At 37.4% G+C, this 72,089-nt stretch overlaps 2 protein-coding genes across 2 annotated transcripts; one reads left to right on the top strand and one right to left on the bottom strand.

Moving 5' to 3' along the window:
• Positions 1-21,884: 21,884 nt before the first annotated feature.
• Positions 21,885-42,167, bottom strand: LOC124243250 (guanine nucleotide-binding protein G(T) subunit gamma-T1). Its single transcript, XM_046668858.1, has 3 exons — positions 41,288-42,167; positions 26,558-26,660; positions 21,885-22,055 (listed from the first exon to the last, which is right to left on the bottom strand). Coding segments are annotated over exons 1-3 (234 nt in total). The 5' UTR covers positions 41,290-42,167; the 3' UTR covers positions 21,885-21,926.
• On the top strand, positions 40,553-45,135 carry TFPI2 (tissue factor pathway inhibitor 2). The gene is made up of 5 exons (XM_046668857.1): positions 40,553-40,781; positions 41,087-41,269; positions 42,174-42,353; positions 43,809-43,979; positions 44,567-45,135. The coding sequence occupies exons 1-5, from the start codon at positions 40,694-40,696 to the stop codon at positions 44,647-44,649; spliced, it is 705 nt and encodes a 234-aa protein (XP_046524813.1). The 5' UTR covers positions 40,553-40,693; the 3' UTR covers positions 44,650-45,135.
• Positions 45,136-72,089: the final 26,954 nt, after the last annotated feature.

The following is a 72,089-nucleotide window of genomic DNA, read 5'->3' as shown; positions in this document are numbered from 1 at the left end:
CAGCATGAAGAGGCGATCAAGTTACAGGAGTCCTTTCTAATCTACAACACTTCCGTTATAGATGAAAAGGAAATAATCAGAACCTGCAGTCTTCTGCTTTCCAGAAATTGATGTGTCTATAAACTGAGTCAGTACCATTAATTTTCAAGAGGCTGTTCACTTCCACTTACATGCAATTTGTCTTTGCCACATTACTGAGGTTTCGTCAAGGTACTGAAACTCTCTAAAATTCATTTTGATGCTTCTCCTCTCACAAATAATCCTTCCCTTTCAATCTTTTTAAACTACTGTCTGAGTGTGTGCCCTGATCATCCCTATATATTGCTTTTAGCATCAGAACCTTCTTGTTTATCCTAAAGAAATTTCTTTTCCCACATATCCCTGGGTTATTCCTATGGGCTTCCACTGCCCAAAGTTGAGACCAGGATCTTCACCCAATGAGGTGGATAGGTTGTAAAACGTACCCAAATTTCTACCCTTCTTTGTATCAATATTTCTTTGCCATGTGACTTTGCAGCTCCCACACCCAAGAGGGGGCATCTATTTTCCTTCTCTTTGAATCTGGGTTAACCTTGTGTCTTGCTTTGTGCAATAGAACACAGTGAAAGTGATGCTGTGCTAGTTCTTTCCCTAGGCCTTAAGACACATTTTATGCTTCCACTCTCTTCTTAGAATCCTGCCATGCTATGAGAACAAGCCCAGGCAAGTTTGTTAAAGGATGAGAGACATATATCCCAGTCACCAACTTTGCCTTAGCCAACCACTAGCCAACAGCTGATCCATCAGCTGACTGCAGATGAATAGTGAAATTAGCCAAGATCAACAGAGTCAGGCCCAGAAAAACCGCCTGCAAGACTCATAAGCAATAATAAATGGATTGTTTTAAGTCAGTGAATTTGAAGTAGTTTGTTACCCACAATGGCTGGAAAAGCATTTCAAAGACTTTTTACCAAAGACAGTATAACAAATTAACTCCTGTTCCTTCTACTCTTGTTATATAAATTTGATAAATGCCTTCTTGGTCTGCCAAGCTGCACGCAACAAGTGAAATTTCTCCCTCTGTTTAATACTTCACAATTATCTTCCCTTCACTTAAGCTACCGTATCTCCTTCTATGAAATGTTCCCGGAAAAATGTAGAAATGTCCTAGCCTTTCTTTAATCATTCACTTATTACTCCTCCTTTTCTCAAACACTTACTTCACTTATACTCTGTACATAAAATTGGTTTAATTAATTGGACTTGGTAAATGTCACTACCATTCCTTTTGACTGCCAATTCCTAGAATGCAGGGAAAATATTGGCTGAACTTGTCCAGAGAATGTCATGTTTGCAGGCCCATAATCCATTTGTCAAATCAAATTAAAATGAATGGTTTATAAATGTCTAAATTACTCCCTGCCCAAAATTGAAAAATCCAAATATTAATAAATACTGTTTTATTCTACTTTATATCTACTTGTACATTAAAATAATATATTTAAATAAGAATCAGCTGAAAACCTAATTGCATACTGTAGGGGAGGAAAAATTTTTCCTCTACCCTTCTAGGTTCTTTTGGCTGGCCTATTAACCAAATTGACATAAGGCAGATCAACAGGAGGAAAAGAAACTTAATTTTGTACATTCAGGAGCCTCATAAAGAAATGAGAGGCTTCCCAGTAGTCAGGAAATTAAGACTTACATGCCATTTGAGCTAAGGAGAAGTGGGTAGAGGTTTGAGACATTAAAAGAAAAGAAGGCAATTCATAGGCAGATGGGAAGAGCAAACGTTGTAACAACCAAACCAAGCAAAATATTGTAAAAAAATATTTGTCGTGTTATGCAGAGACAATGCAACACAGAGAGAAATTTGAGCAAACAGGCCCTGCTGAGCTCCCCCAGCTTAGCATACCTAGCCCATATTCTTTGTAGTTATCTCTGGTCATAGCTCTTTTCCTGGATCAGGCCTTCTATCTAAATCTTTTTGGCAGTTAAGGGGGAGGTAAAAAGCTTTTCTTCTGGGCCTTGATGGTCTTCAGCTCAAAGTAATCCACATGCCAAAGTGGCACATTTTGAGGAGGCTCATTCTGAACCTTTTCATATACAATCTTTCAAACATCGATTCAAATAAAGAGAAAGTACAAGTCTGGATATTGGCAATTAGAGAGCATGCACATCCATGTTGTGAGGTTCCTTATTAACATAGATCTTTAGTTATAAAGAGGAAACATTTAGCAACAATGGTCTTTGAATGATTCTTAAGTAATCAGTGAACTACATCAATATTTATCAGAGTCTTTAGATTATATTTTTAAAGTATTTAATATAGATTTAAGTATTTCTCTCCTCTCATCTTTATTTTTTTCTCTTAGGTTGAGACACACACAGGTTTTAACACTATTTCATAACACTCAATAAAGCAAGACTAACTCTCTTTCCTTCCTTCCCTGCACTATACCAGAGCTATGAAAGTTTGAGTGAATATTCCAATTCTGTAGAATAGATATATTTTTTTAATATTTATATTCAATCTGATTACTTCCAAAAAAGTGTTAAAAATGTTTATTGATACTGTCAATGCCAATACATGAGGCCTTCTTATGGATTTGAGGAGCTCTACTCATAGCCTAGAGAATCAGGCCTGTTAATTCCCAAACCACCTCTGTGAAGTAGGTTATTAACATTGTCTGTCTCAGGCTGGTTATATGAAAAGGCTGAGATGACAGAAGCTAAAGTCTGTGGCCACATTTATTAAAGAAAACATACAAGCTTTTACAGAGACAGAGTTAGATCACATTTCAGAGAAAATTCTTTGGTACCTGTAGGCAATTCTCTACTGCAGACTGACTATCATTTAATAATTTTGGTATTTTCAAGAAAGTCCTTACAGAGTCCAGTTTATTTCTTCTAGGCACTCTACAATAATTCATGTAGCTTCTATCAGATAAATTCTGGTACTAAATTGAGAGATTATATTATTCAGCAAATGAGCAAAAGCGATTTGATATATAATTAGAGTTTATCACTCATCATAATTTAGAATTGTGAGATAGTTTTTATTATGAAAGCAAAATTCTCCCACTTGATATAGGTTAAAATTGTTGTATTAGGCTGTGAATATAGGAAATCAACCAACCAACCAACCAAACAACCAACCAAGCAGTAAGAACAACTAAAATGAACTACTATAAAACTCTATGTCATACGTCAGTGCTAAAAATTTCTGAGGCTATAGTAGCTGTACCTATACCAAATAGCTATACTTATACCAAAAGCCACTTCAGAAAGTTGTTGAGCTAATAGCTCTTTTCACTGTGCATATGTGTTGGCTTGTAGTAGAGAAGTAGTATTGTATAGTGTTTAAGGCACAGTGTATGCTTTGACAGTTACACTAGCTGTATGACTTTGTGTAAATTATTTACCAGATACATAGGTACTTCTGAGAATCAAAAGATACGCTCTATGTCAAAAGCTTACTCCAGTGACAAATAAATATTAAGCACTTCAAAAGTATAAGTCATCATCATCATCATCATGCCATCATCAGTATCATCATTAAAAAATACAAAAAACACTTTCCTATTTACCCTAACTTATACATCATAATATACTGTGCAATTTCCACATATATCTGATTAATTATATTTTCTGTAAATTCCACGATGCTAAGGACTTTGTCTAATTCACCACTATATATTTTAGGCCTAAACCAGCACCTAGTACAGAGAGGGAGCTCCGGGCGCTTTTTTGTTGAATAAATAAATGCATACATATATTTATATGCATATCAAGATGAATTATTTTTCATGACTGTTGAATTTTACAAGGACTTTTCCCCTTTATTTTAAGTGTAACTTTTGTACAATAGCTTCTGGGCCAATTTCTGAAATTTATAATTCACCTATTTTGATCCCACCTTGACTGCTCATTTTCATGTTCAATGAAATTATGCACTCTTTAATATCAGGGATTTCTTTTAAAAAGAAGAGAAGGTAATCATTTAATGTGTGTGTGAACCAAAAGAGAAAGGAAGAATTGGCATCAATGCGTCTCTACTCCCCCAACGTAAGTGAATGTTTTTTAATGGTCTGTGGATTCACCCTCTCAAAGTGAATGCAGCTCAAGTGGAAAGGTGCTGATGACGACGCCCCGGTCTTGCTTGATTAGGACAGCTCAGCGCACAGAGTAGGGGATCAGGGTTCATCCTAACAGGAGAGCTCCCACAGCACTTTCCTTCTCTGATCATCCTGCTCCTCTCTATTAAATCAAAAATAGGTTCTTGTTAGTCCCTGCTCTCATAGGCTGTTATGTTAGAAACAGCAGCTTATTTCTCATTGATTATCATCCTTCGAAGACTCAGTTAAAGGGGATAAGAGTGGAATATAACTATTATTGACTCAATATCTTTGTTGTACTTGGTGGGATAAACTTAATAGATCAAAATATACTATTAGATCACGTTGACTATACAAAATTATTTCTCATTCGTAGAACATTAATACCAAAATACACTTACTCTCCAAGGCCTAAACACAGCAATATGAATTTTGCTTCTATTTTTTATTTTTAAATTAGACTTTTTAAACTAGATAATATATTCACAGGGTCCCCAAATCAAAACTTTACAGAAAAATATGCAATGAGAAGTCTCAATCTCATCTTTTCCCACCTGGTTATACTCACCACTGGTCCTCATAGGTAGCAATTTTTAGTAATTTCCTGTATAACCTTTCAATGTTTCTTTAAACAAGTAAAAGTAGATGCAAATAGGTACATGAAAAGGTGGTCAACATGACCAAACCTCAGGGAAATGCAAATCAAAACCACAGTGAGATATCACCTCACACCTGTTAGAATGGCTATTATCAAAAAGACAAGAATAACAAGTGTTTGCAAGGATTTGGAGAAAAGGGGACCCTTGTGCACTGTTGGTGAGATTGTAAATTGGTACAGCCCCTATGGAAAACAGTATGAAGGTTCCTCAAAAAATTAAAAATATAAGTACCATATGATCCAGCAATTCCATTTCTGGGTATTTACTCAAAGAAAACAAAAATACTAATTCGAAAAGGTATCTGTACCCCCATGTTCACTGCAGCATTATTTACAATAGCCAAACAACCTAAATGTCCACTGATGGATGAACGGATAAAGAAAATCTGAGAATATTATTCAGCCATAACAAAAGAAGGAAATCTTGCCATTGCAGCAACATGGATGGATCTTGAGGGCGTTGTGCTAAGTGAAATAAGTCAGACAAAGACAAATACCATATTATCTCACTTTTATGTGGAATCTAAAAAAAGAAAACCAAGTTCATAGATACAGAGGACAGAGTGGTGATTGCCATTGGTAGGGGGTGGGGGGTGTGGTTGAAATGGGTGAAGGTAATCAAAAGGTACACAAAAATCTGACAGTAGAAGTCATAGGAAATCAAGAAAATGCAAACTTAGACAGTAATGAGATACCAGTTTGCATCCAAGATACAGAATAACCTGTCTTAAAATACCAAGTAGGGGTGAGCTTGTAATGTAGATTCTGCCTAGAATTAGGAAAGCCTATTTTGCTAATTTAATGTGGGTTTATAGAACGTAAGTCTCAATACACAAAGCATAATAAGTATTTAATCAATCAGATATCAAATGATTACACAATTATATACTGAAAGAAGTTGAACACATGATTTGAATTCTACTTAACAAATTCCCACTTACTAAAGGTTACTTATATAATATATCTAAGTACATAGTTACCATATTTTCATTTTCTTCCTAACGCAAGCTAATAAGTTCAACACTTGAAAATCAAGAGTATTTTATTACACTTCTTATAGATTTGCTGAGTTACGATGATGAAACAGTAAGGAAAATAGAACAGATTAGATTTGGTAGAAACACCTACAAGATTGGATATTTATTAGTGAAAAAACAGAAGTAGGCTGACTAATTTGTCATATGGTTGAAGGTACAGGAAGAGCAGAAGCTAGGACTTGCAGATGCATGTGAATGGGTAGCTGAATGCAGCTGATAGAAATTCAGGATACAGCCTTGTAATCCCCAACTTCAAGAAGTTAGTGGATAAATGCATTGAGTTGGCCTTTCATGAAGGAAGCAGGTGATTTGATCTGCCTTACCAATAAGCAGAATAGATGTTTGCTTTTTTATGCAACAGAAGAAAACTTTATGACTTAAATGAAACAGTTCATTAAAGTAAAACTTTACAAGCACCAAGGTACTAAAATCCCATGCCACTTTAAATGTTAAATGAAATAATAGCAACATAACCCAAATACTAATTGTTCTATGGCTGTTGGCAAAAAATAATACCTTTGCTGTTCTTAAACCTCACCTTGGAGTAAATCCTCCTTTGGAGTAAAATTATCCCTGGGCTCTCAGTAATCCCAATTGACTTCAACACTTGGAAAAAAGGCAAGAAACTGAAGGAAATATTCCCAGCTCTTGGTTTGCCGTAACCTGCTCTTTCAAAAGCCTGGGGTATCCCGTTCCTTCTTGGAGAGGGAAGGGAAAGTAGTTCCTAGTGAAGGTGCTGATAGACTTGAGGAAGCTGCTGGAGTCACAGGCACCTCTCTGGCTTGATGAAGCACACCTATGCATCTAGGCTGGAGAAAAGACCTAGTCAAGCAGAAACTTGGGTTTCTGGTGTCATATGTAAAATTGCAGGAGGAGTTAGTAACTGAGCCCACTTGAGCTGGAGCTAACCTGTAAGGGTTTTCCTTGTCTTGTTTTTGGCTCAAACCTGGTGCAACTTGCATCCAAAAGACAGAGGGAGAGGGAGGAAGAATGCTCAAAGAGAGGAAGAAAGGTCCCTTTCTTTAAGGTCCGGCTATGGGTGTCTTCATGAAGGACTTGAGCAGGCCATGTACTCTGGTGTGCTGCATCTGCGGGCTAAAATCGCTGCAGCGATGGTCCCGCTGTGGAACGTTAAGCCATGGACTGGGAGAAGGCACCTCCAACACCTATCACCGACAAAGGATGCATGGTCAGAATATATTAAAAACTCCTGCAAATGAATGAGAAAAAAGCAAGCTAATTTTAGAAATGGGTACAAGGTTAACTTGTCCCTTTGGAGGAGAAGGAAAAGAGCAGTGCTTGGCCCAAGCCACGCAGAACCAAGTCTCTGTTCCAATGACACAGAGCTGGAGGGTGGCCATGCCAAGACCTGCAGAGCCTGTAGGAGGTGCAGCTCCCTGAGGGTGAACATTCCAGGGCAGGCGCCCGGGTGCTCCTCTTGACCCCAACCCTCTCCCTATCCTAAGGCCACTGTTGCGGCAACAGTTTGAACAAGATCTGTATGATGACAAACCACAGAAGTGCTTATGTAGGCATGGCTTGGCCTGGTTCCTGACTCAAATAATCTGATTCCTGTCAGCGTTCAATTCTACTCACTCAATTCCCTAATAGTTAACATTAGATCAGACACATTCCAGAAGTCAGAACTCAGCACTGTAAACCTCCTAAGAATTGAAGCAGAGAGAGCTGGATTGGGGAACTGATCCATCAAACCACCTCATCTTTTGATACATGTCCCAAACACCAGAAAGGTTATGGGGAAAAATATAAAATTTAAGGCCAAAAAAATTAAATGCTCTCTTAAATCATCAACACTCCTTTTTCAGAGATAAAACTTTATTTGAGGCATCAAGCAATATACTGAAAGAGGTGAGTCATGCACAAGTAACGTCCTTCTTTCCATAACTGCACATTTGATACTCTCTGCCCTCGTAAAAGGGGAGTGTAGTGAGCAAAGATGAGAAGCACATAGCTTGTATACAGAAACATATCTATATAAGTGCTGAAGAAAGTCTCCTTTAAATTTCATTCTTTTTTTTTTTTTTTTCTCTTTAAAAGGCATGTCGGTTTCATTCTGGCAAACTAAAACAAGCTAGTTCTTCCACTGAGGATGAAGCGTCTCCCCAGAGTTATTTATGAAATAACGCAGCTGCCTTTTTCTTTAAAGGGATTCTTGTCTTCTGGAATTCCTTTCACCAGAGGATCCTCTCCAGAACGTTCTTCAATGTAATTCTTTATTTCTTCAGAACATTTAGACACCTTGAGAAAAAAAAATGAATTAGGTCAGGATTGTTAAAACTTTGTCACCACCCTTTAGTGAAATTAATATAATTGGGTACAACCAGCATTTTGAAAAATGAAGTAGAACCGCATAAAAATATTAGCAAGCATCACAGAACACATGGAATACATATGAATGACACAATCTATGGAAAATATATTTGTGACTGTGGTCAGAGTCAAAAAGTTTGAAAGTCACTGTATTAAATAGATCATCTCTGGCAATTTCGATCGATTGTTCCTCATATGACTTCCTCACTCTGCTCAAATTTAATTATGACGTGTCCACAATATTTTAGGAACTAAAACATACCCTGCTTTCAATCTTCCATGCTAATGAGCAGGTGCAGTAGTAAATTCCCAAATGTTTTGGAGTGTGTCCTGCCAAAATTCCCATTTATTATGGGTGAGTGCCAGGTTCTGCATTTCACAAAATGACAGAAGCATTGGAGAAAGTCTGACTCTGGAAAAGCTGGAGTTGCTCAGTCTCATTCTGTGTCTCTGCTCAGAATTCCTTCCCGTTGCTTGAGGACAATGATCCTGATAGAAGAGTTATCTAAGGTGACCATGCTTGTCTAGGACTCTTGTGTTTACGTAATCACTTCAAACTTTATTTGCAATGGAGAAAGGATGGAATAGTTTCTTCAAAATATCTAACTTGAAGAGACAGGTTGCAAGAGTGAGAAAAAAAAGGAAAGGAAAAAAAGAAGGATTAGAGTCTTAATAAAGGCCTGCATTACTAGTAAGAAATTAGAAGTAAAAATTAGAGAAGCTCGAGCAAATCCCAATGGAAACCTTTTAAAACTAGGCAAATTGTTCCCACTGAATTTGTCATCTAGATTAGTAATCTTCAAACTGTTTTAATGGTGATCACTAAAACATGTTTGTATATGTATCCCAAAATGTACATAATTATTTACTTATAAATAAGTGCTGATGCTACTGTGTTAATACAGCACGCATAATTATAAAACATAACCTGGAAATTATAAAAAAGATGAGATTTAAAACTAACCAAAGATAGAAATTTTCATATTTTACTCCCACACCCCAAAGACTCTTTGCACACCAATGTGAAGGCCACTGATTTAAATTTAAAACTAAGTGATGTAGTTATATGACTTAAAATGTGGCAAAATAAAATCTTCTCAGGTATCACTCATTCTCCCAGGTAGCATCTGCTCTCAATTGCTGCTGGCATTCACGGTGTGTGCATTTTAAGTGAATTCTCAGCAGTGATGATGCAAGCATCCACAACCTGGGGTCTGTGGCCCCAGAGAAATTTGTGGATAAGATTCAAGTTTCCCCAAATTGTATCCATTCTTAAAGAGGCTTCTTCATTAGATTTCCAAAGAGATCTGTAACCTCTCAAAGTGAATAATTACTCCTTTGATGCATTTCCTTCCATGATCAAGACGATACGTTTGAACAACACTTAGCTGGAGCCAGAATTCAGCCTGTGAATTTTGTGTCCTTGGCCTGAGCAGAGCACCCAGCTCAGACATGAACAATTTATTGACAGAATAATGGACTGGGCATCAGAAGGCGTGTTTTTGTAACTACCCTATCGTTGTCTCTGAGGTCTTAAATGAGGAGCTAGTTAGCCTCCTTGGGATTCTAGTTTTTCCTCCTTAAAAGTGAGAGAGTTGAATGATCTCTAAGAGCCATATTTGTGTAGCACTAATACCCTATAATTAAAGGTGGAGAATCAAATGTTTGAATATTATTATTAGGAATTGATGCCTCTCCTTTTATCCCCTAAGGCCATTTCAGAAGCTTTCGCTCCCTCTGGCAAATACCTGGAGCTTCCGGATGGAAAGTCCATCCAGCAGGGTGTGTCCTGAGGGGTGGAAGTGGGGAGCTGGCAGGGAGAAACTGCTAACGAAAGACACCTTTAATTTCCACACAGGCAGCTGCATCCAGGCCCCCACAAATTCCTAATTTGAAGCTTTAAATAACAAGAAGACACTTGCCTCTTTTTTGCCCTATAAATTCTGCATAGTGATACCAGATATTAAGATATTCAACCCTGCACAGACAATGCTTTACTTCAGTACATACAACTCTGCTTAATATGGAACCTCGAAGGTTCACGGTGTGAAAAATCTAAGTGGTCAACACATGCTGTACTGTGGGCTTTGCCATTCACAAAATGGGTCCCTTAAAATTTCAAGAAACAAGTCTACATATTAGATCCTGTAACTTTGTTTTTTTTCTTTAAACACAGCTATATTTGTTTGTTTGTTTTGTTTTTTTTTGTTTTGTTTTGTTTTGTTGTGAGGAAGATTGGCCCTGAGCTAACATCTGCGCCAATCTTCCTCTATTTTATGCGGGACACCACCACAGCATGGCTTGACATGTAGTGCCAGGTCTGTGCCCAGGATCCAAACCGGCAAACCCCAGGCGGCCCAAGCGGAGCATGTGAACTTAACCCCTACGCCACTGGGCCAGCCCCTAAACACAGCTGTGTTTTTAAAGCTATAAAAACTCTCAACATCAATAAAAAGGACTTTGCACTCCAAAATCTAGGAAGAGTAGGTATTTGGAAGTGAAGGATTAAATTTGAGAAAAGAAATGTATAAAGAGTAAAACTCAAAAAAGCGTGCATCTTCCAAACATCACTCTAAATGTACATTCTGAGTGACAAAACTCTTGGTATGAACAGCTTTACCATAACTAGAGCAGGAAGGCAAGTGAGCATATTTACCACATCTGCTTCATTTCCCTTGTTTTTCTTAATTTTTTTCCTAGTATTAAACCATAGAGAAATGAAATTGTTTAAATTTTTCTTGCTATGGAGAAAGGACTAGATCGTTTTCCTTAAAAAATCTCTCTCCATGGGGCTGGCCTGGTGGCATAGTGGTTAAGCTCAGCATGCTCTGCTTCAGCAGCTGGGGTTCACAGGTTCTGATCCCAGGTGTGCACCTACACCAATCATCAATCCATGCTGTGGACCCACAAACAAAATAGAGGAAGATTGGCAAAGATGTTAGCTCAGGGCCAATCTTCCTGAGCAAAAAAGAGGGAGATTGGCAGCAGATGTTATGTTTTATAGGTATGCACAATGAACTAATACAGTAGTATCTGTATTTATTTATAAATAAATGCTTATACACATACTGAGGTGCATATGAAAATTATGGAAATTATAATTTGGAAATTTTAAAGGGATGGAAATTATAAAGGGATGATATTTACAAATAAAGAAAAATAGATTGTAATGTTTTGCTCCCAAGCTCCAATGGGCTGTTCATTGCACAGCTCTGGAGAGCCCCGGTGGAATTCAAAATTAGGTAATTCAAGACTTTAAATTGTGATTAAATAAAACAAAACAAAAACCTTTCAAATACCATTCTTTCCCGTAATGAAAAAGATCAAGGAACTAACTAGCCATCTGCCTTTTCCTACAGCTTGAGCTTTTAAAGCCAACTCTCTACCAGCAGGTAGCAGTTCTTGTCTATTTCCCCCATTCTAGGCTCCTCAGATGTTCGGACATTCGGGTTTAAATTACTCATAGGATCCTTGCTCTCTCATTTACCTCCTATGATGTCCCTACAACAACTGGCAGTTCCCAGGCACCACCAAAGCCCTACTTCAAGAGAAGCTGCAGAAACAAAAACCCAAAACCCTGTTTGTTTTACTGTAACAAACCGGGAAAAGCTGACCTTGTTGGATTTCAGAGAAGGAAATATTCTGGGACAGCCGAATTACCTGTTGTCTCTGCAACTTCACCTCCTTGCGAAGTTGCTCAACTTCCATCTTCAGCTTTTCCTTTTCTGGCAAATCTTCGATGTGAAGGGCCGGCATTTTCGCCCCAGAACCGGGCCCTGGGACAGCTCTGGAAGTGGAGCGGCTGGAAGTGCTGCGAACCGCGGCGCGTCCCGAAATAACTGCGGTGCCTGCGCACCCCGCCCGCCGGCGCAGGACGTGACCGCCTCCCGCGCGGTGGTCCCCCGCGCCCGAGGGCTCAGCTGCCTCCGGGCCGCCCCGTCACGCCAGCCCTGCCCAGCGACCCAGGATCCTAAAACCCCTGGTCTCTTTCTCAGGTCCCCTCCACCCCGGTAACCTTGCCCCAGGGAGCCCGAGTAGGGTTAGGTTTGAGAGGCGGCCCCAGGACGCTGAAAAGCTTCGCGCTGCTTGATCTCCCTGCGGGGGTCGTGCCACGCCCGCGGGGGACCGGCCTGGGCGGGGGCCCAAGGGTTGGGGTTGCGCTAGCCCACTTTCCTGGAGAAACAACAGAAGTTTTACTTTTTGTTCTTTTTTTTTTTTTTCCGTTCCCAAGTCACATCCGGGTTTTGTTTGTGAAGCAAGAAAAGGAGGACAGTACCCAGCAGGAAATAACGGCCCTTCACCTCTCCAAGAGATTCAAAAATATACGGCACGTAACTTTCCCCCAGTTATGAGTGTGTTTCTTGGTGGCAAATGTGGACGCTTAAAAAAAGGCCCAAGTGGAAAATGAAACTGATGTAATCTCAGAAACACCCACCACATTTGTTGATGTGTATCCATCCAGTCTGTTAAATGACTGACGGATTTCAACATTTTGGGATAAACGGGGCCTGTAATATTGTTTACAAATTGCAGGGCCCTTTTCTGACGTTAAGAAATGGTCCGCATCCTCAACAGCAGAGTTTTTATTCTTTGTCACGGAACTGTTCTGGAATGATTGGAGGACGAGCGGATGATCCTGGAGAAGACAGAAGCAGGAATCTTAAAGTTCTTACCAGAAAGTGTTTCTCGGCTCCCCATTGCGACGGTTTGAGTGACACTTGACACCAAGGGTTTTGAATTCCTGCCCCAAGCATCTTCCTGCATATAGGCAGTGGATTCACTTAGTATTGGTTTCTCCACTTTCTGGAAAGCACTATTCATCTAGCTGCCACTTTGTAAAGCCAGGAAAAGTGTCTGATGTGAAAACTGTTGATGTGCAATATATACTTTCCCTTTGACTATAAACTAAAACCTTGTTAATGATGCTCAAAAGACTAGAAGAAGAATAAAGCATGGATGTAAGAAAGCTTCCCAAGCAGTCGGATATTTCTCCTCTCTGGAGATTCCCTCCTGCCTATAGAGTCAAATTCAAGTTAAGAATGAGGCATTAACTGACTATTTCAGGGTACTTGGCCTTAGACATCCATAGCCATTCCCTGTTTCGTAAGCAGAGGTTTTTGTTTGATTGTTCATAGTTTCTCACCAGGTTCCACCCACTTGTCATCAAGGAACATACTAGAATGAAAAGAACAATGAGCTACTTGATGAGTACTCAGGGGTTCTAGCCCAAGCTCTGCCACTGGCCATCACTGGAAAAATCACTTATTTTTTTGGATTTTGGTTTTCTAATTTGTAAAATACGTGACGGGGCAGGGGAGGGGTGAATTAGCTAAGGTATACTTTGTTTCTAATTGTATTTATGTCTCTAGATCTGATAAATCACTTTTACAAAGAAAAATGTTGCTTCTTTTTCTATATTTGAAATACCACGCATTCCAGGATCTTCCAGGCTCAAAGAAGTTAGATCAGCTGCCGGAGATTTCCCTGTTAGTAAGCAGTGAGCCAAGACAAAAAGCTCACATCTGTCTCCAGAACCTATTCATTTCTTTGATTCCTCATTCCTTAAATTTAAAGGTTAGTTACAAATAGCTTAAATAAGTTAGTGAAAGTAGTTAATGTAGCCTAAATTAAATAAGTTCAGCACCCAAATTAAATAAGTTGGTTAAGTAAATGAATGTGAGTATGTCTGTGCCAAATCATAAAAATAGAATTATTTTGGCCTGGAAATTTCTTCCCAGTGAAATCATCTAGTTGGATGCAGTGATAAATATTTATAAATCCATAATGATTCTTTAACTTCTTCCACAGTATTATGAGACTTAAATTAGAGATGAAATACACATTAGTCTACTTTTTAAAAATTTTTATTCTTATCAAATGTCACATGCTAATATCATACTAAGTAAATTGATTAAACTAAAATGAATGGAAAAATGCTGAAAGCCCATATTCACACAGCATTCTGAAAAATGTTTTGTTGTTGCTGTTTGGTTTTAAATGATAAAATGATGGCAATGCTTTTTTTTAAACAAAAAAGTATATAGCTCTCTATCCCTAAGCACAGAATTTACCTCCCAGAGACCATCCCTGGTAAGCAATTTCTTGTGTATTCTCGCAGAAATACTCCATCAGCAAAAATTTTGGATAAACAAATTTTAAAATCTATATCAGTTGTATCCAAATGTAGTGTTAACTTTTTACTTATGTTTTACATATTACCTCTAATAAAAGTTACTTTACAAAATAGTATATGCAGGAACCATTCTGCAGTAAAAATGAGAAGGATAATCAGAAATGAAGTTTCATTAGCACACTCTCTTTTCACAAATATTTCAAAGAAATCTGCTTAATAAAATAAAATTCACCATGTGGCTATTTTCACTTTTAAAGTATAAAAAAGTGAATACCATGAAATATTTACCTTGGGATGCAAAAAAAGGAAAAAACAATGTTTTGACTATTTTTCTGATATATTAAGTATGTCATTAAACACCCAGTGGTGCAGTGGTTAAATTCGCACATTCCACTTTGGTGACCCAGGGTTCACTAGTTCCGATCCCCGGTGTGGGCCTACACACCGCTTGGCAAGCCATGCTGTGGCAGGTGTCCCGCATATAAAGTAGAGGAAGATGGGCACGGATGTTAGCTAACTTGAACTCAGAAAAGATTAGAGTTCTGGTCTTATTTTATCTTGTGATTTTTGCAAGACGTAGATTCTCTCCACCTGTTTAGTTGGTGTAAATAAAGTAGGTTACCTCCTACCTTCTACTCTTCTAAAATTTATAAAGTAATTGGTGACTGTTTAGAAACAGTCAAATGATGATTTCTTAAGGAAAGTATTTAACGCACATTTGATGCACTCTTGGTTCATTTGATATTTGGTTCAATTTATTGTAACTATCACATGGAAATTTTCACGAACTCACCCATTCCATGTAACTATGTACATAAGATTCCTTTTCTAGATGGAGATAATGTGAAGTCACAGGATGACCTGTGTCTGATGCTCTGATTACCTTAACAACTACTTACAATTTATGATATCAAAATGATTCCTTTGATCAATTCTGTTCACACAATAATTTAATTTCCATCACATGTAACTCATCGTTCTCATTATTTAGTTTACTGTTTTCTTTATGTTAATACATTCTTTTAGGAATTTAGGAAGTTGGATATTAGCCTTGTTTTGAAATCTGGCTAAAATCAAATCAATCTAAATTAAAATAACAGTGAGGTTTTTTGTTATTTGCCAAAGCTAAACTTACCTATGTGTACAAAACACCTTCAAAGTGCAAGTATCTAAAATGATGTATTTTAGTAAGTCTGTATACTTAACCCCTTCTCACTAATAACATCAGGAAGTGTTATGGAAGAGCCAAATGCTAAGGCTATGCCTGAAGTGTTGTTTCGCTGTAGTCCTACCTCATTCCCATTAACCAGTAATCCGTGGCCCCAAAATAACTTCTGAAAAAAAAAGAAGAGTCACTCACTGCCGGTTGTAGCTGTGTAGTCTGTGGGGCAGTCATGATTTCATTTCCTTCTTCCTGGACTGTCTTTCTCTATACATCCTTCCTATGATTTTTATCTTATTCAAAATTCTGCTGATAATCTGTACTTTTAAGCAACAGGAATTTTGCCCTACTATTGATTTAATCATTAGTTAAGCCAATAAGAATTCTGAATCATCCAATATAAAAAATACAGGCATATTTCGTCATATTGCACTTCACTTTATTGTATGTTGCAGATATTGCATTTTTTACAAATTGAAGGATTGTGGCAACTCTGCATCGAGCAAGCCTACTGGCGCCATTTTTCCAATAGCATTTGCTCACTTTGTGTTTCTGCGTCACATTTTGGTAACTCTCACCATGTTTCAAACTTTTTCATTATTATTATATTTGTTATGGTGATCTGTGATCAGTAATCTTTGATGTTCCTATTGTAATTTGGGGGGGGGGGGGGGGACCGCGAACCACACCCATATAAGATGGAGAGCTTAATCCATAGGTGTGTGTTCTGACTTCCACCATCCCTCTCCATCTCCTCAGGCTTCCCTATTCCCTGAGGCACAACAGTATTGAAATCAGGCCAATTAATAACCCTACAATGGCCTCTAAGTGTTCAAGTGAAAGGAGCAGTCACACATTTCTCGTCTCTAACTTTGAATCAAAAGCTTGAAATGATTAAGCTTAATGAGGAAGGCGTGTTAAAAGCCAAGACAGGCTGAAAGCTGGGTCTCTTGTGCCAGTTAATCAAGTTGTGGATGCAGAGGAAAAGTTCTTGAAGGAAATTAAAAGTGCTCCTCCAGTGAACATGTGAACGATAAGAAAGTGAAACAGCTTTATTGCTGATATGGAGAGTTTTAGTGCTCTGGCTAGAAGATCAAACCAGCCACAACATTCCCTTAAGCCAAAGCCTAATCCAGAGCAAGGACCTAACTCTCTTTAATTCTATGAAGACTGAGAGAGGTGAGGAAGCTGCAGAAGAAAAGTTTGAAGCTAGAAGAGGTTGTTGGTTCATGAGATTTAAGGAAAGAAGCCATCTCCATAACATAAAAGTGCAAGGGGAAGCAGCTGGTGCTGATGTAGATGCTGCAGCAAGTTATCCAGAAGATCTAGCTAAGGTGCCTACACTAAACAACAGGTTTTCAATGTAGCCGAAACAACCTTCTATTGGAAGAAGATGCCATGTAGGACTTTCATAGCTAGAGGAGAATTCAATGCCTGGATTCAAAGCTTGAAAGGACAGGCTGACTGTCTTGTTAGGGCCTAATGCAGATGGTGACTTGAAGTTGAAGCCAGTGCTCATTCACCATCCTTGAACATCCTAGGGCCCATAAAAATTATGCTAAATTTACTCTGCCTGTGCTCTGCAAGTGGAGCAGCAAAACCTAGACGACAGCACATCTATTTATAACAGGACTTACTGAATATTTTAAGCCCACTGTTGAGACCTACTGCTCAGAAAAAAAGATTCTTTTCAAAATATTATTGCTCATTGACAATGCAGCTGGTCACCCAAGAACTGATGGAGAGGCACAAGAAGATGAATGCTGTTTTCATGCCTGCTAACACAACATCCATTCTGCAGCCCATGGATCAATGGGTAATTTTAATTTTCAAGTCTAATTATTTAAGAAATACATTTTGTAAGGCTATAGCTGCCACAGGTAGTGATTCCTGTGAGGATCAATTTCAAAGTAAATTGAAAATCTCCTGGAAAGGATTCACCATTCTAGATGCCATTAAGAACATTCATGATTCATGGGAAGAGGCCAAAATACTTATATTAACAGGGGTTTGGAAGAAGTTAATTCTAATCCTCATGGATGACTTTGAGGCATTCACGATTTCAGTGGAGGAAGTATCTGCAGATGTGGTGGAAACAGCAAGAGAACTAGAATTAAAAGCAGAGCCAAACATGTGGCTGGATTGCTGCAATCTCGTGATAAAACTTTAACAGATGAGGGATTGATTCTTATGGATGAGCAAAGAAAGTGGTTTCTTGATGTGGAATCTGCTTCTGGTTGAAAATGCTGTGAAGATTGTTGAAATGACAACAAAGGATTTACCAATATGACATAAACTTAGTTGATTTAGTAGTGGCAGGGTTTGAGAAGATTGCCTCCAATTTTGAAAGAAGTTCTACTGTGGGTAAAATGCTATCAAACAACATTGCATACTACAGAGAAATTGTTTGTGAAAGGAAGAATCTATCAACTCAGCAAGCTCCATTGTTGTCTTATTTTATGCAATCGCTACAGCCACCCTAACCTTCAGCAACCACCACCTGATCAGTCAGCAGCTATCAACACAGAGGCAGGAACCTCCATCAGCAAAAAGATTATGACTTGCTGAAGGCTCAGATGATGGTTAACATTTTTTAGCAATAAAGTAGTTTTTAATTAATGGATGTACGTTGTTTTTAAGACATAATGCTATTGCACATCTAATAGACTATAGTATAGTGTAAACATAACTTTTATATGCACTAGGAAACCATGTGACTTGCTTTATTGAGATATTCACTTTATTGCAGTGGCCTAGAACTGAACCTGCAATGTCTCCAACGTATGCCTGCACTGGTGTCCTTACTTGCTTTTAATTAAATTAAACACTTATCGGTCAATTAAATTGCACAAACAATTTATTAGTTGGTATGGCAGTTTCAAAGATATGTAGAGCTTTTGGCTTGGGAAATTCACAATATAGCATTGAGATTAAGAGAACCATACAAATTATAATAAGAGAAAGCAAAATAACGTTAAATGACTTAAGAGATACAAAATACTTTCGGGATGGAGTCGGGGAGAGCAGAGATAGTTCTCAGTGAGCCTCAGAAGAGCAGTAGGATTTCAAAAGGCTGAAATGAGATGCACTGGAGGGACACTTCAGGTGGAGAGGTCAGGGTAACCAAATTCCAGAAGGTGGAAAAATGAGGAGTCATGTCAGGGATTATTTAATTGTTAAGTTTGTTGACTACAGGAAGTCTACAGGGCTTATAAAAATAGATGACATCTATTACGTTTTCTTCTATATGCTCAGCCCTGATTTAAGCGATTTTAAATATTCATGCAAGGATCCATCCTAATCCTCCATTTTACACATTAAAAAAACTGAAGTTCAAAGAGTTGAAGTTACTTTTCCAAAGTTCTCAACTAGAACGTGGACAAGCCAGGGTTTTAACTTGGAATCATCTGGCTCCAAAATCGATTTCCAGTTGTTAGATGAAAGCTAGAGACATTGGTTAGGACGAACATGTACTAAATGCCATAGCCAAGCATTTGCAATTTTTTAATCAGGAAAAACAAAGATATACAGAACACTTAATAAACACTGAATTGCACGTGGAAATCCACTAGAGACAGACCACAACTAAACAAACAAACAAATAAAATACACAGCATGCTAGATGGCGATGGGTGCTGTGGAGGAAAATTGCAGGGGACAGGGAGACAGGAAGTGCTGGGAGTCGTTGGAGAGGGTTTGTAATTTTTTTTTCCTACTGAAGTATAATTGATATACAATATCCTATTAGTTTCAGGTGTACATCATAGTGATTCAATATTTATATACATTATGAAATGATCACCACAATAAGTCTAGTTACCATCTATCACCATACAAAATTATCACAATATTATTGACTATATTCCCTATGCTGTACATTACATCCCCCCATGACTTATTTATTTTATAACTGGAAGTTCATTTCCTTTGCCTTTGTCGCCTGTCGCCCAACCCCTCCCCACTCTGATATCCACTAGTTTGTTTCTTATATCTGAGTCTGTTTCTGTTTAGTTTTGTTTGTTCCTTTGTTTTGTTTTTTAGATTCCACATATAAGTGAAGTCATACGGTAATTATCTTTCTCTGACTTATTTCATTTAGCATAATACCCTCTAGGTCCGTCCATGTTGTCACAAATGGCAAGATTATATTCTTTTTTATGGCTGAGTCATACTCCATTGTGTATATATACCACATCTTCTTTATCTATTCATCTACCAATGGGCATTTAGATTGCTTCCATATCTTGGCTATTGTAAATAATGCTGCAATGAACATAATGGTTCATATATCACTTCTAATTAGTGTTTTTGTTTTCCTCAGAAGTGGAATTTCTGGATCGTATGGTAGTTCTATTTTTAATTTTTTGAGAAACCTCCATACTGTTTTCCATCGTGGCTGCACCAATTTACATTCCTACCAACAGTGTACAAGGGTTCACTTTTCTCCATATCCTTGCCAACACTTGTTATTTTTTGTCTTTTTGATAATAGCCATTCTGACAGGTGTGAGGTGATACCTCATTGTGGTTCTGATTTGCATTTCTCTGATGATTAGTGATGCTGAGTATCTTTTCATGTGCATGTTGGCCATCTGTATATCTTCTTTGGAAAAATGTTTTTTCAGGTCTTCTGCCCATTTTTAATCAAATTGTTTGGTTTTTTGATATTAAGTTGTGTAAGTTCTCTATATATTAAGCCCTTGTAGGATGTATAATTTGCAAATATCTTCTCCCATTCAGTAAGTTGCCTTTTTGTTTTGTTGAAGGTTTCCCTCACTGTGCAAAACTTCTTAGTTTGACGTAATCCCATTTGTTTATTTTTGCTTTTGTTGCTCTTGCCTGAGGAGACTGGCCTCCAAAAATATTGCTAAGACCAATGTCTAAGAGCTGACTGCCTACGTTTTCTTCTAGGGTTTTGTAGTTTTAAACAGGAGGGAAAGAGCTTCTCCTGAGGAAAAGGAAATAAGAGATTCCAGTAGTTTATCCTGGAATCCCTTAATACCCAAAGCATGTTTGATATGTGGTAGAATGTGTTGCTAACCATTTAGCGAGAGATCCAGAGTCTGAACATGAGACATTTATCAATTCACTTCTTTGAGCTTTGATTTTCTCCATTCCAAAATGAAGGGGTTGGACAAGAGTCAGTAGATCCTTGTTGAGCATTTACTATTGGCCAGAGTGGGAGGGCACTGTTCTAGGGGCAAAAGTTGGGATGACCTTTAGATTGCCTTCCAGCCCAAATAATAGTTCTTACCTTGTTTTAAAAGGATGACAATCAATTTGCATTTCTGAGTATTCCACTCACTGTTGTATCCAAAAATAACACTGTAAATGTGAGACAGCAACAAGGAAATACTATCGCCAAAAACAGTTTCCAGGTTGGAGTAATTAACACTGGTTATTTGTTACAGAAACAGAGACAAGTTATCTTTTAGTCATTAGCACAGAAGCAGTGAAATTTGGTTTCTGCAAACCCAGTAAGATGCCAGGAGGAAACTGATTAGCAGAATGATGCAGATGATACTGTTTGTCTATCATCTCTCCCTCACGCTGCTACAGAAAAAGAGCTGTACTGGTGAGAGTCTTCATGGGCATGGGATGGAATATCATGGATCTTAAAGGATTCTGGATATTTTGTCTGGTTCCTTGCCCAGTAATAATACTAGTTAACATTTATTAGGTCTTACTATGTTCCAGGCAGTATGCCAAGTGTTACAGTCACCCTATTATAATATTAAACCCCATGAAAAAGGGAATAGCACCATTGTTATCCCTAACTCCCAGCAGAAGAAACTGAGATTAATAAAGATTTTGTAATTTATCCAAAGACAGTTACGCAGTAAAGTGCCAGAGCCAGAAACTGTGGCTTCTCATAACCTTTATTCTGCTTCTAGTTAAATCCACTGTGCTCTGTGACCACAGACTGAACCCTTAATCCAGTTGGCATTCTGGGAAAACGTCTCGTCATTAGCGACAAGTAGAATTGGTAAGAATGTGAGAAGAGGTTTTGTTAAAACCGTCACCACTGACTGGGGTTTGAGAGAGAAAAGCAAACAGAAAACAAAAATCCACAACAAAAATCTTCCCAGCACACATTCTGCCAAGATAGATCTTCTGTGGATCAAAAGAATAGACTTCCTAATTCTGTAAGCAAGAGAAAAGTTGGGAAAAATGTAAGTCTAACCATGAAATTTCTGGGTGAATTATTATGAGTGTTGAAAGGGAAGTGAATAAACATAAAACATTAACTATATGCTGGCAACCAGAATAATATAGACTTATTCATAAAACATAGAAATTATTGTTAATGAATCGGGTCAATTAATATTTATTGTCAATTATGCGTTAAACCCTGTGTTGAATACTTTAAGAAAACATAGACTTACGTATTATCACATCTCAATTTTTATTAAAAGTTTAAAAATTCATGTACATGCTTCATAGTATTATATATGACCAAAAATTAGTATTGTCATTAAAGCTCAAGATATTCCAAGGATTTTTTTTTCTTATGAAATCACACAACCTCCTTTGAGCTCCTTGAAGGGGTTTTTGTCCTCTGGGATGCCCTTTACTAGTGGGTCCTCCCCAGATCTTTCTTCAACATAATCCCTCACTTCTTCACAACATTTGGATACCTTAAAGGAAAGGAGAAAAAGATGACTCTTTTGTTTAATATGGAATATTGCAGAATCCTAGGATGTATTTATTACAATAATTTTTTGCGTTCTATCTTTTCAACGTGATTCTTTCTCCCAATGCATATGTACTTTCTAGGAGAGAAGAAGAAATAGCTGCCCCCTCCCCTGTCCTCCTGGATATCTCCAGGCAAAGGATAAACAACTGGCCACACTCCAGCTAGGGATTCACAGCAGACACTGCCTCCAGCTTCTGTAAAGGAGACAGGATCCAGGGATCAGAACAGAGCTGGCAACACAGGCCAAGAATGTCACTGGAGTGGGGGCCGACCCAGTGGTGTAGTGGTTAAGTTCATGTACTCTGCTTTGGCAGCTCAGGGTTCCAGGCCTGGATCTGGGACACAGACCTACACACCACTGTCAAGACATGCTGTGGTGGCATCCCACATATGAAAAATAGAGGAAGATAGGCACAGATGTTAGCTCAGGGACAATCTTCCTCACCAAGAAAAAAAAAAAATGTCATCAGAGTGAACATTGATTAACTCTTTTTCCTCACTCTAAAAATGTGACCTGTAAAGGCAAAGGGAATGAATAATTGTTAAATTCCAGGCTTCTCACCACTCCTGGATTCTCAGAAGCATGCACATGCAATTTTATTTTAAACTCATCTACAATGATTGATCATGATAGTGCAGTAGAGGTGAGCTCCAAAGGGTCAGGGACCTTTGGCTGATTTGTTCACATGTACCCCAGGCACCTAGAACAGAGCCTGCATTTAACTGGTGCTCATAAATAAATATTTGCTGAACTGAATCATTGGTTTTGTTTATGAGCTTCCTCCTCACTTATCAGCACCATTTAACAACTTTGGGAAAAATCATGCTTTAGTATTTTAATGGATTCAGCAGAACCTGTTAACGTACTATTTAACACGTCTTTTAGAGAGAGGCAGTATTCTATACATATGTAAATACAAATGTGTGTGTGTGCACATGCATATATACACTGGATCAAACTATTCACTTCTTTTAACTTTCAACTTGTTTCATTTTCACTTAATATACCATTTATGATATGAACACTATTTCATTTTTGGCAGTCCTTAATGGAAGTGGCCATTCTATAAGTTATCTAACTAATTTATTTGGTTTCTTAAAAAATAAAATCTTTACTTTCTGCCATTTTTGTTTGCAAATTCCAAGCAACATTAGACATAAAATTCAAGATTACTTCACAATTTTGCAAACTCATGATCCACATATTAGAACAAATTATTTCCTGCTGGGGCAAGGCCTTGGTCAGGTGGCTCCTTCATATGATGCTACTTGGAGTTTATACACACTTTTGAAATATGCAGTAACTTAGATTCACTATTTTTCCTCCTTCTCCAAACACCAGCTGTTTTGGCCCCAACCAGCTGTCAGGAACAGAGGTTTAAATTGCTGTCTAATTGGGGCTGGCCCCGTGGTCGAGTGGTTAAGTTCGCGCGCTCTGCTGCAGGTGGCCCAGTGTTTCGTTGGTTCGAATCCTGGGCGCGGACATGGCACTGCTCATCAAACCACGCTGAGGCAGCGTCCCACATACCACAACTAGAAGGACCCACAACGAAGAATATACAACTATGTACCGGAGGGGCTTTGGGGAGAAAAAGGAAAAAAATAAAATCTTTAAATTGCTGTCTAATTCAGGAGTCAGTGAAGGGTTGGTTTGACGGTATCTGGCTAGGATCTCAGGATCTGAGGAGCAATAAATTACCCAAGATCATATGGGAGTGTATGTGTTTAAAAATTATTTCAGGAAAGCTTATTATAAGTATATATAGGTTAATACAGGATTACCTGGCACGGTGGAAAGGGCATGGACATTGGATTCAGGTCACCCCAGGTTTCAATTTCCTCTCTGCCCACCTACCAGCTACGTGTGTATCTTTAGTTTAGATAGTTCATCTAAGGTTTAGCTACTTCCTCTATGAAATAGGAAGAGCAGCACTGGTTGCATTACGTGCTTGGCATGCCATAGATGCTCAGTCAAATGGTAGGTATTTTTAGCTATTACTGCAAAGATTGTCTTTAGTCTTTGCCTATTACTTTGACTTATAGTCATTGCAAATCTGTCAGCTTTAGAAACTGGATGCAAAGAGTTGTCTTACTCCGACAATACCAGTGCCTTGACAGCAAAATAGGTTGAGGCATATTATAAATCATTCTGGTTCGTAGTTATCAATACTAATTAAAAAAATGATGATAGATAGCACTTGCTATTTACTAGGGATTGTTCTCAAAGCTTTCTACATGCTATTCCATTTATTTCTCCCAATTGCCGTCTGAATTAGGTGTTGTTACTATTCCCATTTACAGAATAAGAAATAGAGGCACAGGTAAGTTAGATAACTTAGGTGAATGTTACACAGGGAGAAAGTTGTGGAGCCAGGATCTAAACCAGGGGTATGGTTCCAGAGTCTATCCACTTAACCATATGGTAATGACATTATGCCATGCTGCGTCAGAGCTATGGGTTCAGGACCTGGAAGTTCTGCGTGCGCGCGTGTGTGTGTGTGTGTGCGCGCGCGCAGAGTTTTGGCAGTCTATTAAATTAGTTTGACTTCCAGACCAAGGAGACATTGAGTAATAGGGAGAAGGAAACCCAAAACCTGACAGATGAGATGTATGTGATGTTTACCCAAAATAAAGATTCCCAGGTGAGCTTGCCACAAGTGAGTAATAGAAATAAAGATAACCAAATTGCCTGCAAAACAACAATCCTGGGTATAGAAATAATAAAACAGCTTTTGGAAGTTTCAAGTAAAGAAGAGAAAATAACTCTCCTTTACCTCAAAAGTTTATTTTATTTTCTCCAAGTTATAAAGATAAGGATTTTAACTTTTGGTGTGTATTCCAAGCTTTTGTGCTGCTTATAGGTTTAATTTTATCTTGACAGCAAAACATGTTTTGCCTGTATGGAAGGGGCAGCAGGGAAGTTTGAGACAATTATAAACAGAAAAGGAGCCAGGATTCCAATTTTTATTGGGAGTAAGAGTTTTCAGCAAAATATGAAAATAATGCAAACTCCTTTTTTCGCTTTGGCCCGATAAAATGAGTTTTTAAAAGAAACATAAAATATACTCTTATCTTTTGTGGAGGAGTTTTTATTCTACTAACTTTCCTAAAACGAAGAGATCTAAAATACATATCTACATTTTTCCAAGCTTCATTTTGTTTGGTGGAAACTTTTATTTCTTTGCCATTTCTGCTCCTTCCAAAGGCGGAGAACTCTTGGTAACCATTTCCAAGATCTGTCAGATGTTTATAGGAGGAACCAGCGAGTTCTTGGGCTTGAACTCATTTTTACTGGCAAAGAAGGAATAGAACGTACTCCTTCATTACTGGCCATGACAGTGCTGAAGGGGATGAGGTCTTGGCTAAAAGTATTTGAGCCATATCAAATAAATCAAATAAAGAGAAGCTTATCAATTTAAAAGAGTAAAAATGAAACAGCTATATGCATTGCTTTACTTTCTTGCTCTGCTAAATATGGTCTCTGTCTCGTATTCTTCACTAATCCCTTAATCTTTTTTTTTGTGAGGAAGATTGGCCCTGAGTTGACATCTGTTGCTGATCTTCCTCCTTTTTTTGCTTCAAGAGGATTGTTGCTGAGCTAACATCTGTGCCAGTCTTCCTCTATTTTATGTGGGATGCTGCCACAACGTGGCTTGATGAGCGGTGCTAGGTCTGCGCCTGGGATCTGAACCTGCAAACCCTGGGCTGCCAAAGTGGAGTGTGTGAACTTAACCACTACACCACCGAGCAGCCCCAATCCCTGATTAATTTTTATGTGAACAATTTATTTTTAGCTACATTAAGCCTTCCCAGTGAATGGTGCCAGGGAGGAAAAGTAATTTTTCCTCTACCCTTTTTGCTTCTGGCCTAGGCATCCCTGTAATAAAAAAGGCAGATTAACCCAGGAGAAAAACAAATAGAAGGTTAATAACATGTATACCTCCTGTATACATGGGAGATACCCAGGAAAACTGAGTAACTCCCCCAAATGGCCCAAGACACCACCTTAAACACCATCTCCAGCTAAAGACGAAAGAAGATGTTGAGAGGTGGGGGAGTCAGTGATGAGAGGTGACCAGGAAAAGCACAGGAAAGAAACGTAAGGTTGTTAAGCAGATTTAAGTCCTTGCCTTCTGCATTGATAGGAGTTTCTAGAGATTTGGTCATCCTTCTCTTCCTGGTACAGAGGGGGAGATACCCTTACAAATGGAGATTTCCCATATAAATGTAAATGTCTCTTCCAAAAGGGTAACTTCTACTTACTTGGTGTCCAGAGATTTTCCTGTGTCTGCTGTTTCTTAAAAATAATCAGCCTAAATAATCCTTGTGCCAAAGAGGCATATTTTGGGGTGGCACAGTCTGCTCCCCTTCAATGGTATCTAACCTGGTCATCCTCCAGTGTCTCTAGCTTAAACTAAAATTCAAGACAGAGCAGCAGTTTACCAGCATTCTTTCCAGCGTTACTTCTTTCTTGAGCTGATCAACTTCCATCTTCAACTTGTCCTTTTCCGTCAGGTCCTCAATATTGATCACTGGCATCTTTTGCCTACCAAAAAGGTGGAAGGTTAGTTCATACATTTGAATTGCTGGACTCGATTCAAGTCAACATGAGCCAACCCTTGCCTCAGCCCTTAACTTACTAAGTGAACTGTTTCTTTCTTTGATTTAACTTCCTATGAGAATCGAGTTCTCATGAATGCTCTGAGCAATTCTAGCACTGCACACTAGCCTTGGGATTTTAAAGCTCCTGTATAATCTTTATTAATATGATTAAACCAAGCACTTGACTCTAAACACCTGCTAGTAGGTTTGTGGGGAGAGGTCAGTTTAGTCAGTATAAAATCTTAAATACCCAAAGCTCTTCCTTCTCCCTGCTTTTTTGCACAGTGTAAAAATTTGGGTTTCCAACCCTCATCTCCAACTCCAAATCCCTTCACCATATGATTCATGCCATTTAAGTTAGTTTGAGGTCATTTCTGAGGACTGCTCATTAAGCCCCTAAATCACTAGACTATTATAAACTCACATTAACAGAGAACCATACAACGGGTTACTATAAGTTCTTCATAAATTATGGATTGAAATATGAACCAACAGAATAGAAATATAGCAAACAAACAACACTGCTAATCAGAAATAAACTAGCATATTACTTAGAAGTGTTTCTCCAAACAATATCTGGAATTTGTGTGTAGCTGTCACAGTGAATTGGATAGCAATGATGCAACCACAGCAGGTTAAAGGGCACATAGTGAGTCTGATCTATCGATGTACATCATAAAAGAATAGACTCTTCTGCACCCCTAGCAGTCTCTTGTCCTTCATTAGATCAATGGGCATTGGGAAAGATGGTTCAGTACCTGGTGGGACCCGTATGAAATGGAAAATATTTCATTGTAGCCACGTGGCATCATGTTTATAATCTTTCCTTTTTTGATCCTCTCTCTCTCTTTTTTGTTTGCCTGGTCCAATTTTTATAATAATGTATTTTTATGAAAGTAGACATATTCAGGCTACATCCTATTTCAGAGAACAATTTAACATTATACATCTACATGAAAATACTCTGCTAATCATATATTAGCAGTTAACTTATTTACTTGTATGTATATATTTCCTTGTTTTCATTTCCAAAACCTTTGAAGAAACGTTATTTCCTTTCCAAATTTTATAATACCTACTCTTCTCTGGGAAAGAGGTAGTTTAACTTAGTTTTAGGGACAGATGTTTAATCAGGCCAGCCCAGAGGTAGGAAAGAACACCCTATGGGTAACCAACGCTAGTCTTTCCTGTACTTTTTTATTTTTGCCAATCTGTTCTTTTTTTAAGAAACAATATGACAACAGAAAGGTTATTTATTCCTGTGTAAATATCATTTGGTATTTGAGAGCCCATCTCAATTTTATTCTTACCTTCCTTCTCACTTCCTTCAGAATATCTATAAAATTCACAAACATCTATTTCTGCTGATGATTTTTACCTGTTGATATTGTCCTTTGTATAACTTTTCTCCATCTTGGGAAACATATTCCAATTGGCCATGGCTCTGACACTTCAGTGTGCATAAGAATCACTTTAGGAACTTGTTAAAATAGGAGCCTAACCTAAGAGGTGTTGATTTGGGGTAGGGCTTAGAATTTCATCTTCTCTGTTCCAGAGAAACCATACCATATTATTGCTAATGAAATGATCATTCCCTGGCACTTGCTAGCTGTACGGCCCTGACCAAGTTACTTAACCCCTCTGTGCCCCAGTTTACTAGGAAATAGAAGCAATAATATTACCTACGTTATGGATTTCTTGAGAGGAATAAAGACTGCATAACAGTATGTAGCATAGAGCAAGCACTCAGTACATGTTACTCTGTACCTCTAGACTTTCAGACCGTGCTGTCTTACATGTCACTTGCTGACAGGTGGCTTTATAAGTGCTCTTACAAGATCATGTGGACATGATTTGGCTCCTTTAAAACCATGCGTAGACATTGATGGTGCTGCCCTGCCCAGATCTCCCTTTCTAGGGTGAGGTATTCGTCCCTCAGCAGCTGCAGGTGCTGACTGTTAAGGGCAAACCTTCTGCATGGGTTTGTCCTTGGCTGATGGGAATCACTTCAACTGGTGATGTCTGGAGATTATACCTTCAACTCGCCCCTGTGGGTGACCTGTGGCAAATAGCTGGCTGAAGTAGGGTTCTAACAGCCCACACCACTTGCCTCTGGGCTGAAAAGCCTTGGTGTAATCGAGAACCTTACAGAACTCCCCATAGGTTCAGGATGAAGCTAGACGTCTGAAACCATCCCTTTGCTTAACTTCTGCTTCATCCTCCTTTCCTCCTTCCTTCAGAGGTTTCCCCTGAGAGCTTACCCTCGATAAATCACTTAGACAAGGATCCTTGTCTTAGGCTCTACTTTTAAGAAATCTAAGACACTGTAGATTGTAAGGATCTTTATAAGAGCATCCATATCTTTTGTAACTTTATCTCCTTACTACTGCCTATTGCCCTGTATATTGTTAGGTATACAGAAGAGAATCATGAAGTGTTGATAAAGACACTTGCAAGCTATGTCACAAATATATACCTAGACATAGAGAAAAGTGCAAGGCATTTAACTTCATTTTATTAACAAATGATTTCTTAACTCTAAAATGCTGTGATTCACCATGTTTAATAGTATTTTAAGTCAAACACACTTCATTTGGTGGAGATCAATCCTAGAAAATTCGAGAATGCTTGACAAATTTGATGCCACATGTCTTGCATGAGAAAATTTAAAGAGTGAGGATCACAACTCTCACTTCCCTCAAGGACACCCAGACCCACAGAGAAGGGCAGCATATATCGTCTCATGGAGAGTTCAGATGCTCAAAGTTGTTTTGAAGTCAAGGGTTTAAAAGGATTCAGATATAACCTCAACTAATTTACTCTCTATCCCCAAGCTTCCCCCTGCTCCCAACCTGGGCCGCTCATATCTAAGCCGTCAGGTTGGGCCACATCTCCACGAGAAGTCCTAAGAGGGGCTAGATCAGATTACTGGCCCTATTACCGAGCATCCCCACCCCTACCTTCACCAGAATATAAAAGGAGGACTCAAGACTCAAAACAACAGGCTAAGGTAGCAGTTACAGCTAACCCCGGGGAGAAACATACCCCCGTTAAGCAGAAGATATTTGCCCTTTACCTCTTTCTCCATTCTGCACTACCATCAGAGGAGCTAAGGTCCAAAAACAGTGAAGAGGAGGGAAAGGAAGTATTCCATCCATAGAGCACTGGTTCTCAATGGGGGCAACAGTGCCCCCTAGGGGGCCCTTTGCAAATATATCAAGTTGTTTGTGGATTTCGTGGGTGGAGGTGAGGGATGTTAGGAGGCTAGAACTATGTAGAGTAGCCCAAGTGTCTCACTAATGTCTTTGAGAGTTTCCATTAGGTTTCTTGGTAATTTATTTTAGAATTAAAATGAACTAGTGTAAAGTTCAAAGGCTACCTGTTTTGTTTAGTTTTACACATTTCAGATAAGCGTATTTTGAAGTAAGAAAACTTGACAAAATATTTAACTTATAGGGGCTGTATTGGGGGAAAATTATGAAAATAATTTTTTAAAAGTCCTTTGTTTTATACAGAGAAGCAATCACAGAGTCTTTGAAATATAAATGTTGCTAGCAGTTTAAATATTTTGATTTTTAAACATTGTTTGATACATTTTTTTCAGAAAGATTCACTGTATTATGTACAATAAACTTGTAATCATATGGGTATAATTTTCTTACCTTGTACCATCTTTTTCATCTTGACATTATACTTGGGACTGTAAAAAATAACAGCTAACATTTTATTCATTCATTCAACAAAAATTTACTGTGTGCTGTTATGTGCCAGACCCTATTCTAGATGCTTGAGGGTAGAACAGAGAAAACAATTAGAGAACTTTGCCCACAAGGAACTTACATTTTAATTAGGGAGATAGTAAAGAAGATAAAAAATAAACTGTACCAAATTTTAGATAGTGATAAGTGCTAAGGAGAAAAATAAAACAGAGAAGGAGAAGGAACAGGAAGTGTCAAGAGAAGTGTTCAGATGATTGAGAGAAGGCTTCTCTGAGACGAAGCTATTTGAGTGGCAGCCTGAAAGAAATGAATGGGTGGGCCACGTATGTATCTAAGGGAAGACAGTTCCAGGAGATGGTAAGTGCAAGGGGACCAGTGAGCCAGTATGGACACAAGGAGCCAAGAGAATACGCGGAAGAATAGTATGCGAGATCAGTGGTCATGTAGGTCTTGCAGGGCATTGTAAAGGCTCTGGCTTTACTCTGAGTGACTTAGGGATCTTTGAGCATTTTAAGTAACAAAGTGACATTATATTTTAGTGGCATTACTTTGGCAGCTATTTTGAGGCTAGGCTATAGAGGGCAAGGGTGAGGGCAGGGAAGAGGCCTTTTCTGTAATTAAGCTGAGACATGATGGTGGCTAAAGTCAAGGTAATAAAAGTGGAGGTGGGGACAAGTGGAGAGATTCTAGATATATTTTGAAAGTAGAGAGGATAGGATGTGCTGAGAGGTCACATGCAAAATGAAAAAGAAAGGGAAAAGTGAAGATAACTCCAATGATTTGGGCTTGAACAACTGCAAGAAAGGATTTGTTATTTCTTGAGATGGAGATTGAGAAGCTTGTGAGAAGGGGAGTTGCAAGCTTGAGATGCCTGTTAAACATTCATTTGAACGAGCAGTCTGCAGTTCAGCGGAGAGGCCAGAACTGGGAGAGAACCACGTGAACAAGAACAGGTGAGAACACCCAAGGTAAGTAGAAAAGAGAACAGAGGATTGAACGCTGGAGCACCCTAAAGTGAGAGAGAAGAGACGAAAATAACACAGGAGAGTGGATTTGTCGTGATGAGGATTAAATGAGATGATATTAGCTAACAACTTTTGAGCATTTACTGTGTGCTGGACACAGTGCTGACCACTTGTATACAATGCCTCTAACACGTTATGTCTATGTATCTACTCTTTTTTCCTTTTGTTTTTTTTACTTGGGCCAATGAAATGATAGCAGCTAACAAGTATTCATTCATTCAGCATGTATTTATCAACTACCATGTTCCAGGCATCTTGATTGCTAAAGGTTGAAAAAGCAAGCAAAATCAGCTTTTTTAAATCTCTTACTGTGTTTATTCTTCATCACTGTATAAATCATTCTTTTCAGTTGAGGGTTTTTTTCTGTCACATAAAAAGTAGTTTGCGTTTTGGGGTTTTTTTCCTCCATGCAATCAGGTTGATCACAAGTTTTATCGTGTTTGGCTTTTGGAAGCCAGTTGTTTTTGTATCTATTGATATTTTGTTACATAAATACCATTCTCTCTCAACCTGTTAGCTTATTCTTAAGGTACAGGTGGCTTATAGACATTTAGATATGTTCTATGACAACTCACTTTCTTCCCCAGAGCAATTCTGTTTCTCTGTTTCTACTGAGCCAGGTGGGTTGGTGATAGTAAGTAATTTGTTTATTCCACAGACATGTATGAGATCCTCCTTTCCAGGTCTTGTTCTTAGCACTGGAATACAATGGTGAATAGGACAGGTAAGTTCCCTGCTCTCACAGAGCTTACATCATAGTGAGAGGATCAGACAAGTAAAATAAAATGAATAAACATAGTGACTTCAACTGATGAATGCTAGAAAGATAGTTTGTGATACCACAAGGTCATAAGGGACGACTGGGATGTGGAGCAACATCATGTAGACTGATTAGAGGTAGAGCCTGTGGGACCAAGATCCAACTGCCAGGAGGGAGACAGTGAAGCAAAGGTCAGGAGATGAGCATTTCATGCAGGGAGAAGGGCTAAGCAGAAGGAACAGCTCATGCAAAGGACTTGAGGTGGAAACAAACTTGTTGTACTAGGAAAATAGAAAACACAGTGTAACTTGAGGATAGTAAGACCAAGAGAGAGAGATGGGATGAGGTCAGTAAGGGAGGCAGTAGTCAGATCACACAGAGTCACTCAGACTGACTGACTTGAATGGTAAGGAATAAAATGAGGAGCTAATGGAAAGTTTTAATTTCATTTTGAAGAAGTGAAGTGTTGTGACATGGTCTAATTTGTTCAAAATACTCTGCTGTGTGGGGTTGAGTAGGGAACAAAAGTGGAAACAGGGAGTTTAGGTAAGAATCTAATGTAATGGTACCTTAAGAACAGACAGACTTGAACTATATTGGTAGCCATGGACATAGAGTTGGGCAGATTAAAAATGTGATTTGGGGGGGCTGGCCCCATGGTGTAGTGGTTAAGTTCTACATACTCCACTTCGGGGGCCCAGGTTCATGGGTTTGATTCCCAGGCATGGATTTAACACTACTTGTCAGCCATGCTGTGGCAGTGACCCACATATAAAGTGGAGGAAGATGTTAGCTCAGGGCTAATCTTCCTCAGGAAAAAAAAAAAGTGATTTGGAGACAGAATTGACAGGACTATTGATGGATTGGGCAATGAAGGGATGAGAGGTGTAAAGAGTGATTTCAAAGTTTTGGGCTTGAGAATCTAAGTAGAAGTGTCATTTACAGAAAGAAGGAAGGTTGGGGGTATATGATCAAGACTTCAGTTTAGGACATATAATGTTTGAGATGTCTATTAGACATCCAAGTGGAGATGTTAAATAGATATAAGTTTCTGGAATTTGGAGGTGAGATCAAGACTATATACATACACACAAATATATGTATATGTGTATGTGTATGTATGTATATGTGTGTGTACCTGGTTTTCATGTATATATACTTGAAATCACATAAGAAGAGAGTACAGTTAGAGAAGAGTTCTCAAAGTTGAGCTTTGAGTTGCCAACCCTTTAATGGGCAGGCAGAGGAGGAGGCCAGATTGATTGAGAAGGAGTAGTCAACTAGGTCGGGGAAAACCAGAAGAATGTGGTATCATAAATACCAAAAAAAAAAGCATTTCAAGAATGAGGAAGGATTTGAAACTGTTAAATACTGCTGAGAGGTTAGACAAAATATAAATGGGAAAATATGGTCTTTGGTGATCTTAGGGACAGCTGGCTTGGGTGTCACATTTATTGAGAGATCCAGTAAGATGTGGCAACATGAGTTGCCCTTGACAAGAGCACTTCCTGTTCATCCTCTTCCCAGTATGGAATTTTAATTGGAGAAGAATGTGGAAAAAATAGAGATGAGGAAGTCGAGGCAGAGGGTGCAGATAACATTTCTGCTAAATTTTGCTGGCAAAGGGAGCAGTGAAGTGGGGCCCTAATAGGAAAGGATGTAGAATCAAATATGAACTTGAAATTTGGGGTGAAAAATATCAGAGATAGAACACTCCAAGCAGAAATTATTAAGACCTGGGTGTATGTGCTGAGGGATAAGACAGGAGCAGACCTGACGGTGTGGAGGAGACAGAGGAGTGAAGTCCTTGAGAAGATGAGAGGGCGAAGGACCAGAGCAGCAGCCAGGGGGTTGGCCTCTGATTGGACCAGGGAATAACTTCCATTGTGACAGAAAGGAGGATAGAGAATACGGGAGATTCAGTTGATCAGTAGGAGCAGCCTTCTCTATGGCTGGTTCAGTATACGTAGTCCAGGCTAGTGTACACAACTCTCTCCTAATACAGACCTTTCAGTTCACCTAAATTTCTCCCTCAGCTAATAGCCAATAAGAGAAAAAAAGAAGAGTGGGTGTCCTAGGAGATGTATGCCACTTTCCAACTGCAGCTACTGCCTCCCCCTGCCCCCAAATGGCAGGCTGTTCCCTCTGTGTGATTTAAGATACAAAAGCTTTTCCACACAAAGCTAGAATAAATGAACATTTGGAGGGTTTATGGCACTTTAGAAAGTAGTGTATAACTAACAGGAGATTTGGGCTAGAGCATAAAAATGACAATATTTTTGCAAGAAAAGATGTCTTTAGACTTGAAAGGTCAAGGTCTATTCCTTTCTGCTAAATATAACCCTGAAAATAAGGACTTCCATGATTAATACTCTCAATTCTCTAATCTGATTATCAACTTTGGCAGATGTTTCTCTTAGAGCATTATAGCAATGTATTTAAATTGTAGCTATCTGTTTGTTCTCAGTTATAAACTTTATGTTTGAGTAAAAAGGAAACCTGAGATAGAGCTGTCCAGTACTGAAGCAGGATCATGAACACGTGTTATGTATGAGCCTGGCTTTGATCTTCACCAATGTGGAAGAAAAGGATGTGGACACAGTGAGTGAGCCCAGCGGATCAGGATTCAGACTGCCTGTGCGAGCTGTACAGCTCTGGCCACATCCCTATCTGTCTAGAGCTTCAGCTTCTTCATTTGCAGAGTGGGGAGAATAAAGTATCTCCCTCAAGTGGTTATTACAGGGGATTCAATATGCTAATGGACTCAAAATACAGTGCAAACTCTCAACAAACATTGTATCCATTCTTATAGTTATTGCTATTGAGGTTCCGACATGGTATACAGGAGTTAGGGAAAATTCTTTCTTGCTTTCCTCATTCTTGACATGCCACTCTCCAGTGATTAGTAAACCAGGCTAGAATTCTCGGTAGGCAGTGAGGCTGCACTGTGCCGGAAAGGTCTTGGTTAAAATAGTACAAAATTTGTCCCAAGCTTCTGGGTGCTCTACGTGATTAAATATGCAGAAACATGAGCAATAAAAAAGATGGTCTGCATCACATGTAGGCATGACATTTGAGGGAACATACATCTAGGAAGAAGAGAAAGGGGCTTTCTGAGATTCTGCCCTCCTATGGAAGGTAATGCTTTGCTAGAACCGTAGCTCCTAAAATAACCAAGCAAAGCAACCAGCTGACGATGGAATGAGACTCTGTATCCCACAGGCATAGGAGATGGAATGTTGGATATGTTTGCGTGGATTGGCTTTTATTTTGAATTTTATTTTGAGCTATTGCTTAACTTTTATTTGTTTCCTCCTCTATGGCCCCATAGAACCTGGTACACATTTTTAATATGTACTAAGAACACTATACCGCAGCAGTGTTATATAGCGTTCATGTGTCTACCCTATTATGCTGTGAGATCCCTAATGTGATTATTCATCTCTGTATCCCAAACACCTGGCACAAAATTTGGCACATTTTAACTATTTAATCTGCTTATTTTTTAAATAGGTCAATGAAAGAATGACCAAGTAAGAGACACATCACATACTCTGTTATCTTATCCTCCCTAGGGGGAACAAGAATAATAAAATCAGGCATAGGAATTGTCTCATCCTTTAAAGCGGGTCCACCTGTTATATAATACTCACAAATGCACTCTGTATCCGACAGAGGGCGCGTTAGAGTAAACACGTCCTATGCGGCCCAACTTGCTAGAAAAATGCCTAGTTGGTGAAGGTTGCCTAAGCTCTAACAAAACCTCGTGACCCCTTATCTCTCAGAAGAGATTAACTGCCTTTCTTAGCAGATGTGTAAACTTGTTACTGTCAGCTGGACTCATTTCAGATTTTATTTTGAGAGACCTTAAACTAACAGGCAGCAAGAATTCTGTTTATGATGAAGTTATAATGTAGCTCCTTAAGAGACTATGTTATATAATAAGTGTTACAAATATAATAAGTATCACCAAATCAGTGGGAAAAATTAATTCTCATTCACTCATAAGCTGAACATGCTGCCTCTCTCTAAAGTGTCTGACAGAGACGAAGACCATCTGCCTCAATCCTTGCCTTAAATTTCATGGTCACCTTCTAAGCCTGTGGGGCTCTCAGAGGGTAGAACATCATGCTCAAGGCTTGGAAATTCTAGCAGCTACTGTGTTCCAAATCAACTTCACATCCATTTGCTATGGCGCCAAGGGGGGAGAAAGAACAGAGGCAGGGATCTGACCCATGCACACAGGCTCTGAACTCACTGTAGCTTTTGTGTGTTTCGATTCAGTGTTTAGTGTTCTACCCTAAGAAAGAGCCCGGGTCTGGGTATGTTAGAAAGAACACAGGGCTGAGGATCAAGAACTTGGGTTCTTCTAGTCTCAGGTCTACCAACAACTAAGGTAAATAAACACGACCAGTCATTTTATCTTTCTAGGTCTCAATTTATAACTCTGTAAAATGAAAATACTGGAACAGATGTATTCACAGTTTCTTTCAGCATTCAAATTATAAGAACTTCATGCCTAATTTTACAGAACTCCAAACCATTTTGAGCCTCTGTCTTTAGCCGCAGTCATCAAAGCTGTGACTTGGTACAGCAATGACGAATCAATCTGGGTGACTGTTCTTCCCAGTTCCCTCCAGCCTTGTACTTCCTGTTGACTTTGGATAAAGGAATTTTCTTTCTCAGCTATGTAGTAACCTTTGGCCCAGACATTGGTTTAAGGAGACAGAAGTACTACGACATCCCTAAGGAGGATATTGTGGTAGTAACATGGCTCCCTCCACATGGTCCTAAGGATAAATTCAGTAATTTATAGTCGTCCCAGGAAATTTAGATTCCCCTTATATTGGAAGATATCTTTTTTATGGACAAAAAAATACTCAACTGTTTTTCAATTAAGAGGAGTAATTTCCTTCCTGATAACCTGGCTTGACAACCTCAAACTTCTAACTACCCCACTTGTTCAATTCTCCTTCTTCCCCGTCCCTGCTCAGTGCTCATGGAGGTGTTAAAGATGCACCCTATTTGGCACAGAACAAGGGAAGGAAACTAACATTTCTAGAGTACTTCTGAACATGGATTTCAATCTGTGTCTACAGACTCTACCCCACAGAGGGGTGAAAAGCCTGGTTTTTGGACCCCCTCTCACTCCATGTGCTACACAGCAGGCCTGAGCGGACTCAGTACTCTGCTCTAGGTGAGAGAACCCTGAAGCTCCCTTCCCCAGAAGAGACCATCACAAAGTGATGTCTGATTGTGCCACTCCTTCCTAGGCAGAGAGGTGGCCTCTGAGCTCAGCCAAAGACAAGAGCTGATGGGAACAAAGTCACAAGTTTCAGTCCTGCAAGGCCAGTTCATGCTGCTCTGTGTCCTGATTGTGGTTGAGGTTCCATCTTAAAATTTTGTGCCAAGGCTCTCAGTGGGCACTGGGCCGTGGGATGATCTGGGTGGATTCGGTGCCTGTGTGTGAGGAGCTAAAGCATGTCTCTTTGAGTGCTTAAGCACGTTCCCTGTAATCCTCATAACACACTAGTAAGGTACAGTTATTATATCCATTTTATAGATAAGGAAACCGAGTCTTAGAGAGTTTATATAACTTGTCCAAAGGAGCAAAGACTAAAAACTGGGTCTCCTCTGCCTCTTAAGTCTATTTTCCCATTGCATCATGCAATTTCCCACAGTAATCTGCCCTATTTCAAAAGATTCCTCTTTTTATATGAAGCAAAAGATGATCAAAAAGTGCCAGCAGCTGACTACAAAGAACAGAAGTGATAAGAGTCAATGCTGAATGACACATTTGACTCAGCATCAGTCCTTGAATTTATTTTAGTCCATTTGGGAGATACATATTCAATCATATTCAAAAGAATGGAAATAGCTAAGTTTGAAGTTGAGTTAACTTTTCTCCTGAACGTGATCCTGGTTAAATGTTTGATAAAATTTCTCTCCACTAAGAATATTTGGGAGGTACTGGGAGGGTCTAATCTGATTCTCCCATGAATGGGTCTTTCCAAAACCAGCTGATGGCGTGCTGGAGCCAACTCACACTGGCTCTGGGGAACGAGTTGTACCCATCTATTTCCAACTCTAGCAGCTTGAAATTGGCCATGATGGGAGCATTTACACCATGGAAATCAGCAACCTCTATAAACCAGCCCTTCTTCTTTGTTTTTCCTACTGGAGAGCTGGTTGTTAAACATATATCCTTATATCTCTGACTGTTATTCTTTTTTTTCCCCAGTTTTATTGAGAAATAATTGATATACATCACTGTATAAGTTTAAGGTATACAGCATGATGGTTTGATTTACATATATTGTGAAATGATTATTGAAATAGGTTCAGCTAACATCCATCATCTCATATAGAACAAGACAAAGAAAAGAAAGAAGAAAAGAAAAAAAATTTCTCCTTGTGGTGAGAACTCTTAGGATCTACTCTCTTAACAACTTTCCTGTATATTGTACGGCAGTGTTAACTGTGGTCATCATGCTGTACGTAACATCCCTAGTACTGATTTACCTTTTAACTGGAAGTTTGTATGTTTTGACCACCTTCCTCCAATTCCTCCTCCTCCCACCCTCCACTTCTGGTAATTACATTCTGTCATTCTTTTTTATTTTGTTGTGAGGAAGATTGGCCCCGAACTAACCCCTGTTGCCAATCTTCCTCTTTTTGCTTGAGGAAGACTGTTGCTGAGCTAAGGTCTGTGCCAATCTTCCTCTCTTTCCTGTGGGATGCCACCACAGCATGGCTTGATGAGTGGTGCTGGGTCCATGCCTGGGATCTGGACCAGTGAACCCCGGGCCATCAAAGTGGATATATGAACTTAACCACTACACTGCCAGGCCGGCCCCCTGACTGCCATTCTTAATCACAGATAGTCTGACAGCGTAAGTGACTCTCAGTATTTCCAAACAAGGTTCATTTTCCTAGGAAGAGGATTCTATGCCATGACATGAGGATAACTGAAAACTAGCACAAGGAGGTATAGTGTGCAAAATATCCCAGACTATTAACCCACTGTGAGATTGGGATTCTCAGAAACTTGGGAGAGAACTGTAAACTCCCTCCAATACCCTCAGGAAAAGGCAGGAATAACTATTCTCTTGAGACTATTGAATAGAAGAAAAGGAAAAAGAGGAGGAAGGGAAGACATGCTTATCAAGAGAACTCATTAAAATATTTTCCAAAAATATCTTTAATATTTCATGTCAAATCGCAGGGTAGATAATTTGTTTTGTTTAAATAAAAAGTTAGACTCTGGCTAAGATGTCAAAGGAGCAGGGAACTTTCACAGATGCACCGACATTAAGAAAGGTGTGGGGAGGCATTCCCCAAAGCCACCTCTCTTTGGACTTTCATGTTCCAGCTCAAAAATCATAGCTACAACTCTCAAGCATAGCTGGTGGGGGTGTAAAATGATAGAACCATTTTGTAAAACGGTTTGGCAGTTTCTAAATATTTTACCCAAGAGTAGTAAAAATTCCTTGTGTACACAAAGCGGCTTTATTTATAATATTTCCAAACTTGGAAAAACACAAATGTCCACTAATAGGCCATTTGTGGTATATTCGTACGTTGGAAGACTACGTAACATTTAAAAGGAACGAACTATACAATAACACAGTTGTGTCTCAAAAACAGTAGTGGAGCAAAAGAAGTACAGAACCGCAAATACTTTATTATTCTATTTGCATTAGATTCAAGAACAGGCAAAATCAATCCAGGGTGATCAGAAGAGTGGTTGCCCTCGGTCTAGGGATAGAAGGATAGACAGGGAAAGGATATAAGAGAATGTTCTGCAATGATAGAAATGGTCTAATTCTCGACCGGAGTGGTGATTACAAGGGTGTATATAATTGTCAAAATTCACCAAACAGTACATTTAAGATATATTATGAGCCTTTTATTAAATGTTAATTAGCCTCGATTGAAATATGTATATATGTATAAATGTAAATAAATACACATGTACTTAAATTTCTAATCTAATTAAAGGGTCCACTGCATTGAGCCCCGCTTCCCTTGGCCTTATGAACTTCACACTTTCTCTCTGCCCTTCAAATACGTGGATTTCGTGCTTTCAAAATGTGGATCCAGGCTTCAGCGTGATGCTGCAAACTGCAACCTTATGAAATCACCCCCAGGTCATTTCCCTCTAGCTTGTCGACTTCCCATCACTGACACATGCCCCATCTGGTCATCCCTGCCGGCTACAGAAGACAGTTTGTGAGGCAGGTTCAACTTGGGGAATTCCTCCCCCCAACACACTTTCCAGCGCCAGGGCGGCGAGAGTGGGAGTCACAGACGCCAGCCATGAATCAACCTCTCCTCCAGGCTCTGCACAGGCACGCTCCGCCCCGTCCGGGGTCGGAGGACGCTCACCCTGCATAAAGCAGGCACCCAGGCTGTCTCGAGGCGGGACGCTGCGCACCCTCATCCCGCTGGCGCTTTCTTGGGATACTTCACCATGGACGCTGCTCACCCCCTCGGGCTGTTGCTTCTGCCGCTGCTCCTCATGGGGACTGTGCTGGGAGCTGCTGCTCAGGTGCCGTCAGGTATCGATCGGCCCGTCCAAGAATCCCTCTTCCCGCCAGGCTTTTTCTGGACCAGGCGGCCAGGGTGCGGCTGGCCATGGGCCCCCTGCACCCCATCTCTGCGCCCTCCTTCTCCCAGGTCCCTGCTGGGCGCCCCGCAGAGCCGTGCGATGGGGACACTTGCGCCCAAGTTCGCACTTTCTTTTTCTGCAGAGGCCCCTCTGCTCCAAACGGAGAGGACAGAATTCCCCGGGAAGCCTCTCCCTCCCTGAGATGTGGCTGACTCCCCTCCCTCTCTTTGGTTTTTCCTTCTGCCCCGATGGTAGGAAACAACGCAGAGATCTGCCTGCTGCCCCCGGACGAAGGGCCCTGCCGAGCCCGGATCCCCAGCTACTACTATGACAGGTACACGCAGAGCTGCCGCCAGTTCATATACGGGGGCTGCGAGGGCAACGCCAACAATTTCGAAACTTGGGCGGCCTGCGATGAAGCTTGCTGGAGGATAGAGAGTAAGTTGTCGCACTCACATTCAGAACTCTTGCGCCGCTCCTTGCACGGGAGAGCTGGTAGTAACTTAGCTAAGTTTTCAGATCCCATTTTCTACGGTAAGTTTTAGCCTGAGTTTTCTCAAGCATTAAGCATGGCTCACTGGTTTTCAGTTTCCTGAAAGTAATCACAAGTTTACAACCACTAACACATTTCTTCTCTCCTAACTGGCATTTATCATAACTCAGTGCCTGTGCGGGCTCAGGGAAAGATTTCACCGCAGGGCATAATAATGCAAGGGTATAATGTTTTAGGTGCAACATAAGTGCTTTTCTGTATTTATCATTAGTTCTAAACCTATGGTTTTTATGCCTCCTTGAGAACACCATTTCCTCATGTCGATTGTCCATCAATTTGAAATTGTATAAAGTTTTTTATTATTAAAGTGCGATTTAGCTAATTATAACCTCACTTTGTCTCCCGGACCCAAACATACCTTGGGTTACTGTAGGAATTAGTGGAGATGCATGGCACTGTTTTCTATTTTATTTCAATTATGTTTGTTATATCTATTAGGGCCTATAACAGAGCATGGGGCTTTCACGTTCAAGGAACTGAGCCAGGGGAAAATGCGTCTTCCTGTGAATAAGTTTGATTAACTTCATATGTAGACACAATCAGAACACCCGGAGAGAACAGAGTCGTCCCATTGCCTTTGAAAGATTTATCATAGCTGAGTCAGCTCTGGAGACGCTGTTTAAAAAAGCTAAATAACTGGATTATTGGGCAGCTTTTGGGGGATTTACTATCCCAGCATTAAATATGCCTTTTCCCGCCACTTGTTTATGAAAATACAGTAAAGTTTTGAAAGTAATACTAAGAAGGCTAATTTTTGACTAACATTGTTTTATGCCTTCCTTTTACTAGAAGTTCCCAAAATTTGTCGGTTGGAAGTCAGTGAGGGGCAGTGTGGGGAGCCCAGAAAACAGTATTTCTTCAATCTAAGTTCCATGACATGTGAAAAATTCATATCTGGCGGGTGTCACAGCAATGAGAACCAGTTCCCAGATGAAGCTACTTGTATGGGCTTCTGTGCACCAAAGAAAAGTAAATACTATTTTTATGGTGTTTCTATTTCATTTCTTTATGAAGACTTTAGGGTGAAAAATCGATAATTTGATGTGGAATTAACATGGTTTGCGTTCTGGTGATTTCACATATAGTACAATACCAATCTTCATACTAGTGCCCTGTGACGAAGTATTATTATCCCCATTTTTACTTTCGAGAGTACAAGCTAGAAGTTCGCTTGCCAAGCTCTCAGGGCTGGAAAGTGACAAAGCCATGATTCAAGTTTTTGCTTCCTCTTCTGCATTGTTTCTTTAGAACTATTTCTCATCTACTCAATTTATACATAAAAAATTCAGTATTCATTAATGACTGCCATGACCTCTGGTTTGTATGGAATCAGTTGTATATACGAGATAGTGGAATATATACAGACTTAAGATGGTGAAACTTGAAAGTTTCTTTCTAAAGTTTTTGGTTAGATTTCTGTATCCTTTAGTTATTGCAAACTGGAGCACAAAGATCTCTATCCCTCTTTTCTCTCTTCCCATTTCTTATCTCCCCCCCCCCCCGCCCCGCCCACAGTCCCTGAAATGATGGGTTCCTTGGGCAGTATTTAATATTTGTAGAGAGAGACAATACAGGCATTTTCCCCAGGCACCGTGGAGACACCTACATTTAGATAAATGAATCCAACAGCAAGGAAAACTTGTTTTGGCAGAGTGTTTGGTAAAGCTCTATGGCTATACTGTGTTGAATAAGCAAAATTTTGAATTAATAAGGAGATGTGTTGCTGGTGTTCTCTTATGTTGTGTGTGTAAAAGTATATGTCCTAGTAGCTACCTGGGAATTAGATCCATGTATTCCTGATTAATAATGGAAGGAGAACTGATAAAAAAAAAAACGTTTAAAATAAAACTACCAACATGGGGACAGCCTGTTGGTGCAGTGGTTGACTTCATACACTCCATTTCAGTGTCCTGGGGTTCCCCTGTTCAGATCCCAGGCACGGACCTGCACACCCATTATCAAGCCATGCTGTGGCAGGCATCCCACATATAAAATAGAGGAAGATGGGTAGAGATGTTAGCTCAGGGCCAATCTTCCTCAGCAAAAAAAGAGGAGGATTGGTGGTGGATGTTAGCTCAGGGCTAATCTTCACCAAAGCATGTCATACACATTCATTGAAATGTAGGCCATTCTTACCTGACCATATCTGTTTTTTGGGGTTTAATTTCTTTACACATTTAACTGATACAAGGACAGAGCTTCAGGAGAAATTCTGTCCAGTTTATAAAAATTTAGAATTAACACAATATAGCATGTAAGCTTTCTTGAAATTTGAGGCATACTTTTTAAATGGTTTAGTATGATATTTTGGATTCAGAATGAAGCTTTTATGGGATTAGATTTTCTTCAGTTACTTCTGTAATCATCACAGTTTATTAAATTTGGTATTATTGCATTTCTAATTTTATTTTCTTTTTCGTAAAGGTCCATCATTTTGCTACAGTCCAAAAGATGAGGGCCTATGCTCTGCTAACGTGACTCGCTATTATTTTAATCCAAGACACAAAGCCTGTGAGGCCTTCACCTATACTGGCTGTGGAGGGAATGATAATAACTTTGTTAACAGGAAGGATTGCAAACAAGTTTGCGCCAAAGGTAGTGAATTTTCTCTTATTCACTTTTTAAACTAACTTTATAAATAATTCATAAGGAAAATTATATTTTTATCTATCCATTTTACTAATAGCATATTGCCATTTCTAGACTACGCCTGCATAAATAGCACTTTAGTACTGATCAGTTTTGTCAAAATGCGTATACTGGCCAGCTACAGTATCTGGAGACAGAAGCTGTATCCTTGTGTTTTAAAGGTAGAGTGTTATTAACTGAGTGAATCGTGAGTGAAACTGTTTTATAATCATTAAAAATAAGATGAGGGGGCTGGCCTGGTGGCATAGTGGTTAAGTTTGTGCACTCCACTTTGGCAGCCAGGGTTCGTAGGTTTGGATCCCAGGTGCTCATCAAGCCATACTGGGGCAGCATCCCACAAACAAAACAGAGGAAGATTGAGCACAGATGTTAACTCAGGGCCAATCTCCCTCATCAAAAAAAGAAAAAAAGAAAGAAAAGAAAAAAGAAAGAAAGATGAGATGAGTTTGTAAGCATATTAGAAATGTGGTGATTTATAGTTTAGCCTACAAACTGGAGACATATGATTTTTATTTTTATTTTGTTGACTTTAGGCTTGAAGAAGAAAAAGAATAAGAAGATGAAAACACTTTTCCTTGCCAATAGAAGCCTGAAACTTCAGAAGAAGCAATTTTAATCGTTTTTTCTATATGTCATCTTATGAATATTATTGCCTTTATAGTTATAGCTGAAGAATAATATGGTAACATGGGTAAATGAATCATTAGTGATTTATTCACCAGTTTTTATGGATACAAGTCACTTTTGTGTATTTTTATATATAACTAGCTGCTATTCAAATGTGAATCTATTATTTTTAGTTTACTGTTCAACTATTTTTCATGAGGTTGAATGCTCGCTGTGCATAAGATACAAAAGCAAATGTGACTCACCCAGTTCTTGGGGTTGCTCTTTCTTATTTCAGAAGACGATAGTAACTGAAAAGCATAAGACAATATAATCATGTTCTTTTAACACATATGACTATAAAAAGGACCAGCAAATACATTTCGTTTTGCATTTAAAAGTTAGATTATATTTTAGGCCCAAAGTGATAAACTTACAGATTTACCAACACTGTAAAAAATATTAAAAGTGCTATTATGTAGACATTACTAATGTACTTCCATTTTTATTGTGTCATTTAAAAGATAATAAAATAACTTTTTTGACTGAATTAAAAATTAGTAAATTTATTAAAGTCAAAAATGTTCTCCTCGGGGGGGCAATTCTCTCTCTTATCTATCCATGTAATCCATCCCCACTCACATGTATATGTTTGTGTATACATAGAGAGAGACGGCTTTTGGTAGTTTTCCTGTTGTTATACTATTTCCTAAGACGTAATGGATCGGAGACCACTAAAGTTGTTAAAATTTTTTATTGTTCAAGGTGTTTGTTTATATTACACCAGAGGCCATGCGTGAATTTAATAATTTAAATTCCACTAATAAATTATTGTTGATAAATATGATCATTCCAGGTAAACAGTTTTTTTCTTTCTCTATAATAAAAAGATTCTAAAATATTCCTACATTTTCTTGGCAAGATTAATATGTTTAAAAGTATGCCCCTGATTTTGCAAAATTGTAAGTGCATTTGCCTTTCGCTTGAGCAATGTCTCTTTTAAAAATCTTTCCCAAACGTATTGTGACAAAAATAAAAAATGGTGTATGTGCGAGGACATTCATTGATGTATTAACTGGAGTAAGTGAAAACCAGAAACAAACCAGATGCTCATCAATAGGGGATTGGGTGAAGAAATTATGGATGAAAAATGAGCAAAATATCTATATATGGATATCATGTGACCCTCAGAATACACTAAAAAACCAGGGTCTAGAATAATTTGAATAAACACACACACACACAGATCACAGAAGATAAAAGATAATAAAAATGGTTACCCAAAAGGGGGAGGGAGGAAACAGAGGATTGGACAAGTATGGAGATAAAATTTATGTTAATGTACCTTACTATATAGTTTTCATGTTAGAGCATGTAAATATTTTGCATAATTAAAAACCAAATTAAAAATAATAATAAGCATTTTTAAAAAAATTGAAAACAGCCCAAAAGAATTGAACCCAAATGAATATCAAATAGTGTGAACTCAAAACTTTTGTTGTTCAAAAAAAATTTTATTTCTATCCTTCCTTCAAAAAGTCCTTGAAGCAATGAGAACCTATCAGCAGTAAGTACATGTACCATCCAGATGGTGGTCTCTAAATACTACTTCTCTCTAAAAGGAACCAGGGCTGTTAGGAGAAATCACTGAGTCCAGGTCCGAGACAGGAAACATGTATGATGGGCCATCTTATTCCAGAAAGCAAGGAAGCTATCAAAGACTAATCATGTCACAAAAACAGGAGAGTAACATTAATGGGATTCCACTGACCTAAAATGAGGCAATATGAGCATCAAAACAAATAATGACCACAATATATATATAAGTACATAAGTATGAATATAAAATGAGTTAATAATTAGACACACACATGCACACCTCCTTGGTCACTTTTGGAGGTTGCTAGGGTGCTATCTTATTACTTGGAAAACTGATGAATTAACAGAAAGAATAAAACATTTATCCTTTTTTGCTTATCCTTAAAAATTGTACCACAGGGAAACTAAATAGTGTATGAGAGAATGTTATTCATGGAAGAATCCCACCTAATACATGCATTTAAATGTTAGAAGAGACCTCCTAATGAAGGTGTGCAACCAGGTAATGATCATCTGTGGATGCTGAAACCATAGCATGAAAGGTTGTTGGAAGAATTAGGCTAATGTCTCTGAATCTATGGATAATTTTAACTTTACTTAAAGTGTGCCAATAGACACTATTTGCTTCCTGATATGATACAATAAGAAGTGCACAACCCCTCCACATGAGGTAATCTTGCAGAAAGAAAAGGAGAAAAAATTGAACCTGAAGCCAGTCAAGCCTTAGATCTTACTATCATATTGCCAGATTATAAGGCAAGAAAGAAGCAAGTTAGAAGAAACCAGGGAGTCAATCCGCCACATCCGTCGTGTTGGACACGCTACAGGAGAAATATCCTAGTTTCCCAACAAACCAATGAAATTTTCAAAAGGAGGAGAAGGAGGAGGTAGTGATTCTACAGACTTCAGACGTAACAACAAAAAGCGTGTCATTAAAAGGTTTTTTGGTTGAACAAGGCCTGTATTTAAGACTTTTTTGGTGGTTTGGGAGAATGGTTATAGCAGAAGAAATGTCTGTGCTCCGGGCTTGTCCAGTGAGCAGTGCAGCGACTTCAGGGATGTGGGGGGTTCCCAGCTCTACAGGGCAGCTGGATTTGGTATTTGCTGCCTTTAATCCCCCCGTGGCCAAAGCCCTTAGGGGATCACAGACCCCACTTAGCCTACAGCTGTGGCTTTCTGCTCAGCATGGGTAGGAAGTAGATTCTTTTGATACAATTGTTCTAGTACCCAAACCTCTGCCATTTTATTTTACTGAAGAAATAAATAAAGCTGTCGTAGGACATTTTGCAGTCGAAGGGAAATTCCTTCTTGTCACAATCAGCTTGAAGACAAGTCACTACTTTGGTCTCACCAGACAGACTTGTTAAAAGGAATGTCTCATTCTGTGACACAAAGACACAAAAAGAAATGGGCTGGCTTTTAATAACACAGTTTTTAATTGAAAAAAAGTGGCTCTGGACTACCACTCATGCCTCCTCATACACACACATTGCCACATGCTGAGCCACAGAAGCTGCAGGGGAGACTTCAAGATTGCCTGGATCACAGTCCCTCTGAGTGTACATGCCATCTCTGCCAACAGTCTTGTAGGCATTTAGCTAGTGACATTATTCGGTCAGGGAATGTCCTTGGGAGTGGCTCTTCCTGTGTTATGACAGTGACTGTAGAAGCTTGTCTTTACAGCCTTCATGTTTCTATTAAAACATAGGTCTTGTGATAAAAATAACAAAAAGCAGAAATGTGAAGAGTTGTAGCTTTAAAATATTCTTTGTTTATATATTCTGTTATAAAGATAGAGATGGAGGCCAGCAAATGTGGGAATGAGAATCATCCAAAATTATATCTTCTCCCTTAACTCCTGTATTCAGTGGGTCACCAAGTGTATCTATTCAGAAGTCTACTCTAATCCTCCTTATTTTATTCTGGGAAAATGAAAGCATTTTCCTAAGTCTCCTTCCTGCCTATGTGTGCTCCATATCCAGTCATCCACACTGAGGCCAGGCTAATCTTGCCAGAAAAAAAAAAATCTTATCAGGCTACTCCTCTGCCTAAAATCTTTCAGTGGTTTCCTACTGAATCTTCATGTTATTGTCCAAGTCCCTAGAGTGCCACTTAAGACTTCTTACTAGTGGACTATGACATTCCTCTCCAGATTCATCTCCCCATTCCATCGTCACCTGTAACCTACAATTTAGTTGCACTAAATTATGTTCAGTTTCCAAAGCATGTCGTACTGCTTTATTTTTCTATAGTGCAGTTATCAAATTTTGTGCATGAGAACCATCTGGGGAGCCAGGCACACCCCAGGCTCCTATGCCCCATGCCCAGGGATTTGGATTTAGTGGCTCTGAGTTGGCACTCAAAGATGTACATTATAAACAGTGACTCCAGCTGATGAGGAAGTATACTTGCATCATACTTTGAGCAACACTGTTTTATGCCTTAACCAAAGTTTTTTTTCTTTGAAAATAATATCCTTCCCTCCTTACTGACTACTTGACAAGGTGAATATTCTTGTTGACACAGCATTCCTTGACCTACCCCAAGCAGGTTTAACCATTTTTTTCCCGTGGGCTGGACTATACCTACTATAACTTCCTAGTTGTACCAATACAGTATTTAATTATTTTCCTAGGAGTTTTATTGTTAGAGTGTTCAAGTTTTTCAAGCAAAATTAATAGTTTTATTCATGTTAAAATATATTATACTCACTGTATACTATAGCATAGAACATAAAAAATATAAGGGTGAAAATAAAAACAATTGAGAATTTCACTATCAAGTGATTAACAACCACATTTCTGTTTCCTTGAGGTGGAAATAACTTAATTAAGAGGTATGAGCACTTGACTGTTCTCAGTATATATTGACAAATCACATTACAAAGTTATATCAATTTATCTCCATCTAAGAATGTATGCAAATGCCCAACACATTGGGTTTTAAATAAACCGCAAAATGAATCACTTCTTCGTTTTAATAAAATGGTATCTTATAATTATTTTAATTGGTATTTCCAAGATTATTAGTGAGGTTGACCTTTTTAAAATTTTATATATTTTTTCTTGTTAAAAGTTAATACTTCCCGTTAAACTTAGCTTATAATTTTTAACATAAAAATAGGACTAATATTTTATAATTTTTAATTTAATAATGAAATGCTTCAAACATACAGACAGTTATAGAAAACAGTACAAGTGACCCAGTTTAAAAAGCATGATAGAAGTTTGTGAGATTTGTTTCAAGTGCTTTTTCTATTTTAAGAAATGAGATGTTGCAAATAGAGCTCAAGACTTAATTGCTCCTCTGTCATCCTATTTCCCCTTCACTCCCGAGAAGAAACTGCTCTACTGATGCTGGAGTATACACTTTCTGTGTATATTTTAATGCTTGTATTATAAATACATTCACCCACAGCAATATGAAGTATTGTTATATGTGTTTTTTTTAAAATTTTTTTTTTAAGATTGGCACCTGAGCTAACAACTGTTGCCAATCTTCTTCTTTTTTTTCTGCTTTTTCTCCCCAAATCCCCCCAGTTCATAGCTGTATATTTTAGTTGTGAGTCCTTCTAGTTGTGGTATATATGTGTTTTTAAATTACTTACATAGTGTCACATTATGTGTATCCATTGCCATCATGCATTGTTACCATTATGTTTTAGATATACCCTATAAATACATAGTGTTTGATGTAGATCTGCTTCATTTGTTTTGACTACTATATAGTATTCCACTACATGAATATAGCACAGTATATTCATTCATTTCCCTATTGATGGATATTTAGTTTATTCCTCAATTTTTGCTATTATAAATAATATGTTACTAAATGTTTATATACATATATCATTGTACACATATATGTACCTCGAAGTGGAATTGCTAGTTAAAGACATGTCAATCTTCAACTTACTATATTTGCCAAATTGGTCTCAAAAATATTTGTACCACTAACCAGCAATATATAAGAATTTCTATTTCTTCAAGTTGTTGACAACTTTGGGCATTGTTGAAGTCTTTCATTGTTGCCATTCATATGTGAGAAATTGTACCTCATTATTGTTTTAATTTTTATTTTCCTGATTAGTAATTAGGTTAGAAATCATTTTTTCATATTTTATTGGCCATTCTCATTTCCTCGTCTATAAATTGCATGTTTGTATTCCTTTCTCATTTTTCCATTTTACTCTGTATCTTTTTAGTATTAATTTCTATATTTTCAATGTATTCTGAGTAAGAATTCTTTGTTAGTTATATGATTTACAGATATCTTCTTCCAATTTGTGAAAATAGTGATGTTATTTTGTTTTTTTTTTCAAGTTGGATTATGATGCTACATTACTTCATGATACGTCATACAATAGGGTTCATTAGCACTTTCTGAACTCTTAAATTGATTATATGATATCATTACAAGAAAGCAGGAAGTATGATATTTGTGCCAAAGCCCAGTAGATCATGAGATATTTCATTAATAAAATGCAGTAACATTTTGAACAAAGTGATAAGAAAAGTCTTATGTACTCTAAGAAATATTATAGAGAATATAAAAAGAAGCAATATTGGAAGAAATACTGGTGAAGAATTTCCCTAAACTAATTAGAGACATAAGACTGTATATTCAAGAACCTCTACATACCCCAAACAGAATAAATACAAAGAAAAACACAACTGAGCACATCATGGACACTTCTGAAAACTGAAAACAAACTGACAATCTTCATATACATAGAGAAAACAGAGATTATACCACCAAATGAGCATCAAAAGGACTTATGACTGATATTTCAACAGAAACTATGGAAGTCAGAAAATGACAAGGTAACATTTTAAACTGCAAAAGAACGAACAAGCAATCAAACCCTGCAAACCCATATTTCTATACCCAGCAAAAATATCCTTTAGCATGGAAGCAAAGATGTTTACAGATAAACGAAAGCTGAGAGAATTTGTTTCCAACAGAGCTGCATGACAAGAAACATTAATAAGAATTCTGAAGGAAAAATGATCCTAGATGTAAGCACATTGCAAAATGGAATGAGAGCACTAGAAGATGCAAAGGTGGAAAAACATAAATAAACATTCTGTTTAAAAGCATTATTATATCTCATGTATTTAAAATGTGTAAATTTAAATACATGGAATTGATAGCACCAAAGGTAAGAGTGTTGGTTAATGGAATTAAACTCTTTTTAGCTTCTTGTATACATTGGGTAGTATTACAACTTACTAAGTAAAATTCATATAGTAATTTTAACAGCAATCAGTAAAAGAACAATAAAATATGTATAGTTAAAAAGCCAATAAAGAATGGAATAATAGGAAAAATGGGATAATAATCCAGAGGAAGGCAAAAAAAAAGGAAATGAAGAAACAAGGAATAAATGGGATAATTAGAAAACAGTGGCAAGATAGCTGATTTAAACCCAACTGTCTCACTAATATCATTAAATATAAATTAACTAAACACTCCAATTAAAGGAGGAAATGGTCAAATTGGACTAAACAACAAAAAATCCAAGATCCAACTCCACTGTTTATTAGAGACACACTTTACATGCAGTTATAAATATCTGAAAATAAAAGGAGCGGAAAAGGTATTCCATATAAACATCAACCAAAATACAGCTGGTGTAGAAGTTTATTAATGTCAGACAAAGAAGACTTGAGACAAGGAGAATGACCAAAGGAAATAAGGGGTATTTCACAGTGATAAAAGGTCAATTTAATCAGCAGGAGGACATAATAACCATAAATGTCTACAGTCTAATAAAAAGCTTAATATATGAAGAAAAAATTGAAGGAACAAAAAGGAGAAATAGACAAATCTATAATTATAATTTGATATTTTAATGCATTTCTTTCAGTAAATGAACAAACAGGAAAAAATTAACAATAGAGGAAATTTAAATAACGCAATTAACGCTACACTCAATGCATTTAGAATAAACGTTATTCTCGAGTGCCGATGAAATATTTACCAAATGGACCACTTGATGATTCATAGGGAAGTCTCAACACATTCCAAAGAATAGAAATCACAGAGTATATTCTCTAATGGCAAAATTAAACTAGAAATTAATATCAGAAAGATGATTGGAAAATCTGTAAGTGTTTGGAAATTAAGCACACACTATTATATAACACATGTCAAAGAAAAAATCAGAATGGAATATATTTTCAGTTGAGTGAAAATAAAAATATGACCCATCAAAACTCTGGGATCCAGTTAAAATCATGATCAAAGGGAAATTTATAGCTCTAAATTCATATACTGAAAAAGAAGAAAGGGTGAAAATTAATATTCCAATCTTCCATCTCAAGAAACTAGAAAATTAGCTATAAATTAAATACAGACTTAAGCACCCCCAGAAGGTAAAGAAAGGGAATGAATAAAGGTAGTAGCAGTGTGGAAAATGTTGAGAAAACATATATAAATTTTAAGAAATGAACAAAGTCAAAAATTGTTTCTCTAAAGAGATTAATGAAGTATTTTGTTAATAGCAAGATTTTAAAGAAAGAGAAAGCACATAAATTATCATTATCACAAATAGAAAAGCAGACAATATTACAAGTCCTAAAGATGCTGAAAATAGAATTAATAGATAGTATTAACAAATTCATGTGAATAAATTTGATAATCTAGATGAAATGGACAAATATCTTTAAAAACACAAATGGGAAAACAGGAATAGCTATATAATTTGTGGAGTCTAGTGCAAAATGAGACTGAGGGTTTCCTTGTTCAAACATTAAGAATTTAAACATGGTGACAGTTAAGCATTAAACCAAGTGTAAGACCCTTGTAAGTGACGTGACTGCACAGGCTGCATGCCCTCAAAGCTGGCCCTGCTGCCAAACCTGACATAAAAATAGGTAGAAGTTCTGAATATTCCCACATCTGTTAAAGAAACTGAAGCCACAATTTTCAACCTTTGCACAAAGAAAACTCCAGGCCCAGATGACTTCATTGGTAAGTTATTCTAGACATTTAAGAAGAAATAACTCCAATTTGCAAAATCTCTTCTAGAAGATAATAAAAAAGGAACACTTCCCATTTTTCAAGACTGAAGATAATAATGGGCAAAAGCATTACAAGGAAGAAAAATTACAGGCCAATTTCTCCTTTGTGATTAGATGCATAAAACTTGAACAAAGTATTAAGAAGTCAAACCTAGCAATATATGATACATTGTGACTAAGTGTATTGCCCTAGTATAAGACAGCTTCAGTGTAAGAAAATCAATCATTGTGATTGATCACATTAACAAAATAAATGACAAAATCATATAATCATCTTAATAGATGCAGAAAAGACATTTGATAAAATTTAACTTTAATTCATAATAAAACATTTATCTCAACAAACCAGTAATGCAGGAGATCCTCCTTCATCTGCAAAAGGATGTCCACAGAAACCTATAGTTAACATCATAATTAATAATAAAATATCGAACACTTTCCCTGTGAGTTTGGAATCAGATAAATTTGTCCAACGCCACCATTTCTATTCAAATTTTATTGGGACTCTAAAACGCTGTAAAAATTCAGGAGAAAGAAATTAAATCTATAAAGATTAGACAGGAAAATGTAAACTGGTCATTATTTGCAGATAACATATTTGAATACTTAGAAAATACAAAAGAATCTAGAAACAATTAGAATTTATAAGTGAATTTAGCAAGGTCACTGGATACAAGATCAGTATTAAAAAAGTAATGGCATTCCTACATACCAGGAGCAAACAATTAGAAAATGAGATATAAAAGTACATATAAAAGTTTCCAAAAAATCAAATGCCTAAGAATAAATCTAATAAAATATGTGCAAGAACTTTACACTGAAGACCATAAGATATGATCAGAGAAATTTGAAAAGGTCTAAATAAATAGTGATGAATCAATTGGATACCCACGTGAAAAAAAAGGAATCTTAGCCCTTAACTCACACAATATAAACAATTAACTTGAGATAGGTCATAAACTGAAATGTGGAAGGTAGACTATAAAGCTTCCAGAAGAAAATCTAGGAGAATGTCTTCATGACTTTGGGGTAGACAAAGGGCACAGGACACAAAATACTAACCATAAAAGAAAAGATTGGGGGCCACCCAGTGGCGAAGCGGTTAAGTTCATGAGCTCTGCAGCTCCCGATTGGCCAGTTCGCATACTGCCTGTGGACATACACACTGCTTATCAAGCCATGCTGTTAGCAGCTGTCCCACATATAAAATAGAGGAAGATGGGCCCAGATGTTAGCTCAGGGCTAATCTTCCTCAGGAAAAAAAAAAAAACAAGATTGGTGAATTGTACTTCATAAAATTAAAAAGTACTATTCATCGAAAGAGCCTATTAAAAGTAAAAACGTTACTATAGACATCTCTTTCAAGGAGTTTTGCTGCAATGGGGAGCTAGGGAAACGCTATGCCAACTAGAAGCAGGATCAAGTTTGTTTTGTTTTCTGATAGGCTAGGAAAAGTAGCATATTTGTATGCTGATGTGAATGATCTAGTAGAGAGCTTGTGTGGGAAGGAAAGCAGGGAATTTGGAGCTCTAGTTTTGCGTAGGCAACAGGAGATGGGAGCTGGAGCACAAGTGAGGAAATTTGCCTTCGGTTGTACCATGGGTAGTTGATCTGTGGTAACATGTAAGAAAGCAAAGCATGTGGATGCAGATATTTATAAGTGAGTAGATGTGGTGGGAGTCTGTGGGATTTCTCATCTCTTCTGATTGCTTAATTTTCTCAGTAAGGAAGCAGGTCATCAGCTGAAAGTGAGGAAGGGAGAGGAGGTTTGGGTGGTTTGAGGAAAGCAGAGGAGATCCGAAATAGTCTTTCAGGAGAGGATGAGAAAGGATGGACTTGCGATACACATTTTGATAGTCTGACAACAATGATGACTCACTTGAAGTGTGTGGTCATGAATATGGTTTTGTGCTTTTCTATAGTTATCATCAGCTCATGGGGGCTGACCTAAAGCAAGCGGAGAAACTAATTTAACCAAGGTTGTGGTTTTTGTGACATTAGTACAATATTGAGAGATGCGGGATATATGTAAGGAACTGAGAGAAGAATAGATGCAGCGTATATATAAGGATATGATTTTAATATTGTCACGAAATTTAAACTAGATGAAGAGAATAGGGAAACCACTGAGGAGAGAGAGAATGAAAAGGTGGTAGGATCAACAGACGTGAAGTCCCAGGTACATTGTTGTTGAAATAAATTGCTGATATTTTTCCCTCTGTGATAGTCTTTTTGCCTGAAGCCCCAGAGGAGTCTAATAATTTTATTGCTATCAATTAATATAAATATATCAAAATTGATCAAAATTTAAATACTTGCTTTATTTCGTTTTTCTTCTTGCCACATATATTTTATTTATACACACACATGATTTGCTTTGCTTATTTTCCATATCTAGAATTTTTCTTTTGAATAGCTTTCTCTCACTCCTTGTCTCCTATTTTGTATATTTTCTTTTATCTCTTTTCATTCCTTTTTCAAATGTTCCTTTACTGCCAGTGAAAGCTAGTCTTTGTTGGACCCTTTGTAATTGTCTTTTTTTCTGAAATGATTTTTTTTTCATTTCTTTCCTGAGTCTGGTCAATTCTATTCTTTCCATTTTCTACATTTTGTCATTTCTATTCTCAATTTCGAGTCTATTTTATGGTGTGTTTTCTTATCTGCCATTGCTTGTTTAATATTATGGACTTTGTATTTGAGTGTTGGTTATGATTTTTCTCTGCTGCATTTTTAGGAATATTTTCATCAAGTGAAAAAATGGTTGCACTTTCTTTTTCTCCTAGTAGTTTAATAGGGATGTTGTCTGATTTTCTGACCATTTTGAAATGACTTGGATTTGCCTGACTCAACAACAAGAAGCATCCTTATGGAGCGCTAGGAGGGGTCTGGGTGGCCTACTCGGTTTCAAGTTTTCTCAGTTCAAGAAGACTCTTCTGTTGGTACACAGAAGTAGAAAGTCTTTAGTAGATGAGGCCCTTTTTGCATGATAGTGTGTCTTCTCCTTCTGTGATTAGTTCACTTTCTGTGAGATTCCTGTTTTCCGTCATTTCTTCCGTCTTTCCATTCACTGTGGAGCCTCCAAGGGCTATTTCCTTCTTGTAGGCTGTCTCACTGCCACCCTAAGCAATGCCTTCCCAAGACTGCCACCTCTGGTTCTGTCCCTTCCATCTCTCTTCTCCCTCTCAATCCCCAGCAACCATGGTTTTGATCCACAAGGTCTCAGACCCCAGTTAGGTGAAAACCCTCTTTTCTTGGGGTAACATTATTTGTATTTCACCAGCTTCAGAACTCCACTACACTCTCCCTTTTTTTTTATTTTGCAGAATCTTCTCATTATTTCCTCAGTTACATGTAAACTGAAGTTTGTGTGTTCCCTTTGTCTGTTTTTGCTCTAGATATAAGTTATGTGTGGTTTTATTTGATCTCTTATGGATCTGTACCACCTTTGGAGAGTTTATGGAGAGACTATTATTTAAGTATCCACCCTTATCCTAAGGAAATCTGACTCCTAAACATTGTTTTATAACTAAAATAATATTTAAGTTTTAAAAACCATAGACCAATTTTCCTTTTCTTTTTTAAACTCACTCTGATTTTTATATTCATATCTCTTGATGCATACAGAATGAAAATTATATGTTGACACTCCCTTCAGAGCCTAAGCTCCTTAACTCATAAATGCATTTGTAACCCTATCTTATCTAGTGTTTGATGCTAATAGATTCTTCAGCAAAGACACAAATTGACATGGTCCTAGACTAGAGTTTTGCAGTAAAGGCCAGCTGTCCCCTCTGAGACTAAAATGAAGATTAATCTTGCATTAATTTTATACCTTTTGTTTAGATAGTTCTTTTGATATTTGATACTGAAGAGATCTGTCCTCTATTCTTAACCGTCTTCTGGAATTTTTCATCCGCATCACAGCACTATAATTTTCATGACATATTGATATTCTGCGTTGTGTTTTAAAGTTGATCTTTTCAGATAACTTTTACTTGTAAAGCAAATTTTTTTTTACATAAAGGAGTTATTCAGCTATAAATTTTTAAAATATATTCTCAGTCTTTTTTTATTTCTTGAGTTTATTGGAGCTAGATGAATGATGGTGTATCATCAGTCTAATTATTACCTGCTAAAAATGAATGTTTGTTTCAAATACAGTCTACAATTTGAAGTGAACAACCAAAGCTATTTACAACTTTTTAAGAAACATTGCTGTCTATAATAAAATGTGGTAAAATGCTATTTTATAAATCAAACTTTTGTATGTAAATGTCATTTCTCATAACTAATAATCAAGGCTAACCTAATCTCAAGATTAAGTGCTATGCTTCAAGGAGACAATTATCTTTAAAATCAGGATATGTCTAAATTATGAAGTCACTAGTCCTAAGAAGTGTTAAAACAAACATTTAACTACCGAAGGCCAGGTATTTTCTCTTCTTAGAAAATAGACAAATGGTTATTTCCTGAATTCTTTTCTAAAGATTTGTATCAATTTTTACAATAATAACACAGTGTTTTATTTCTCTTTAAAAGTAATTTCTTCACCATTTGGATACATTTATTCTTCAGGTTAATTTTAGAATCTGTTTTTCAAGTAAAAAAAATAATCCATCCCACTAATTGGATTTGTATAATATACACACCTTCATTTGCAATAGAATTATCATCTGCAATATAAGAAATTTGTCAATAAGACATAGTATGCAGTTAGGGTCATATTTCTATCTTCTTTACTTTATTGAATCATATTATGATTTGTTTCTAGACCCTATCATCATAACACATGGAAGATCTAGCACCAATCTATGAGAATTCTTTTGCTTCATTTGGATGGTTTAAGATTACTGGGAGCTGGGAGGCTTTTTCAATTGCAAATGATAGCTCCAGACATTTAATTTTAGAGTCAGGGAGAAGCCCCCTCTCTGTCCATGGAGCCTACTTATCCTTTTATAGAACAGGATGCACTATCAACAATCATCTGCACCTCTGCCTTGCTTCTCTGTGCTGTAACAGGGTTGTTTTGCCAGCCACTTGTCCAAATCAACTGGTCCTACAAAAGAATGTAGGCCCACACTGAATTCATAGCCTATTTGCTAATATTGGAGTCAGGGATATTCTTCGCTCAAGCATACCCAGGCCTCGGGAGCTCACTCACAGCCTCCTTCTCCTGAGGTGTTCCTCAAAGATGCTGTGTCTGAAAGGAATCAGATTTGTTTCAATCAGGACATCTATAACCTTTGCCCTTTGCCTGTGTCAGTAATTCCCCAGGACTCCATGCTTTATTTGTTAAGCCCTATGGAAATAAAAGGCTGACAAAACTCTCTTTCCCTGCAATGCAGTTAGGTCCAACATTCTAAGGATAGCTCCTATAAATTCATGCATCTCACTCCTTTCTAGGGATGACAACCCTAAATACCCACCTTCTTCCTTCAAAGATGTATTATCTTTACTGTTTTAAAGACGAAGAAAAGGGTGAAACATTCATGAACCTCTCTGGTAGGGCATTATAACAGAATAACAAAAAATTATCCCCTGGTACATCATTATTTATTTATTTTATGTTTAAAGTTTATTTTTCATTTCTTTAAAGTTTTGTTGTTTGTGCTAGAAGAGGTGTTTTAATAAATCATACATTCTAACTGGTAATTACTATTAAATAGGAAAACTATGAATTTTTGCCTAGTTATTTTCTGATTAATCAAATACCAAACTTTTCTTATCTGTTATAGTACTATTTTAGTTGATTTTTTAAGTTTCTCCATAGAGTCACAAAATTCCCAAATAATAATTTATCTACTTGTTACCAATATCTAAACTCTTTATTCTTTTTTCCTGCTTTGTTGCATGGGCTGAAATTTCCAGAAACAATGATACATAGTAGTGAAGAAAGTATTTTTGTCTATTCCTGACTTTTATCAACATACCTTTTGTGCTATTTACTGCAGGTTTGAAATTAATATTATTTATCATATTAATGAAGTATAATTATCTTCCTTATTTACTGGGAGGTTTTTCCTTATATCAAGAATAGATCATGGATCTAGTTAGACAGATTTTCAGCATATAAATGGGATCATATTTTTTCTCCTTTTAAATTTTGATATGATAAATTATCCAGTAGATATATCAGTATGGGCTTATATATAAATTCTTAAAATAAGCCTTATATGAACACTAAAGCTTTTAATATAGTTCTGAATTCAAGTTGACCAGTTTAAAAGAAACTCTATCTAAAATCTGTAGTTCTTTTCTTTCTAATGTTCTGTCAAATGTCAGCATTAGTGTTATGCTAGACAAAAAAAAAGGTGTATTCCAAAATAACCTATCTTTTTCTATGCTCTGGGATTTTATAATATTATAAAATTTATTTGGGTTTTAGATGTTTTTAATAACCCAAACAAACTATCTAAGCCTAGCACTCTTTGAGAGTAAGTTTTCTGTTAAATCTTATCCATTTTATATATGGCTTTTGATTTATTCAGGCTTTCTGCATCTTCTTGGGTTGATTTTGGTAATCAATCTTTTCCATTAAAGTAATTTGATGGAGGCTTTCAAAATTTTTAGTGCTGAATTTCACACCAATCTTTTTAAAAAGAATTTTTCATTATTTTATTCTTGATTATAGCTTTGTCTAACTTATTAGGCTTTTAAACGAAAAAGGTTCAATAAGTCTGCTGTTCATATGTGTTCTAATAAATTAATTTTTGCTTTTACCTTTAATTCCACCATTTTACTTTTATAAGTACACAAATTTTATTTTGTTTTGTTCTTTTACTTGAAATAGCTTCATATGGAAAATTTGAAATGTAATGAGAAATAAACTAAAAATAAGAAATCTGTGATAAAATTCAAATAAATTCATTCAAAAATTCAATAGTACTAATTTTAGCGGGGGTTAAAATATGAGAGAATTAAACTGAAAAATTATGTTTACGTGGAAAGGAAACTGATTGGAATGAAAGTATTCCAGAAAAGTAAAGATATTTACCAATATTTGATTTTGTTAGGTTGAATGTGATTACTAAAAAATAAAGCTATAGTGTGTAGTTTACAAATTCTTAAGGAGAAGAAATGAAATTAGAAACATAATCAATTCAAATGAGGGCAAGAAAGGAGCAAAAAAGAGTCAAAAGCTACAAAAGCCAGGACAAGTAGAAAGCACAATATAAGCCAGTAGAAATACATTTAACAGTAACTACATTAAACGCACTTGGAAGAAATTCTAAAGACAAAGATTATCTTCCTGAAATAAATAATAAATTCTAGCTCTTTGCTGTTCAACAGAGACTAATCTAAAACTATAGATGTAGATTGACTATGAAAGGACTGAAATATACACCAGGCAAATACCAAATATGTACCAGATACAAAAGTTAGTATATTTCTATTATTATTATAAGGCCAAAATTCCATCCAATATTCAAACTTTAAAAATAAATTCACTAGGGAAATGTAACTATTCTAAACTTCTGTGTACCTAAGAACATATCATTTATCTATGTACCTACCTAAAACAAAACATCACAACTCTACAGAATTATAAGGATAAATGGACAAATATACTACCACAGTGAGAAATTTTGATACACTTAGTAATTGATGGATCAAGACAGAAGAAAAATCACTAAGTATATGTAGACTGTTAAACAACTCAAAGCGAGTGTAAGTTGTATCCAATATCGCATAGAACACTGTCCCCAAGCTGAAGAATACACATTCTTCTAAAGCAGGGGTCAGTAAACTTTCTCTGTATAGGGCCAGACAGCAAATATTTTAGGCTTTGCAGGACATAGTTTCCGCTACAGCTGCTCAACTCTACTGTTGTAGTGTAAAAGCAGCCACAGACAATACATAAATAAATGGATATGTTTGTGTTCCAATAAAACTTTCTTTAAAAAAACAAGTGACTGGCTAGATTTAGCCTGTGGGCCATAGTTTGCTGACCCCTGTTCTAAAGCATACATAGAACATTAATGAAAATCACCACCTAACCATAAGGCAAGACTCAACCAGTTTCAAGGTATTGGTATCATGTAAGCCACATTCTTTGAAAACAATACAGTTAAGTTTAGTTATCAGCAATAAAAAGTTAACTAGAAAATTACTTTTGTTTGGAAGCTTAGAAAAACCTTCCTGAATCAGAAAGAAATAATCAGAAATTAAAACATAATTTGAACTGAATAATAATGAAAATATTACCTATCAAAACTTATAGAAGGCAGCTAAGAAGTTCCTAGAAGAAAACTTATTGCATTTAATGCATATATTAGAAAATATGAAAGGTTTAAATTATGAGTTGAGCATCTAACAACTGAGATTAAAAAAAAGAAAGGATTAAATTGTCAGATAAAACTCACATGAATAAGAGATCAAGCTTTATTTATGATATCAAGGACGCAAATAATCAGAGAGCATAGTCAAATCACAGAGAGGTCTAGCCCTTCGAGCTGGGCACCCTCAGGTCTTTTGTTTGTTTTAAACTACATTGGAAATTCTCTGGCTCAGGGCATCCATACTGAAGGAGCCATTTAGGTCATAAATCATTTCTTCTTTATACTCAGATGGTTATAACTTATATGATATTTTCCAGGCAATCATGTCCTATAAATCTATAAATTCCGAGTTCTTTAAGCAATTCTAAATAACCAGGCACACCTTGCTAAAAGCCTTTCATAGATAACGCCTCTCCTTCTACAAAACCATTTGGTTTGTTTGCTATAAAGTCTGTCATTAGTATCTTTACAAGGAGATTAGAGAGGGACATTTGCCTTCTTTCTTTTCCAGGGGCAACTCTTCTTCTGGCCAGCAAAGGAAATGCATGGCAAACCTGCTGCTTTAATCATTTACTTCCCAAGAAACCAGACAGAACAATGGAAGAAAGCTAAAAACGAAAGAAGACAAAGCCCAAAAAGCCCCAAAGCAGAAAACCATAGAAAGATTAATGAAGTGGAAACAGAGATAAAGTAGACTGAATAAGCAATGCTGAACAAACACACCCTGGTTAATTGAAAATATCAGTAAAATTGGTAAACTTCTGGCTACATTAACAAAATAAAAACAAAGAAAGGAGAAAAAAATCATCAATATCAAAAGACATAAGTACAGATGTGAGTAGAGATTACAAGGATAATAAGACCATATTTGCCACAATTTTTATGCCAATGAATCAGAAATCTTGGAGAGAATCCAAGAGGAGAGAATCCAAGAGGAGAACCTGCAGCCAAGCGAGTGATGACAGAGAAACTTGAGGCAAAGGATTGTCGGGAGCTGCAAATGTTATTATCTTAGAACTAAGACTGAGAGGAAGGTAGGAATAAGGGTCACAGGATGGAATGATTTTGTTATGTCCTCAATGTAGAAATGAAACAACCCACAAAAATAAGAATGCAAAGGAAAGAGAAGGTGGAAAACAGAATCAGCCATGACAGCTGGGAGTCAAAGGACACCACTTACAGATGAGTAGCTGGAATAGTAACATATTCACAAACACAAACACTGAGATCATACTGTTGAGTGAAATTATACAGTTAAACTACCAGTGAAGGGTAGAGTATATGAGTTAATTGTATTGTAGCTCATAGTAGGGAACAAATAGGTAGGGGCTAAAGAGGAAACTGAGGGCATTTTATAAAAGTAAAATTACAAAGTAGCTAGTAAAAAATAAATACAAAACTTCTGAAATATCAGACAGCTGGAATGAAAAGCAAAGAAAATAGGACAACTCGTGAAATACATATATTTATAAAAATAGAAGAGACTTCTGGTTTCCTGTCTGATTTATAAAAAGCTTGGGAGTCATCATTTTGTCCTCACAAGAAGACAAAAGCTGAACAAACTGAAAATCAACAACTCTTCACAGATATAGCAGATAATTGAGGTCACAGGATAAACTCCCCTGAAACACTGAAAAGAATGGTGAATACCGAGGATCACAGCTTACGAGGAGCAGAGGCCCAAGAGCAGAAGCTCACAGCTGAAGCCAGCAACTAGTAGGAACACTTACGTGGAAATTGACTAGCATCTCGAGCCTGAGCATGGGCTAACTGCAGAGATTAAAAACTCCCAGGGGCCCAGCCTCTCATGCTGAACATAGTCTTACGCTACTGTCTAGCATTCATGCTCCTAGCTATTTGCCCAATGAGTTGAAAACTTATGTCCACACAAAAACCTGCACACAAATCTTTATAGCAGGTTTATTGATATTTACTAAAAACTAGAAGCTACCAAGATATCCTTCAATAGGTGAGAGAATAAACAAACTGTGGGTCCATCCTAGAGAAGGGAATATTATCAGCAATAAAAAGGAATGAGCTATCAAGCCACTAAAAGACATGGAGGAAACTTAAATGCATATTGCTAAGTAAAAAAGTGTCTGAAAGTCTACATCCTATATGATTCTAACTATGACGTTCTGGAAACAATGAGACTATAGAGACAATAAAATGAGCAGCGGTTGCCAGGAGTGTGAGGGGAGGAAGGCAGGCATAAATAGGTCGAGCAAGGTGGACTTTTAGGGCAGTGAAACTGTTCTGTATGGTACTCTAACGGTGGGTACATGACATTATCCATTTGTCAGGACCATAGAACTGTACAACACAAAGACTCTACCCTAATGCCAACTATGGACTTCAGTTAATGATAGTACACCAATATTAGTTCATCAATTGGAGCAGTTATACCAACTTAATGTAAGATGTTAATAATAGGGGAAATTACTTGCAGGAGAAGAAGGGATAAATTGGAACTCTCTGCTCAATTTTCCTATAAATCTAAAACTGTTCTAAAGTCTATTAATTGACAAAACAGAATAAATAATGTAACATACTATGAAAAGACTCAAATATACCTGTCATATCAGTGAAGGTAATTTGATTTAAATCACATGGAAAACAAAAGATTGTATCACAAAGAAAAACTTACCTCTGTACTATATAGAAGAGACAAATCTAAAAGTAATCTAATTAAAGTTCAAAATAAAAGGAGGAGTAAAGGCAAATAAAAAGAAAACATCATTCTTAGTTTGAGACACAGTAGAATAAAAGGTTATAAACTAGATTTAAATCAGTCCAAGAAGGACATAATATAATGTTAAGGGATATGACTCACAATGAAGATTCAGCAGCTATGCATATCTATGTACCTCTAACATAGAACCGACTTTCCCACAGCTTATGTTATAGAGATGGTGGAGCGGGTAGTACTTAACAAACCAGTCAGTTGTACAGCTGAAGCCAGCAAAGTGCACAGAATAGCTCTTTACTTCAGTTCCAGTCTTTCCCAGGGCTTCCTAAATGGTATTTTCCATGTGGCAGGTCTGAGGCTTATAGAGTTTTTGAGACCATCTTTAGATAAAGAAGACAATTTACAAATTCAAAATTAGGTACAAAAGTGCTTATTTTGAACGAGAAAAGAAATGACAGTAAAATATTGGAGTCTGGGAGATTCAAATTCCTTTTTTCTAAGGTCTTGAGGAAACCTACACAGATATGCTTCCCAATTGCACCCTGGCTACCCCTGCCTCCAGAACACTCTATAACTTCCAACAACACCCACTATTTACAGGGTCCATGCAGGTGAAAACTCCTGAATCTTAGTCTTCATTAGCATCACAGTAAATCGACCTCTGTACCATGACTATTATTCCAATATATATTGGAAATTGGAAAAATCTCCCATACCTACAGGTCCACAGGATATGGGGGTTCAGGAGGATCCTCTGTTAGCCCCAAGCTTCTCCCCTAACCACGAATGCCTCCATTCCTGACTCTCAGGAAAACAAATTGTGGCCTCCCGTCTGGAGTCACTAAAGAAACATTTTCTTTTTGGAAACTCTTTCCCTTGTAGTCCGGTTGCTTTAAAACCTTTGTTCTCTACCTCAGTGTCTTGTCTTCTCGCCTTGGCCTTCGGTTCCAGTTCTCTGTCAGAGTTGCACATGGCTGTGTTTCTGAAGGGAACAGAAGGTGGAGGTGGAAGGCGGTCTTTGGGTTCTTTAAGTTTAAGGAGCTTATGGGGAAAATGGGTCCTAAGAGTGAAGTAGCTATAAGATATTGATCTCAGGCCTTTCCTTCTATTAAGTGTGACCTACTCTTAACCTATCTCCTAAACAGGACTATACTTAACATTTCTTTCTTTCTACCTGGAATTGTAAAAAAACAATAAAAAAGCAAAAGCTTACCTTAGCTTTATTATATGATAGTTTCCAGGAAGAGGAAAAATAACCAATTCTGACACTACTATGGTCTTTATTCATCTCATGTCTTCAAGAGGTAGAGTATATCTTGAATACGTTTTTTTCCAAGAAGATTACATCAATGGTATATTTTATAAAGAACTTTGAATGCCTTTCTTTGTTCTCATATATGAGGAAGAACATGGCTGGTATATCATTTCCCTCCAATTCACATAGACGTTATTCAATTGCTTTTGTCATTTAGTGTCTCAGAGAAGAATTCTGCATATGTTGAGCCTGTTATTTAAGACTGTAGCAAGATAAGAGCCTTTCCCGTCCACATACTTCAGAAGGCTTTCTGCCACAGCTGTGCCTATAATTCTAAGGTGATATTTCTCTTCTTGCTTGTAAGTCCACTCTCTCTCTCTTTTTCTTTTGCATCCTGGAAAAACTTGCATAATTCTTCCTCCTCTTCATTTTGTTTTGTCAGTTTCAATTCCGCCCTTTCTTTTCTTCCTCTCTTCTTTTCACTGAAATTCTGATATTTCATTGCTAGTTTTCTTACAATCTTGACTTGCCTCTTCCCTCTCTCCTCTAGTTAGGCTCTTCTCATCTCAGTCTGTTCAGTCTATTCGGATTTCTTCTTTTTCACCATGGCTGTCTATTGGCATTCTATTTTCTAAAATGTTTTTCCTGTAGTAGATCATTTTTGGCTATTTTCTTTTACGTTGAGTCTTTAAAAATATGTTCCTTCAATGTGAATTTATGATGTGGTTTCATAGATCCTATGCTGGTTTTATACTTTATGCTGTTTGGTATGAGAAGATATCAATTCAACCAATTAAGATAGTGGGTATAGACTTCTCTTGGTCTTATTTACTGCCGCTCTGTTTGGTGTCCAGATCTCTACCTCCGAGCTGGAGATGGATCTATGTACTGAGAGCAGTGATTGGAGGTTAGCAGATAATATATTAAGGCAGATTTGCTAGACTGATATAAGGCATTCTTATGTTTCCACTTTAAGATGGTTTCTAACATTCTGAGCTGGAATAAAAAACAAACAAAGGCAAAACAGAAAACTTCATGCTGTGACTCTTCTCCTCTCAGGCTTGTCAATGGCATTTATTTGGAAAAGCATGACTCCCAGGATGCAATGTTCTATGGTCATCCCTCTTCTCCATTCTCCATGTTCTTCTGCATTGTTTAATGGGAGTCACAAGCTCTAATTGGCTACATATAGAAAGAGCACTACTGATGAGAGATGGTGATATCCTGCTTCCGAGACAGCCACGATATTCTTCTGCTTCCTAGTATTCACCCCCTTGTGTAGGCCCTTCCCACATTGGATCAGGATTGGTCTGTGAGACCAATAGCCCACAACAAAAATGGTGGGATGTAACTTCTGGGATTCCAAAAGCTTCCGTATTGAGTGTTCTCTCACTCTCTTTCTGTTCTCTTTTCTTGGTTACTCATTTTGGGCAAGACCAGTTTCCATGTCTTGTAGACACTAAGGTAGCCCATGGAGTGAACCATGTAGTGAGGAATAGAAGCTTGTCAACAACCATAAGAGTGGGCTCGGACATGGATTCTCCGGCACCAGTCCAGCTTTGAGATGACTGACACCCTGGCTGCCACCTTGACTGCAATCTAGTGAGAGATGCCGAGTCAAAACCACCAGGTGAGCTGCTCTCAGATTCCTGACATTCAGAAACTGTGTGAGATAAGAAATAATTGTTGTTTTAAGCTGTTCAGTTTTGCGATAATTTGTTTTGCAGCAATAGATAACTGTATACGAATGAAGGAAAATATTTTGGCTTATCTCAAAAATTAGCACCCACAAAGTATACGGATGATTGACAAGTTTTGTGGTGGTTTAGCCAAAAAGTTTTTTCTAAACTAGGAAACAGAGAGTAAGAGAAGAACAAAGAATCTTTCATTCAGAAACGGAAGTTTTCTCTATTTTAGCATGGCTGCAAAGCAGGCAGGAGTTTGTTTTTCAATTTAGTTCCTTTAGTTTTACAATTAGTGCAAATTTCTTTCAGACTCTGATAACAGGTTTCCTAGTTTTTAGTTTCTAATTTTAGTTTTCAGTGTTATGATAAATTCGTTTTTTTCTATATCTTCATAGACATTTTTGTGACCATTGGGAAAATCTGTAACAGGATATATTAGGCTGACTCAATTTTGAACCAGAATTTCTATAATAAAATTAATTACCTATGAGTTCAATTATTTTAAATTTATTGATGTTTCTTTTATGGTCACGATATTGTATCTTGGTGAATGTTCCCCAATTAAGATTGTGAATTTGTCTATTTCTTTTTTCAGTTCTATCAGTTTTGCTTCATCTGTTTTGAGACTCTTGTTTGGTGCGCACGCATTCAGCATCATTACCTGTTTTTGGTAGACTGATCATTTTATTGTTATATAATATCTTTCTTTCCAGCAATTTTTTTTCTCTGAAGTTTATTTCATCATATATTAGCATAACTATTACTTCTTTTTTTAAGTTAATTTTTAAGTGCTATATCTTTTCCATCCTTTTACTTTCAACCTACCTATGTCATTGAATTGGAAGTGTGAGTTTCTTGTAAATAGTTGGGTCATGTTTGTTTTATTCACTCCATCTTTTGCTCACTGTATTTAGACCATCTACATTTAAGTAATTATTGATATGCTACTACCAATCTGCCATTTTATTCTTTGTTTTCTGTTTCTTTCTTTTTTGTTTCTCTATTTCTGCTTTCTTGCCTCCCTGTGGGATATTTCAATATTTTTTTAGGATGCCATCTTGTTTTATTTAAGGTGTTTTGAGTGTATCTCTTTGTATAGTTTTCATAGTGGTTGCTTTGTGTCTTAACATATACACATGTGACATATAACAGTTTCCTGGTATCAACATTTTACAACTTCAAGCAAAGCGTGCAAAGCTCATTTTGGATTAAGTTCCTTTACTTTGCCCACTTTTAAGTGTAATAGTCTTGAGTGTCAGATGGTTTTATAATTTTCTTTTTCAATCATCAAATATGATTTACAAAACTGATGAGGGAAAGTCTATTATATATACCCCTTTTTCTCCTCTTTCCATTGTTCCTTCTTTCTTGGTACCCAAGATTCTTTCTTTTATAATTCTCTTTCTGTATGAAGTACTGCTTTAACCAGTCTTTAACGGTAGGCCTGCTAGCAAAATTATTTTTAGTGTTCCTTCATCTAAGATGTCTTTATTTCTCTTTAATTCTTAAAGGATAATTTTGCTAGATATAGAATTTGCAACGAAAGTTATTTTCTTTCAGCTCTTGAAAAATGTCCCACTTCCTTCTTATCTCCATGGTCTCAGACAAGAAGTCCTCTGTCACACAAATTGATATTCTCTATGGGCAACTTGTCCTTTTTCTCTGGCTGCTTTCAAGAAGTTTTCTTTGTCTTTAGCTTTCAGAAGTTTAGTTATGATAATGTGGATTTCTTTGATTTATCCTGTTTGAGGTTTTCTCAGCTTCTTAAATCAGTAGGTTTATGCTTTTCCCACATCTGGGAAGTTTCCATCTATTATTTCTTCAAATACTATTTTTTCCCCACTCTTCCTCCTCTCCCTCTGGGATTCCAGTGATCTGAATGCTATTTCTTTTATTATGGACCTATAGGTCTCTGAGGCTTTGTTCATTTCTTTTTTTTTTTAGTCTATTTTCTCTCTGGTTTTCAGACTGGGTGAATTCTATTAATCACTCCTCAAGTTTACTAATTCTTTACTCTGTCACCTCCACTGTACTATTGAGTCTATTCAGTGAATTATTTGTGTCTGTTATTATATTTTTCAGTTCTATAATTTCCCTAAAAGCCACTTAAAATTTGCTGGTCAGTTCTCCTTGTTGGTGATGTCAGGCTCACCTGAAATCCCACAGAGGAACGAGCCCAGTTGGGCTGTCTTCTGTTGGTAGGTTGGAGGTCAGGAAGTAATGGGTCTGGTTTGTCTTCTTTTGTTGGATGTAAGAGACATAAGACTTCCTCCTGCTATGTTATCTCTCTAGTCTTGGCTTCCCAAACTAGTTTTCCTTCTTACTACCTTTCAGAGTTTTCCTTTGATTGCCTCTTATGTTATTTACAGGGATTGTATTTGTGCTTAGCAGAGAGGAGCATGGAGAAATGAGTCTATGTTGTCTTCCATGGACTGCTGGTCTCATTATCTACTCTTGATTTCATGACAGTTTGCCCTTGACATGGTACCTAATATAATCAGCCCCTAGTCTAGCAGAAACTATGCTTCCTATTTATTCAGAAAAATGTACAGTGCTGTGCTATTCTTTTTGTAGGGATGGCTACTGGTTAGACAAAGGCATATTATATGACAAAGAGCAGTCCAGTTGGAGGCTATCCATTGACTGTTTATGGGTCAAAAAGAAAGGACTTTGCTTAGTGGGGGAAATTTTCTAAATCAATCACATTAGTTCCATCCAAAAATGTTGAGTGATTAACCTGTATAAAACTGTACAATCAACAGTAAGAAAAGTTAATGAGGGAGATCATGAGGGCCCAGAGAGAGAGAGACAGAGACAGAGAGAGAAAGAAAGAGAGAGGGAGAGAAATTAGGAAAAGCCCATCTGCAGAGTTGCCTGGAAACCTAAACATCTATTCTTTTCCAGTTACCATCTAAATGTCATCAAATGACAAACACCCTTTGTCTCCAGAATGTGGGCTTGGATAAGTGTCCCCCACAAAGACAGGAGTCTCATTAATACTATCACACCATCAAAATAATGGACAATCTCTAGAAACTCTAATGAGATACTATTTGGAAATATTAACCTATTCTTTTATCTTGATCTTCTTCCCCCTTCAGGAACTAGATTGTGCAACATCCTCAGGAATGGGAGGTTACAACAGAAAATCAGGAAAGAAGTTTTTTAATTTCAGAGCCTGGGCACTGAGACAACTCAGAACATAGAAAAACAATGTTGTAAGGCAGAATTAGACTTCCTAATCCCAGAAGAAATGCAAGACTTTAGAGAGTCTCATATGTCATGGGAGCAGCATGATGATTCCAGGGCATCCAAGAATGGGACTCAAATGTCAGAAACAGAGGAAAGGCTGGCAAGATCTTCAGATAGGACTGAAGGATGATTCAAAGGGATTTTGTGGCTGGCAATTTGGAACCAGATAAGAATAAGGAAGTCTCAGCAGAGCTATCCATTGTTGTTGATAACCTTGGGAGTCAAGAGTGCCCCTTCTAATGTTCTGGCAGTATGTCAGCCCCCAGCATCTTAGATATGACCCCAGGGAAAGTTTAGATGAATTCCAGTTTGCTGAATTTCTATGACCTCATTCAAAGAAAATGCCATCATTAACTTTGAATTCTCCTGCGTGCCCCTTTTCAGTTCTGTCCCATTTCTTCTTCCCTCAGATGTAACTACTCTCAAATGTTGTATTCATCATTCTATTTTTTTTGTTTTACTACGTATAAATGTATCCCTAAATAAATTTTGTTTAGTTTTCATGTTTTTGAACTTTAGATAAATGGAATCATACTGTATCTATTATTCAGTAAAGTTTTTCATTCAACATTTATGTTCCTTTCATCCAGTGTGATGCTCTTGAATTAATTCACTCATTTTCACTGCTCTATTCTTTCACATGAACACGCGAAAATTATTTATCCATTTTCTTTCCAAAGAGCATTTGGATTGTTTTCAGGTTTTGGCCATTACAAAAGATATTACTATGAACTTTCCTGAACAATTCTCCTCACGCACATATGCAAGAGTTTCTCAAAATCTAACCTAAGAATGGAATTGCTTCATAGGTATTAGGGTAGATCAGCTGCTGATAGAAACTATTCCAAAGTCTCACTGACTGGACACTATAGACATTACATCCCTCTTGCTCCAAGTCCCATGTGAATATTTTTGGTTGGTTCTCCTGGGAAGATTGCCACAAGTGGTGCTGCTACAGTCCTTAACACTCAGCTCTACAGTTGCCTCAGAAAGGATCATAGAGAAGACAATAGATTACCCTTTTGGTTTGGAAATGATACTCCTAGATTCTGTTTACATTCTGTTGGCCAGAACTAATCATATGATCCAAACTAGATACAAGGAAGCTAGGAAATTCTAGTCCCTGATGACAGCAGCATCCCCAAAACTCTACATTGTGGAAACAGAGCATAAATCTGTAGTCGTTCTGTAGATGGGTTCTGCTACAGCTAGGTTGTAAAGTGTGTTCGTGTTCAATTTTGCAAGATAATTATAACTTTTTTCTAAGAGGTGGTAAGAATTTGCACTCCCGTTAACCATGTGGGAGTTTCAGTTGCTTGATACGTTTGTCTATACTTGATATTGTGCAAGTCACTTCATTGGACAATTATACAGATTACCAATTTTTTAATTATTTTTTTGAAAATGTGAATTCATAGAAGGCTTTTCTTAAATGAATCATTTAACCATTTTATGATGAAAGAAATAAAGAATAAATCAAATAAGCTATTAAAGTCAGACAAGTAGTACCCAGACTTTATTCTCCATAGCCCAGCCATCTTTTCTGAGGGTTTGAGTAATTTCAGATGTATTCAATAAAAGTTTTTTGTTGTTTCTTTTTTCCCTGTAGATTTAAATGCTTAGCATACAGCTTTGTAATGTATTGGCAATCGATAACTATTCTTTG

This window comes from Equus quagga, chromosome 8, assembly GCF_021613505.1.
Source record: "Equus quagga isolate Etosha38 chromosome 8, UCLA_HA_Equagga_1.0, whole genome shotgun sequence".
NCBI lineage: Eukaryota > Metazoa > Chordata > Mammalia > Perissodactyla > Equidae > Equus > Equus quagga.
The sequence above is the reverse complement of the archived record's forward strand: the minus strand, read 5'-3'. Positions and strand labels throughout refer to the sequence as shown.

Excerpts from the sequence above, each read along its gene's own strand:
- LOC124243250 (XM_046668858.1), bottom strand. Across the intron at positions 22,056-26,557 it reads TAACGCTGGAAAGAATGCTG|GTATCCAAATGTTGTGAAGA; the intron begins GTAAACTGCTGC and ends CTTTCCTTTAAG.
- TFPI2 (XM_046668857.1), top strand. The coding sequence starts at position 40,694 with ATGGACGCTGCTCACCCCCTCGGGCTGTTGCTTCTGCCGCTGCTCCTC. Across the intron at positions 40,782-41,086 it reads TGCTGCTCAGGTGCCGTCAG|GAAACAACGCAGAGATCTGC; the intron begins GTATCGATCGGC and ends CCCCGATGGTAG. Across the intron at positions 42,354-43,808 it reads CTTCTGTGCACCAAAGAAAA|GTCCATCATTTTGCTACAGT; the intron begins GTAAATACTATT and ends TTTTTCGTAAAG.